This window comes from Diadema antillarum, unplaced genomic scaffold (genome assembly GCF_040938485.1).
Source record: "Diadema antillarum isolate AM-2024a unplaced genomic scaffold, OU_Dant_1.0 seq00000538_RagTag, whole genome shotgun sequence".
Taxonomy (NCBI): domain Eukaryota; kingdom Metazoa; phylum Echinodermata; class Echinoidea; order Diadematoida; family Diadematidae; genus Diadema; species Diadema antillarum.
The window spans coordinates 935290-1007378 of NW_027271486.1; the positions used below are offsets into that span (position 1 = coordinate 935290).

At 39.3% G+C, this 72089-nt stretch overlaps 2 protein-coding genes across 2 annotated transcripts; one reads left to right on the forward strand and one right to left on the reverse strand.

Moving 5' to 3' along the window:
• Window positions 1-13380: 13380 nt before the first annotated feature.
• LOC139734665 (uncharacterized) lies at window positions 13381-18060 on the reverse strand. Its single transcript, XM_071645452.1, has one exon. It carries the CDS (start codon window positions 18058-18060, stop codon window positions 13381-13383), a length of 4680 nt encoding a protein of 1559 aa, XP_071501553.1.
• Window positions 18061-18779: 719 nt separating this feature from the next.
• Window positions 18780-40601, forward strand: LOC139734666 (intraflagellar transport protein 52 homolog). Its single transcript, XM_071645453.1, has 12 exons — window positions 18780-18925; window positions 19778-19865; window positions 20707-20836; window positions 21799-21874; window positions 23767-23835; window positions 30358-30484; window positions 32442-32597; window positions 33061-33215; window positions 33964-34051; window positions 35158-35266; window positions 37021-37166; window positions 39011-40601. The coding sequence occupies exons 1-12, from the start codon at window positions 18780-18782 to the stop codon at window positions 39038-39040; spliced, it is 1320 nt and encodes a 439-aa protein (XP_071501554.1). The 3' UTR covers window positions 39041-40601.
• Window positions 40602-72089: the final 31488 nt, after the last annotated feature.

The following is a 72089-nucleotide window of genomic DNA, read 5'->3' on the forward strand; positions in this document are numbered from 1 at the left end:
AGAAACAACCAATGTAAAAATTTGAACCAGGGATGTGTGTAGTCGATGTTAAGTATTGTTTAATACAATTGTGAACAATAGTTATAATAAAAATGTTTCCAGACTAAACCGTCTACAGTAATATGGTTTAATGAGAAAAATAGTGATACCTCCTTATATTTTAGGCTTTATTGGAAAAGTTTTATACGGTAGGATATTTTGGGACACAACTGACCTACACAAATGCATCAAAAGTGATGTCAGGATTTTTTTTTTTAATCACTGCTCCCAAAAGTATGCTGAACTGGACCTTTAAGGCTTTTCAATAATTGTTGTCATTGGTGTAAATATTTTCTACATGGTATTTTATAACAAAGAAATGTATTATCTTCATCCCGTCTTGGCGATATTTCTATTTATTTTATTTTTTTCTTCTCTCTTTCTTTCTCTCTCTCTCTCTCTCTCTCTATACACTTTCAATAAAAAAATTAAAAAAAAATTGTTGAGAATTATATAGTGAATAATTATCGCCCACACTTTTCTTTTGGCGATTTCATTTTTTCTTGGGTGGGGGACATACGGTAGTGGAAATCATATTGTCATGGTTACAAAATCAACAAAAGCAACCCGCAGCCAACCAACAAGAGCGTTTTGCTGCATATCAACGAAGAATCATGGGTGCAAAATCAAAGAAAACAGCTATACCTTGGAGAAAGAAAAAACAACAGCGATATTCATTATTGTGGTCTATTATTATAACAATTATAAATACTCGCATATTTTGCTGCTTACTGTAGCTCCTTCCTGTAGTTATACCAGTCCTATTGAATAAGTGATTTCAAGTTCGATGCTAGGACTGGTGTTGTCTCCCTTGCAACTATTGTAAAATATTACATTACCCTATAACAATTGGCTATGCTCATACTTTTGTGATATGAGTGGGGACGACTTACATCCATGGACGTGTACTCGCTAAAAACACCAACCACACCAACACTGCACTTGGTCAGACATAATCCCTGAGGCTGGTGTTAGCCAACTGAGAGGAAAGCATGTCTATCTATCACCGTCCAGACTGATGGAACTTGGTTCAGGAGCGTCATTACACAGCATCACCGGGCCCAACACTTAGAAACATCCGTATTAATCCCTATGAATGTATTGTATTATTAATCATTATTATTATTATTATTAACACTAGTCCCAGAACTGAATCTATAGTACCAGGAGTTTAAGGGCAACATGCTAACACAAGTTCGCTTGTGTGGCCGAGATATTTAACACTATAGATACACTATCGGGTCCTGCTTTATGAAGTTATATTTGCTTATATAGTTGATTCTATCATAAGTCTATGGCAGTCTGTGTGGTAAGGAAATTTATAATCGATTATAAAATGATATCTTTTGATAAAACGGGGCCCAGCACTAGCTGCACTGAAATAGAACTGCCGAATGTTCAGAAGAGAATGTGTTGTATGAGCTTTATCATGACTATGTCATGCAAATACACATATTGTCAAAGTACATGGCTTTATACCGATGTTCATGTGTTTACTCTTTCTCCTCTTCTTCCACTCCATCTCTCTCTGATCATTCTATCTATCTATCTATCTATCCATCCATCTATCTATCTATCTATCTATCTATTTATCTATCTATATATTTATTTATCTATCTATCTATCTATCTATCTACATATCTATCTATCTATTATTATCTATCTATCTATCTATCTACCTATCTATCTATCTATCTATTTATCTATCTATCTATCTATCTATTCATTTATCTATTTATCTATCTATTAATCTATTTATCTATTTATTCATTTATCTATATATTCATCTATCTATTTATTTATTTATCTATCTATCTATCTATTCATCTCTCTATCTATCTATTTTCCTATCTATTTATTTATCTATCTATCTATCTATCTATCTATTCATTTATTTATCTATTTATTTATTTACCTATCTATCTATCTATTTATCTGTCTGTCTATCTATATCTATCTATTCATCTATCTATCTATCTATCTATCTATCTATCTATCTATCTATCTATCTACAGAAGTTGATGTTCCTCTTACAATATTCTCATTAATATTGTGCAGCTTCTAAGAAAGCATACTGTCTATAAGACTAAACAAAGACAAAGCGAGGCGAAGGTTGGCCTGTATGTAATAATAATCTTATTACGTGTAATTATAATCACTGCTGCATTATGATTACACTGTGCATAATATTATGTATTACATACATAAAGCTTCACTTTGCATTGCATTTTATAATCAATACAGATCATCCACAAGTAATGTCTATACACTTTACTCATGCAGACCTTTTCATATAACAGTCCCACAGACAAGGAATTTTGTATGAAAAGCTGCATGGTGTGCCAGGTCATAGCAAACGAAAGTGAAAATCCGTTGTGATTTAAATACATGAAATGTGATTAAGAGTACATAAAAATTGACAATGCAGTTAATGGGTAATCAAAGCAGTGATGTTTAGATCACTATTTACGTTGTAAGTGCTGCTTTAACTATAATTCCCTGAATATAACTGTATTCCCCAGAGTAGTTTCACCCTGATGCCAAATTTCGCTGCCATATTCTTCCTTTTCCTCTTCCTTTACTTCTTCTTTTTTGTTTTTATATGGAGCCAATTTGTGAGCCCCAAGTCTATAATACAATGAGTGGTCTGGAGCCAAGTTGTTCTCTTAACACAAGACATTATCATTTCTTCTATTCTTTTTTTTTTTTTTTTTTTTTTTTTTTTTTTTTTACTTGGAGGGGGGGGGGGGGGGGGGGGGGGGGGGTAGTTCCTGTAATAGCAGCGGCAGAATACAGAACTGCAGCCGTGCATTCTCATTGAAAAAAAAGTCCGGGTGACGTAGAGGGCGTTCTTCGATAAATGTGTAACAACCTGTAACTACCAGTCACTGGGGAAAATCTCTTTGAGGTCTACAAACTTCACAAAGAGAGCATTTAAGTTTCTTACCTATTAACTCATTGTAGAGACTTCAGCTTGGAACTGAATTCGTGTCCGCGACTGTTTCACAGTAACAAAATTGTCTGTCGCAGAGCGATGGGGCAGTTAGTTTTCATAGTCTGAGCTGCAAGTCTGGATTGAAATCGGAATTACATGTATCATAGACAAGAGATTTAACTCTGAACTGTTACGAAAGTAATGGAAAATATAATAAGACAATTTCTTATGCATGGCATTACAAGCACATTGAAGCAATTATGCTGAGAGCGTTGCAAAGATACAATAATTATTATCAATGTGGTGCTCGTTATGGTTATAATGAATTTTTAAAAATTGAAAGACACTGTTCTCGTCCTACATTTTTCAAATAGACAAGCATTGATTTTTAGCAGTAAATCATAATCATTCCGTGAGAAGGAAACAATACATATTTTTTTTCATAATAATACTTATCATTACAACATGTAATATGCTTTTAAAAAGGTATAATAACAAATTATACGGGAGCAGGAGAAATTCAAAGGAAAGGTGACAGTGTAAGATTTATGGATTTAAAAAAAATGTGATTAGTAATGTGTGATAGGTTGTAACGACAAAAGTAATCCTAATAATAATAATATAATAAAAATAATGAAAATGTTAATGATTACGATGACGATAAGAAATAGAGAATGAAAAATTATAATGTATATAATAACATATTTTGTTTTCATTTTATTCCCTTGTCATTTATCTATCAAGAAAATATGCTTATTTACATTCCTTATTCTTTCTATTTTTTATCATTGTCATTGTAATCATAATATTCATATTATGAACAATACGATTACAATGATGATAACTAGATGTCTCCGCCATTCTAAGTGTAACCAACGCCTCAGAAAATGTTCTCGCATCTTGTTGACCCCCTACCCCCCACAAACCCCCATCCCTCAAACAAACAAACAAACAAACAAACAAACAAACAAACAAATAAATAATCAGGTCCTACTTCATTTGAAGCTATTTCATTTTATTGATTTTCATTTTCAACAAAGAATATAGAAGTAAACAAAACATATCAAAAAAGCAATATATAAGGGCAATACATCACCATTCTACATAGTTACTCATCGAAATATTTAATTATAACATTGTTTCAGATCTAATCAGTTTTTGTTTTTACATTAACGGACTTATTCTGAGAATTCTATCCAAATCCCATCACAGCTCCTGTAGTGGTATTAAACAGAACAAATGCTGGTAAAAACCGTATAAGCCTTATGGGCGACGGCCGGGTTCTATCATCATCTGTGTAGGCCCCGCTTATTCATTGACCATGCTAAGAGTTTGTTTGTTTGTTTGTTTGTTTGTTTGTTTGTTTGTTTGTTTGTTTGTTTGTTTGTCTTGATAGTGGAAAAGAACGATCAAATACAAGATTTGGCGAAGATTTATTGTGAGCAAAGATTTGGAATGGGGAGCCTCACTTGATTGCTTATTGATTAGTTTATTCTTTTTGAATACACAAGAGAAGAAAAAATACACACAAGGAAATAACATGATCGAGGAATTTGACCCCTCCCATAAACAAAAAAAAAAAAAAAAACAAAACATCAACTCTTTTAAGTTACGTGCTTGAATAAGATGTCAAAATTTCATGTATTTTCTTCTGTATCGTATACCTAACACGTTTTCAGTCCAAAGGGTCGTTATGTGCCATGGTGTAATGCCAAGTTTACTTCTTTGCTTAGACGTAAATTGTGTGACAAATAATTTATATAAAGATAACGATTTTGTTCTTTCAAATGACCAGTAGCTACATATTGTAGAGCCATAACTTTTGCACACAAAACAGTGAAAGAAACTTAGACTTCACTAGCAAATCCACAAGGGAATACTGCCCTACACTCAATCCCCACAAGAAAATGCAAGCTGCATGTGACAGGATTGGAATTGCAAAACAAAACAAAAAGTTTGGAAAAAAAAAGATTGGAATTGCGAGAAACACTAATTGTAATTTAAGCTACTATCACAACCGTCAAATATTCAAAATAACACCCCGCTTAAACACAACAACAACAACAACAACAAATGCCATAATGACATTTGGCGGTTTATCGATCGGTTTGGGCAGGTTTAACCGTGCGTTTGAGCAGAATACTGGTAGGCCTACAAGTGCTAGTAATATGCCAACTTGGAACGCGGCCGTATACCCGAACTTTATTGATAGTCGAGCGTGCAAACATCATAGCTCATAAAGATTAAAGGGAGCAGGGTATAGATTAATAATATAGGCCTATTGGTGGAGGAGATGAGGATTGTTGTGAGAAACCACTGATAGTTACAGAGCATACCATTCTAAGAGGAATTCAAAGTTTATTTGATGAAAATCGGTTTTGCAATGGCTGACACATCCAAAAACAAAGTAAAACAAAAGGAATCGTAATAAAAGGTGGGTCTCGCGTTTTATTAGGATTGCTCTGTTTTGGATATATCTCAGTCACTTCAAAAACAATTTTTAGCCATATGCTGAATTACTCTTGGAATACGATTTCACATTTCATAAGTAGTGGTTTCTCTGAACGCATTACCTCACCAAAAATGTTAGAAATCTGAAGTGAGGTCTCAACTAAAACTATACAATCCCTTTAAAGCGATATACTCGTAATCCAATGGAAGACCTGAATATAAGAACGACCCAAGTCCAATTTTTGGCCAAATTCAGTTTGACATGGGTAATTGTAGCTTATGCAAGGACTGGAATCTTGTGTATAAATGATAAATCCTCATTACCCCCAGAAGTGCCAGAAATGAATGAGTTAAATCTTACATTAATGTAAGAATGAAGGACTTGGGTCATAATTCTTACATTCATATAATAGCGCCCTCTCTCATTCTTCTCTCATCTCTATAGCAGAATATCATGTATATGAATCAAAGAACGACCCAAGTCCATATGAATCAAAGAACGACCCAAGTCCACCACACAAAATGGCCTCTCCACAATTAATGTAAATGTTAATTGTCATAATATGTTTTAATTTGTATAGACAATGTTGCCTTCCCATCACAGTTAAATAGAATATTATTGGACAAATAAAACAGATATACAGTTTTTTTTTAGTTTACTCGAAATGGTCTTCCATGGACTTGGGTCGTTCTTATATTCATATACTCAATGATTAACACAGGCTGTCATCCAATATTTACTACAGGTGTACTTCCAGAATGAATGGGCAAAGAATGATACAATCAACATTACCCTAATACGTACATACAGGGGAAACTCGGTATAACGAACACTGCTATAACGAGATATCGGTTATAACGAGGAAATTTTCCCGGTCCCAAATTTCCTTCCACACAAGTCTATGTAAAATGCTACTCTTATAGCGAGATCGGCTATAACGAAATAACTGCTATAACGAGATAAATTTTGTGACTTCCTAACAAAGAAAAACATAGCCGATCAAACCTGCTATAGCGAGGTAAAGCAAAATGCCTTCGGTAAAGCTTTACTTCGCCTGTGCTATCATCTTCCGAGATTGTAAAGCTTGATGCGCCAAAAACTGTCTTGTACACACATAATCATTTTCTTCAGTGCACTCCAGCTAGCACTACATGTTGTGTGTAAGTGTGTGTGTGCGCGCACACTGATACAATGTGGTGGGACGGCCATAATGTATACATGACATCATCATGACGTTTAGCAGGAATGAGGCAATCTGATGCTGTGATTGGCTTTCTACATAGGGAATTCCCCATCTTCACACACACGCAGTCATAATGTACATACAGAATGTGTCACATACACACACAGCATTGTGCAGACCATTTTCAAGCTTCCATACAACACACACCCATACGATAACCACATACCAATCCACATACGATCTTGATACAATCGCAAGCTATGTAAATTTACAAATTCAAACATCTACAATTAATAAGAAACACATTCTTGACTTGATATCGGATTTCCTTGGCAAAAAGCATCTTCTTACCCATAAAGGTGAGTAATTCCCTCACAAACAATATCAAGTTATCAGTATTGACTGAAATATGATGGGTAGTCCCACATGTGCAAATTAATGTCTTTATGTTATGCCTTCTTTTATGTCTACTGATATAACGAGATATCGGCTATAACGAGGGAAATGACTCGGTCCCGACCATCTCGTTATATCGAGTTTCCACTGTATTACAGTATTACATACCACTCGCTCGCAGTCTGCCAGCCGCCTAGTGCCATCGACTGATGGCCACAGCGTCGAGGGAAAGAGCGCCAGCTACCGACAGATATCTGTCCAATAATTGCACACACACATCGCACATTCTTTCGCCTCCCAAGAAAGATGGCTCCTGCATCTCAGGTAAGATCGAGAATAACCCTGATCATTATACGCTTTGTGCTTGCAGTTGTGTCACGAGTCTCATATTTATAAGAAGAGGAGCTGTTTATATGTCAGAATGATTGGAAAAATTATTTGTGAGACCCATTTTTACCGTACAGTAGAAAATAATTCTCGTCAAAGTCGGTAACCAAGTATAAGCGTTGTTAACAACGGTCCACCTCGCCGCAACGCAATGATTGCATAGCCATGGGATAGGCATAGGCGAAAGCGCGGCGCCTGGCGCAGCTGCTGGCTGAACAATAGTAAATTTTAACTTGCCTGCTCCAGGCTGCTGTGCAGGTGCAGCTGAACTCTCGGTTAGAATACAGTAACAACTGTTAAAATGTGTGCAGAATACAAGTATCAATGAAAATCACAGTGAAAGCAGTGCCTGTTCAAAAATATGGTTCAGAAAAACTACTTTTATCTCGATTTTGGTTTTGTTTTAAGGCGTCAAATTTTGACAGTAGGTCCCTATACTTATTACTATTAGGTAACGCTAAATTTACTGGGATAGCCTAACGTTAGGCATGCACAGAGGAGAAATTAGTCTCCCAGTCCCTAGGCCACCAGGTATGGTTGGACCTACTACTCGTCGACCGCCTAATTTTTAGTTGCTTGATAAGAATATTCAACACTGATATTCACGTAAAAACTTGACCTAGCTAGACCTACGTGATTGAGAAAATCCAGCACTATCAAATGCTGTTGTTCCCTTTTCAATTCGAAGTTTCAGTGCAAAAATATCGCCGTCGAACTTGCGTGGCCTCTTTTCAGCTCCCCGTGGTGCCGCTCCTTTTTTAATTTTAGATCGACCGCTGTTTTTGCATTGACAGTGCACACTAAGTAACCGTGTTGTATTGAACACCGTGTTGTACGAAGGTTTTTAGAAAATGCTTTGACATTGCATTACGATTCGGTTAAATTATTCATTCAAAATTTTGTCCTTGATTAAAACCATGAATGAACAGTGAATTTTCGCGTTGTCCCACACATCCTCATCAATGGTCAAAGCCAACAATACATTTTTATGTGCTCTGTGCGCAGTGCAGTGCGTACTAAGCGTTCTGTGTTCCAAAACTACGCGGTCGGTTTCAAAAAGGGTGGTCGATGTGTACACAGAGCTACCAGCTACCTAGCCCCAGAGACCGCGCCGCCAGGCGCGGTCCTGGCGGCTTCCCCGCAGTTTCGCTTATGTTATAGTTCAAGTATTCTGTGCGCTTGTGCAAGTGATTGTGAATTCTGTGAACATCGGTGAGCTGCTTATAAGACATCATTTTGTGCATCACAAGCAATGAAATGCATCAAACAGTCGCCGATGATAGTCATTTAGGTTTCATCGACCCATGTAAGTATTCCTAGTAGTTTCTGTTGAAAAATTAAGGAAATATAGCGCCGCAAAGGCACCCGTTTGTTCAACATGAAGATCTTTTATGGGAGCACGGCGCAGCCGCCACACTGCGTGTGGCGGCTGTCGCAGTTACCAGCTACCTAACTATACACAGCCCAGTCGCTGTACATGGTACGTCGCTGTTTTCACATAGCGTAGTAACAGCGTCTGGTCGGGCTACCAGCTACCATACCACAAACTGTAAAATGTGAGTTCTAGTTGGTCAATCCAAATGGCTGTTTGTGGTCCATTATTTTACAGAGAATCTTAATTCTATGGTTAGAGAGAAAGATCCATCGGTCCAGAGGAGTTTTGTATATTTTTTGACGTAGACATATAGGAAGGAATCTGTGAAGCCAGACGCAGTCTCCTTGGAAAATATCCCCGACGACCAGATAAGACCTATCTTTTGGTCAATCTTAATTCATGACTTTTTTGTGGGTTTTGAGCCGGGTGGTCACCATCATGTAGATCTATTGCCGAATGGGCAATGCCTAGTGTCTACAACTTTTTGTATCAAAGACTGGGGTGTTCTCAAACAATTATTAAAGTAGTCTGCTGGTTTAGCTATTAAACAGACACAAAGAAATGTGTTCAAATTGATGAAAAGAGGTGTTCACTTTTCTATACTTAATGTATAGGATAAGTACACACAACTTACAAGATAAAATACAATGCTGCCTGCACACTGGTGGCACTGGTCTTAAAGGACAAGTTCACCTTCATAAACATAAAGATTGAGAGAATGCAACAATAATAGTAGAACACATCAGTGAAAGTTTGAGGAAAATTGGACAATCGATGCAAAAGTTGTGAATTTTTAAAATTTTTGTGTTGGAACCGCTGGATGAGGAGACTACTACAGCTGGTGAGTCATATGCGTACAACAGTATAATGAAAATGTAAAAGAAAATTCAACATATTTTCACTTTTTTCGCATAATAAAAGAGCACTTGACTTGCCTCTTTCTAAAGGCAGGGGGAATAATATTACCCATAACATTTGTCGGTAACAAGTCAGGGGAATGTGTACTTTTTTCAAAAGATGGAATTTTGTGAAATTCTCTATATATTTTCCTTATATTGTTGTACGCATGTGACATCTAAGTTATTCATACACTGCAGAAGTCTTCTCATCCAGCGGTTACTGCACAAAAACTTCAAAAATTCATAACTTTTGAACGGATTGTCTGATTTTCCTCAAACTTTCACTGATGTGTTCTACTAATATTGCTACATTCTCTAAATCCTTATGTTTATGAAGGTGAACTTGTCCTTTAAGGTCTCAGACCCGTAAAAATCACTGTCGGACCAGCAACTTTTCAGGGATTGCTAGATTTACTATCTGGTCTGACTTGACAGTTAAAATAACAAAAATTGCATTGTCGGGTCCAGTTGAAGAAAAAAAAAAATTGCAGGACCAGTAAATTTAAGGTTTAGACCAGTAGACCATTCTAGTAAAAATAGATTAGTGTGCAGCCCTGTATATGACAATATTCTATGGGCAGACTGTAAGGATAGTGCCTGACAAAATACATGCACCTAACAAACTCCATTTTGACATAAATTAATCCTCCTTCCTATTCAGTCATAGACAATGGTGCTTATATGATAATGCCATTATGACGTGTTGCCACTGGCGGAAGGCCATTTCTTGTGTGTAGTGCTATCGCTCTAGCTTTCTCTCTGTCCTCAAGCTGTGAATTGCATTATGATCTCATGTTTGATATACAGTCCGATGCGAGCCAGCGGACGCAGATTGTGTTTGATGTGTCCAAGAGGGAGATTTTCACAACGCAGAATGGTTTCAAACATCTCAACAAGAAGCTCAGGTCCAGCTGGAAAATTGTCAGGTACGTGACGGCTTGTATGGCTGCCATTAAATCATCTGGAAATATGCTTGCATTACTGTATAGTCGCTTGGGTGACAAGACCTTGTAATTTTTTGTATAGCCTGCAATTTTGGTGAAAATGACTTTTTTAGATTAATGAACAGATAATCAATTAAGTAATGTCCTGTCCAAATCGTAGATGTTTTACCCCCAAAATGAAGCCACCGCGGCATGTCAAAGGAATGTCTATCCCATCGGATACAGTGCTTTGGCTGCCATGCTTTTTTGCTCTCCTGAACATTTGACATTTTGTAGATACGAGGTCTTGTCGCCCCAGCGACGACATGCAGTCCCCTACAATCATCCCACTCTCCTCAGCATTCTAATTTCTGTTTTGATCTTGTTTTGTTGCCCCCCCCTGTCACATAGTGACCTAGCACCTTGTCACTCTGTGGTTTTATTTTTTTTTTTATAGACCTGCTAGTTCATCTACTAATAGCAATAATAACTACCGTTATCGCTACACAGCCACACTAAAACTTAATAGGCCCATGATGTAAACACGATTGAATTCATGTGCACACAAATCAATGTTTGACTGACCGTTTAACACCACTTTGTTTATTTACTCATGTGTAAATTCTACAACAGGGTAATGATGCCTTGTGAAGGAGCTTGGCATTAAGTCTATGCAATCACATAAAAATTATCATTAGTGTGAGCACTCAACTTAGATACTGTAGTCGACGTCTGCATTGGCTATACCAATACACGCAGCCTCTAATACACCACACGTCCAATACAGCATTGTCTGTGTTCGCAAGATGTCCCCACAAAACGTCTCGACATCGTCCGTCCTTCCCCAGCTGGATCCAGATCGTCGACCTCCACTGCTTAACCCTCAGCACAGCACGACGAGCGTCACGATCATTGTCTTCGATGAGAGCTCACCGACCTCCACTGGTAAACCGTTAGCACAACGAGCGTCACGGTCATTGTCCATGATGAGAGCTGACTTGCCTATCGTGGTCGTCCATGCTTCCTGCTTAATCTCTCCCCTCAGCTCTATCTAATTTCCCGCACGTTTACCTTACCAATCTCCCGACTAACAAATGCATAACCTCCCATACCGAATGTACGACACTACAGTACGTCCTATACAGACCACGGCGCACGGAATGTGGTCGCGTGTCAGCTGTTTACCTATGGTCTACTGATTTGCATACGATAAACAAACAACTACGCAAATTTTCAAACCCACCATATCTTGGCTATTATACTTCCATTGATCTAAGCTTACACTGTTCTCTGTAATAAAAAAAAAACAACAACTATCGTGATCTATCAATACATGCTTGGAAACCTAAAGAAATACATGTTTCATCCTGACAATATCCCCCACCTTAAGATATAATTCAAGGGGAAATCTTAATTATATCAACAACAACAACAACAAAAATGTATTTTCCTTATAAAACACTGGCATATACATGTACAGTATAACAGTTATGTTCTACAAAAAGAAAAACCTAGCAACTAGAAATCACCTTTATTAAACTACTGTATAACAAAAACCAACCATATACCCTACAATTATATACAACCCTGTGCATCAAGCAATTACACCTTGTACATACCAGTTCTAATTCCTTTCTGAAACATTACCTAATGACAAACAATGATTTCACTACTACTGACTAAGCAAACAATAAGCTTGCATAAAGTGTGCTCTCTATGTACTTCACATGTGTAGCACATAATTCTAATCGGTTTCACCTAAAACTGATGTAATTGATAAACACTTGCATCACCACTGTGCCTATCGTTTTAAATCAGTCACATTATATGCACTTGTGTAGATGTTTAATAAATCACCAGAAACTCTCAAATATCACAACTTCTCTTTCATTAATGCCAAAATTATTAAAACTACAATAAAACTTTCCAAAACAAACAAAACCAATTTCTTTTTTTTTTTTTGGAAAAAAAAAAGTGACACATTCCAAGTTCAAACAGACTTATTAAACTTACATAATAATCATAGAACAATTCTACGAACAGCATGATTTTTTTTTTTTTCACACTGCACATCATGCTTTGCGTGACTATGCATACATAAGTTTGAGATTTGGATAATACATGTATGTGGGTCAATGATGCCCCATAGAACTACAGAGTATCAATGCTAACCTTGCAACCTCTCGACTGTCTGAAGATCTGGTGTCTAAGGAGAGACATTAAACCTGTCTCACTCCTCAACTCTGAATTATCACCTATATGATCCTGTATAGTAGTATCCAGTAATAGTTGGATAATAACTCAAGCTATGTAATTAAACATTACATATGCGATAACAACTCAAACTACAATCTGTACATGTACATAATTACACACTACAACGCGATTGCCCTACACCTAATCAATAGCGACGTTGATGTAGTGCGGGTGTAGTCTTGTCGCAACGCTGAAAGAAATAACAGAAATAAAAACAAGCATCATATTCTTTGCTTCGCACATTTTGTTCTTAGCAAACAAAACATGTACAAAGGAGTTACTGAACTTATTGAATTTTCTGCATGTATATGTCCATATTAACACCTGTCTACAGCCAACCATGTTGCCTGTACATTTAAAGTAGACTTCCATAATAATGCTTCTTTGTAACATGAAGAAAAATCTTATAATACTGTACTGATGTCAAATATATGCAATAAACACTGTATTTAAAAAAAAAATGGTTTGTCAGAATTTGTTATTTTGGCTTTACTATGTTCCATTTGAATTTGACCGTCTACTCTGTGTTGTAGGTTCACACTAGGCGGCTCATGGCATCTGCAGCCACATTGTCTTTGCCCTTTACAGAGACGAGCCTGAACCTGTGCTCCTGTAGGCTCATGCACCATCGCATGATTCTTTTGTTGTGCATTTTCTTCGCCTGTATGTACGTTAACGGCTTGTGATCTGTGTGGATTTCGAAAGACCGGCCACACAGATAGAACTCGAACTTGCGAATGGCCCAAACGATCGCAAGACACTCCTTCTCGATAGTGGCATAACGACATTCCCTCGGGAGGAGTTTCCGACTTGCGTAAGCCACTGGGAAGTCTTCGCCATCCCGTTCTTGCATTAGAACAGCACCTAGGCCAGTGTCTGAGGCATCGACCTTCAGCTTGAATACCTTGGTCTCATCGGGTAGGTGCAGAATGGGTGGCTTGATCAAGCTCTTCTTCAATCCGAGGAATGCTTGTTCTTCGCCTTCTCCCCACTTCACCTTCTCGGGACTTCCCTTCTTCGTGAGATTTGTGAGGGGCAATGCCACATCGGCATAGTTGGGTATAAAATCCCGGTAATAGCCGGTAAGGCCTAGGAAGGATCTGACCTGCTTCTTGGTCACCGGTCTTGGGGCCTCGGCAATCTTCTTTGTGAGACGTTCGCTCGTCTGTAGGATCCCCTCACTCACCTCATGGCCAAGGAACTCTATGGACTGAAATCCCAGCGCACACTTGGTTGGTCGAGCTGCCAAGTTGGCCTCCCGCAGTCTACTCAACACGGCTGAGAGTGTGGCCACATGTTCCTCCCACGAGTTTGTGTGCACCAGCACATCGTCAATATAGGTCACCACATTGGGAACACCCAATAGCAGCTTTCTCATCATCTTCGTGAATTGGGCCCCCGCTGTGACAAGTCCAAATGGCATGTATCTGAATTGGAATTGTCCTATCGGTGTCAGAAACGCTGTCTTGGCCTTGTCTGAGTCTCTCAAAGGGAGCTGCCAGTATCCCTTTGATAAGTCCAATTTACTGAGATACTTGCTCTTTGCAAGTGACGCAAACAAGTCTTGCTGCACCGGCATTGGCTCAGGATCGAAAACCGTAACCTTATTAAGGCGCCGAAAATCGATACAGAAACGGTTGGTTCCATCCGGTTTCTTTACCATCACAATCGGATGACCATAGGGAGAGTCAGATGGTTCAATAACACCCAATTTCATCATCATCTCAACCTCCTTCTGGATTTCACCTTGCAACGCTTGGGGTACGCGGTATGGTGGTGACCGCACCGGTTCGTCTGTGGTTAAGTGTATCTTGCACTCTGCAATACTTGACTTCTTTGGTACATCTGTGAACACATCCTGATACTCACACAATAATCGTCTGATCTGCTCTTGTTTCACCTCGTCTAGGGAAACATCCAGCTGTACATCCTCAACGAACTCTCTCTGAATCGGACAAGGCATTTCTGGTATCTCAGTGAACACATCATCGTTGTTTTCCATGCCTTCGTCACTCCACAACTCATCTACACCACCATCATGGCACACCTCGAAACAACTTCCAGCAGTTTCTTCATTTGCTACCCTGCTGAAGTATCGCTTGAGCATGTTTATGTGGAATGTCTTTTTCACACCATCTACATCCACTACGTAGTCATAGTCATACTTGGCACCGACCACCTCATATGGCCCTTTCCATTTGACCAAGAGCTTGTTTTGCTCCGTCGGCAGTAACACCAAGACTTTGTCTCCGATCTTCAACTTCCGTTTCTTCGCACCTCGATCATAGTAGGTCTTGTACCGCTTTGCCGACTGCTTCAAATTTTCCTGTGCCATCTGCCATGACTCAACAAGTCTCTTTCTCAACTCGATGACATACTCATACTCACTCTTTCTTTCTGGCTCGACAGCATCGTTTGTCAACAGCTCTCTCAAAACCTCCATGGGTCCTCTCACATGCCGACCGTATAGTAATTCAAATGGAGAAAAACCCAGGCTTGAGCTTGGTGCCTCTCGCAAAGCAAACAAAAGGGCAGGGAGATACCTATCCCATTGGCGTGGCTCCTCTGTGCACAACCGCTTCAAAGACGATTTCACCACAGCATTATACCGTTCCACTAGCCCGTTGCACATGGGATGGTATCGGGAACTCGTCAACTGCTTGATTGACAATAACCGGCAGACTTCTTTCATCAAGTCAGAGACAAATTGGGGTCCTAGGTCAGACATAACCTCTTGCGGTATACCCACTCGACTGTACACTGTCACCAGTGCTTCTGCGACATCGACTGTCGTTATTGACTTCAACGGAATCGCTTCCGTATACCTCGTGGCATAATCTACAATTGTCAATATGTAGGTGTGACCACGTTCAGAGGGAGTGAACGGCCCCATCAAATCGATGGCGATACGCTGAAATGGTACCTCGATTGTTGGTAGTCTACCTAACTCCACCTTGGGTACTTTGCCTTTGCTGATGGTCTTCTGACATACATCACATGATCGGCAGAAATTGGTAATGTCTTCATACATGCCCGGCCAAAAGAACTGTGTCTTTACCTTTGACAATGTGTTGTTGATCCCTAAGTGACCGCCAAACAATGACTCATGTGCCAAATGCATGATATCAGCACGATATGCCTTTGGCACCACAACAAGTTTTGGGCCAATCCCCTCTGTCGGGTTTTCGGGATCTCTTTCCTGCCTCAATAGGCACCCCTGATCTACCCGGAACAGATACCTGGAATTATCCGTCACACCAACCTTATTCCACGATGCTCGAAGAGTGGGGTCATCTTTCTGTTTCTGACGAAACTCTGGCGGATCTGCAACTTTGACCGAATCGACCACAACTAACCCCTTCTTCGGTTTTGTACTGCGTGCTTTTTGGGCCCGTGTCTCCACAGCCATGACAGCTGGCACTCCACTGTCATCATTCCTGACTGAACACTCTGTCTCGCCCAACACCTGGTCTTCCTTCTGAGATCGGGTTTCGACTGCCATCACCTGTGGATCATCTTCTTTCACCTCAGAAAGATTGTCAACCTCTTCCTTATCAATGCCATCAACCTTGGTATCTACAGTTTGCTCACCATCTCCAATGACGTATCTACCACCATCATCCTCCTGATCAGCATCGTCACTCAATGCTTTGCCCCCTCTGGGCACCCACTTCAAATCTGGATCATTGGGCTCACGTGCACCAGTGACATTCCCAACAATCACTTCACACAAGCAATCCGGCATACACAATGCTTCAATCTCACCTGAAAAATATGGAGAGTCTAACTCTATCTTGGCGACTGGAAATTGCTTGACTGTTCCATCAATCAACCTCACTGTTTGACACTTCCCAGTCAGCTGATGTCTCTCAACCAGTCTGGACTTAACAACACATGTACTGCATCCTGTGTCACGGAGTACTGAAATTGGAACTTCACCAGGATATAACCTGCCTGAAACAACTGGCATACGATTCATCATCGCACTTACTTGTCCGTAAGCCATTCCCAGCTTTTCAACTTTCTGATACCCGTCCAAGGGCACATGATTTCCAACAGGCATGCACGCAGCTGATTGCCCTGTTGCCTGTGGCTGTTTGCCACCCCCGTCATTTGACCTCAAACTACCTATTGAGTTTCCTGGACTGCCAGCTGACGGCGTGCTAGCATCCATGTTTGACCGTGTCATTTCTGATCCTTCAGTTAGCACCTCTGTACCAACCATTGCTTGAGCTGATTTCACACGCACCATGGGACAATCCCTCTTCAAATGTGTAGGACTCCCACACTGATAACAACCCCTCGGGCCATCTCCGCGCCCAGCCCCATACTGGGTCTTCTTACCCTGTGATGGCTGATTCCTTCCCCTCACTTCAAATGAGCGCTGTGGGGGTTTCGGACTGCCTGGTGTGTTTTTCACACCACCTTGTGAGGGCTTTGAACCTCCCCATTTCTGATTCTGATCAGATGTCTTTGATTGCTGTCCAAATGTGTGCACACCATGTGCATTTACATACACATCAGCATTCTTACTGACCGCCTCCATTGAATCACAATCCCTTTCTTTCAAAAATGCCACCACTTCCTTTGAACAATTATTCAAAAATTGTTCCCGTAGGACTAGATCAAACAACTTATCATACTCTTCATCGATCCCTGACAACTCAATCCACTGCACCAGATACCCTCTGAGCCTCGTCGCAAAATGATGTGGCCTTTCTCCTTTCTCTGGCCGTGCAGTCCTAAACTTCCTGCGATACCCTTCTTCAGTCAACTGAAAATGCACCATCAACTCCTGTTTGACTCTTGCATAATCATCTCTATCAGCAGGCTCCATTCTGTTCACCACTTCAAGGGCTTTGCCACTCAGATTTGAAATCAGATATAAGGCCTTGAATTCAGTAGGGATCTTCTGACTGTCAGCAAACAACTCAAACTTGTTGATATAGGCATCGAACCTATCCCGATTCTCGTCAAACTTGCCTATTTTCAAGTGCAAACCACTCAAATCCACATGCGTACTACTACTGGAATTTGTCGATCTCATTTCAGCCATTTTCATTTCATGTTCCCGGACCTTGGCTCTTTCCTCAGCCCGCATTTTCTCTGCAGCCTCATCACAACGAGCATTCACGAAACTATTCAACTCTCCACCGGAGTAACCAAGTTCCCTACCAAGGGTGGCAAAGTCTCTAATTTGTTCTGGAGTTGCCATCGTATCATCCAACAACAGCCAACCAAAAGAACATCAACCAGGAGAAAAATCCACTCCCAATTCACAACAATTCACTGAATACTCCGCTCAGACTTTTAACTGCGAATTCGACACAACCTCAACCAGGTCTACTCTTAACCAGTACACACCTTAACACATGCATACACTGCATACAATACCATGCTCAACTACATAGCACCTTAAATCAACCACATGATAAGGAAGCCTTTAATTTTCTTTACCAGCCTATGGCTGTGTCTTACACCACCTAACATAGATTTAACGTTAGCAGGTCTCGGTGGGACCTCCGAAATTGTCACATAGTGACCTAGCACCTTGTCACTCTGTGGTTTTATTTTTTTTTTTATAGACCTGCTAGTTCATCTACTAATAGCAATAATAACTACCGTTATCGCTACACAGCCACACTAAAACTTAATAGGCCCATGATGTAAACACGATTGAATTCACGTGCACACAAATCAATGTTTGACTGACCGTTTAACACCACTTTGTTTATTTACTCATGTGTAAATTCTACAACAGGGTAATGATGCCTTGTGAAGGAGCTTGGCATTAAGTCTATGCAATCACATAAAAATTATCATTAGTGTGAGCACTCAACTTAGATACTGTAGTCGACGTCTGCATTGGCTATACCAATACACGCAGCCTCTAATACACCACACGTCCAATACAGCATTGTCTGTGTTCGCAAGATGTCCCCACAAAACGTCTCGACATCGTCCGTCCTTCCCCAGCTGGATCCAGATCGTCGACCTCCACTGCTTAACCCTCAGCACAGCACGACGAGCGTCACGATCATTGTCTTCGATGAGAGCTCACCGACCTCCACTGGTAAACCGTTAGCACAACGAGCGTCACGGTCATTGTCCATGATGAGAGCTGACTTGCCTATCGTGGTCGTCCATGCTTCCTGCTTAATCTCTCCCCTCAGCTCTATCTAATTTCCCGCACGTTTACCTTACCAATCTCCCGACTAACAAATGCATAACCTCCCATACCGAATGTACGACACTACAGTACGTCCTATACAGACCACGGCGCACGGAATGTGGTCGCGTGTCAGCTGTTTACCTATGGTCTACTGATTTGCATACGATAAACAAACAACTACGCAAATTTTCAAACCCACCATATCTTGGCTATTATACTTCCATTGATCTAAGCTTACACTGTTCTCTGTAATAAAAAAAAAACAACAACTATCGTGATCTATCAATACATGCTTGAAACCTAAAGAAATACATGTTTCATCCTGACACCCCCCCCCCCCCCCCCCCCCATCACGCACCCTCTAAGTCCCGTCTAGTGTCAAGCCGTTTGCTTTTGCATGAGACCATTTAGTGGCACTAGTCACATTTTGGTGGTGTAGATCGTGCAATGTGAGCTTGCCGTCGATGACTATAGCTCCAGCAATTTGTCTCAGTGTACCATTGGTACTTTTCTCTTGATTATGTATTATGTGTCTTTTCCTACATTAGAAGGAATTGAATAATTGCAATAATTATGGAATTTAGTCTAAACCCACTCAGCTTCGTCTTGTGGGTTAAGCATTCCATAGTTCCCGTATGCACACAATTCCTACTGACGCACTCTGATCCGTGCATCATTTGTATACTCTGGTACTTTGCAAATTTATGTTAACTATGATTATATTGAATTCTTTATCATCATGTTTTGTCAAATTTTGCAGCAACAAAGAAGAGATCACAGAGGAGAAGCTGGCCAGTGCAAAAATATTTGTCATTGCTGGACCCAGAGATAAATTTACTGCACCCGAGGTAAAAGAACAAGCAAAAGTTTGTCTATCGGTTAAAACTATCGGTTAAAAGTACAGTAAAGCAAACCTACATGTACAGTACTTGCCATAAATTTGTACCTGCTGATGATTCCTGTTTTTAATTGATGTACAATGTGTGTGATAGTGACATAAACCAGACACAGACTTAAAAAAAGAAAGAAACAAAAACCTTTAAAAAAACCCTTTACAGTGCCCAGGCAGTTTAAAATACTATAACTTGCACAACATTTTTCATCAGCTTTTAGTATAAATCCAGCCAAAGTTTACCTAGTGGTAGATTAATAGCAAGCTCACTCAGGTGTAGCAATATTCCTTTAAATTTGTAGCCCAACAAAAAGGCCAGAGGACACAGTAGGGATCAGCCCTAAGGATTACTAGGTTGTCTCTACATCATTGACATCGCTGCACTCCTGCGTGCATGCCAACTGAAAAACAGAACGCAAGAAGGGTAAAGGTGCATTTGATAAGCAAGTAGTATCACCATGCTATGTCAGTTTTGCATGTCCACTTTTTATCCCCTTGTATTTGACATCCTTGATTTTCAAAGATTTCCGAAGCTGCATATTCCCCTTTTCTTTTACAGTTTATTGTGTTTTACTCCAATTTATACATTTTGTTGTACTTGATAAATGTATTTTCCCCATTAGTTTGTCAGGGCTGTTGGTAACATTATGGCATGTTACTAGTCTAATATGGTGTCTGCATCACTTAAGGTAAGTTTATTGCGCACAATATTGGTCTCTGGACATGCACGTCATTTTTCACATGATGTATTCGAAAGATTATATTTTTGAAATATCATTACCATCCACCTCTCCAAGTTTGAAGTGATCAAGAAGTACATGGAGGGCGGAGGCAGCGTTCTGGTGATGATGGGAGAGGGAGGAGAGACCAAGTTTGACACCAACATCAATTTCCTCCTCGAGGAATTCGGCATCATGGTCAACAACGGTGAGTTAACCAAGTGGAGATGGTATTCATCTGGTCTTGTCATGTTTTGAAATCTCCATCATAAATGACCGCCTCAATGCAGCAAGATCACAAAATATTGCCAGGTTTCTTCTCCCTCATGACACAGAGTTATAGGGCAAACTCAAAATGTGACTACAGTGCACTCCCGTTATAATGAACATGGTTATAACAAAATTCCAGTTACAACGAAGTAAAAATTCAGGACGCAACATTATCCACACTATGTATTATTTATTGTTTATTTGTTCGGTTATAACGAAATTTTGATATAAGAAAAGAAAACTGCTGGTCCCACAGACTTCGTTATTACGGGAGTCCACTGTACTACATACCACATCTGTAGGCTTAATACGTAATTTGCAAAGAGTGAAGTAAGGAATTAACTTGAATTGAAATGCAGTGTAGAAGAGTGTCCACTGAGCAATTTGACTCTTCGAAGCGCAGTGTGTGAAGGGTTCATCAGAAGTCGACAGCAATGGTTGTTGTTGAACCTTCTCAGATTCTTTTAAAATTCAGCTTGATGATCAAAAAAATGTCTTTTCCACATTGTCTCAGACTACCCAGGCATTCTGAAGTCCTTGCTCCCAAAAGCTACTTCCATGTTTGTATTGAAAATGAAGGTGCTCTTTAATCCTGTGCATCAAAATCATGTTACATCGAAGCAATTCTTCCAAAGAACAGACTTCACAGTCAAAAGTTTGTACAAAAAGTAGTATTTTCCCAGTTAGTAAAATATCTGTAATGTTCATGGTGCTTATCAGTAATATGATGTTCACTTATTTTTTTCCTGTAGTTGTGGATTGGAATTAGAAATTCAGATTCAAATTTTGGTGATTTGTCCATCAGTTGTAATTGAAAGATTTGTTGCCTAAATTCTGTTTGAGTTATTGTGTGTGTAAATATTTTCCTTTTATCCCTGTGACATTGCTCTGCTTCAATAGACTGTGTGGTCCGTACTTCATACTTCAAATATTTCCATCCCAAGGAGGCACTGGTGTCGAATGGAATCCTAAACAGGTAAAATGTATTTGTATGTAGTCAGGCACCTGTAAAGTAAGACCAGTGGTAATCAAGCCTCGGTCAAATTCATTTTGACACATACGTTTGTATTCCATTCACTCTTTCTCTCTCTCTGCTCTTTCTTCTCTCTCCATCCCCCCCCCCCCCTCTCTCTCTCTCTCTCTCTTTGCATCTGTCACATGAGAGAGGCCTTAGAAAGGGTTCCATTTAAAATCTTGGGTGTCCACAGGGTTTGCATCTCTCAGAGACACTTGTAGTAGTAGCGCTCAAAATACCCATCGGCCATCGGCAATTTGCTGCCATGCCCCTTCTTCTGGCCGGAATGCCCCTTTCAAAATCAAACTGTTCACAGCCATAATATTCTATTACTCCCTTGTGCCCCTTTGAGTGGATTTGTACTCCCCCCTCTGAAAAAAAAAGTGGCCTCCACCCAAATTTGACGAAACTTTAGGCCTGTTAACCCGTTAAGGATGGTCTGATCTTGCTACAACATGCATTTCTCATAGACACCTGCCCAAGTACTGTAAAAGTGGTTTCTTTCGCGTACAGATACTTTCGCAGTTTCCATCGGTGCTGACTTTTTCGCGTGTGTTTAAATTTGCGGTCGGCAAAATCTGTGAATTCACAGTCGGCAAAAACTGTTACTTTGCACATGAAAACCCAAATTATAATCAAATTATTCTTTTATTTATCAAATAGAAATTAAAATCAAATGGAGGTTTACCTGAAACCCCGTCTCTCGAGTACTTTATAACATGCTTGTACCATCATTGCGTGGTATTGCTGTGTGTGTGTTTACCATCAATACACTCAATGCGCAGAATCTTCGTGTGTGCATGTGCGCAATAGCGCTGTAACAAGTGGCGAGTTCAAAACATTTTCGCGTGATGTTAAATCGCGGTTCAACCTCAAAGCGCGAAAAGCGCGAAAATAAAACCACCGCGAAAGAAACCACTTTTGCAGTATACTCGGGACTTGTCCTCTACGCGGTAAGTTGTGTTGTTTCATGTGGTGGTGCATTTGGCGATTAGATGTTGAGAAGTCACACAGTGTTGATCCACAGTGCAAAAACAAGAGAGAGAAAATGACAGCATAAAATATAAATAGTCCATAGACCTTGTGTGTCCTTTATCCCCGTCATTTCTACTTTCCCAGCACTTTATCTCCTTCAATCCCTGCACACATTCTGAAGCAAAACTCAAATTGTGATGTGCACAATCCTTTCTCTTCATGGAGTGTACCATTCAAGCTATGGTTGGGCTGGGTATACAATCTGTACCAGGTTTTCTGAGAGACTGACCAGTTGAAAGAAAAAGACCAGCAAGCAAACAGATAAAATGATGCTATTTCTCGCATACCAGACTGTCTGAAAATATTTTGCTGTTACTGTTTTTTTTTTTTTTTGAGAGAGAGAGAGAGAGACAGACAGAGACAGATAGTTGTGTGTTATCTATTGCCCCAAAATGCCTCAAAACGCATTTGGGATTGTGAGTATGCCTCAGAAAATTTTTGATAAATTCACCTAAAGTCTACAACATGTGACACCTGTCTGTTTCTAATCTTAACACTAAATATGGATTACTCTTGGCAGGGGCGGATCCAGGAATTCCGTAAAGAGGGGGCGCGTTTACAAGATTAAAGGGGGGGGGGGGGCGCACGCACCCCTCCCCCCATTTTTTTCTTTTTATTTCTTTTGTTTCAACAAAAAATAAAGGGGGGGCGTGCGCCGGTTGCGGTCCTCCCTGGATCCGCCCCTGCTTGGATTACTTACTGTTTTTCCTCCTTCCCTGTTTTTCTGTTACAAATCAGTTGCTATCATTGTAATGGGACAATTGCTCCACTGCATCTGAAAACACTTGACTACTGTGTGTCTGCTTTTGATATTTTAGGTCTATCAGTCACGCGGCGGGAAAGGCTGTGCCTGGAGCAGGGGACGAGGATGCCCAGAATGATACCCAGTGAGTCGATTCTGTGAAGACGCAGAACTCATTTTTGCTACCTACATAGATATCATATGAACACGTTGATGAAGTGAAATAGTTAAATGCATGGACGTAATGAAATGAGCTAATCTTAAATTTGATATTAAATGATGCTGTTATTGTGATGAATATGGTGATGATATTACATGTAACTTAGAAAAATGATGCCGATGGCAATAGTAGTACAATTAATCTTAGCAGTTTACTGCATTTCCGATATCAGTACTGATAAGAATATTAATAATTAATTTTTATCTTTAGCTTCTATTATCACAAATAGGATGATGATGATAATAATGATTATCATTGTTGTTGTCTTTGTTACTATGCTCTTGATACTGTATGTGAAATAATGTCCTGTGATTATGATATCCTTGTTGTCATGGCAATAATGGTGTGGCTGGTGCAGACAGCAAAGATGTGGTAAGATAAGATGAGGGTAAAAAAAGAGGAAGAAGAGCAAGAACAAGAAATTCATAATTATGATAATGAGGAGAAGGAACATTAAGAAAAAAATGACCTGTATCTTCATGTCAAGAAGAGGGAGAAGGAATTATTCAAATCAATGAATTCTTGCGTTAATGCTGCATTGACACCATGTTCCCGGTGGCCACAGTAGTCACGTTTCAGGCCACCATGGACAAAACGGGATGGACGTGAGACAACATGGTGAGACGGGTCAGATGAACGTGACAGGCTGTGATTGCTGTGGATGCCGTGTCAGATTTTTAAACTGCCATAAAATTTGCCACGGCAGTCCCGATGCTAATGAGAAACGTTGTATGCCATAATAAAACGAGGTGAACGCGACAGAACACGACGGCACGTAGGGGATGTAGACTGCAACAAAATTTGGAGGTGGTCCATATGGGGCCGAGACGGACAATATTTCATAGTCTAGCTGACTGGAATGAGGACTGGAACGAACAAGACAAGAATACAAAGAGGGGAAAAGAGAATGTTTCATGTACCCACAGTGCATTGCATTTTGGGCAAATGGAGCTGCTATGGTGGCTGGGAACATGCTGTAAACACAGCATAAGTTGTTTTAGTCACAACTGATTCACAATAATTGCCCTTCATCGACATATTAATCAGTTTATGCTGTGCAACAGTGATTGTCCACCAGCAGGCATATAGCCATTAAAGGCATGCATGCATTGTGATTTTCAACCCAATGCTTCATGTTGTAATAAGAGCCAAGGCGTGGACAGACCTTACTCTCAGTATTAGTTTCAAGATGTACTTAGCAATGATCATTTAGCCCTTTTTTGCATGCTTGCTGGCAGAATTGCTCTATTGAGCAATAACATGGATAGAATTTCTGAAAGACATTGTGACGCATCTAATGGTGATGTGCCATTAAAAGCTGGTTAGATTTGTGAGCCATGGCATAACGCTACCTTTTATCTGGCAGAATATTATCGTGACGGCACTATAGGCCTCATACACACAAGCTGGTCACTGACTTAGTGTAGAGTGCAGGCTGTAGAACCCAGTTCAAACTGACAAACCCATCCTATCTCATGAAGTAAAATGGTCATGGGAAATAATACATGTACTTCAACTTTTTTAAGCCTCCAACAATGCCTACAGGTATTCAAAGTTTTGTGCTTACATGATCCCATGCAGCTACAAGTGACTAACACCATTGTGTGCTTTTTTAAATCCTTGAATATTATGTGACATTGGTTGCTGTTATCAGGCCCTGTTCAAGAATATTCATGAGTGGATATACTCAAACAAACCAAAATACTATGCATGATGATCTGCAGGTATGCACTACTAATACTATAGGAAATGCTACTGTACATGAGCAAAGTTTGTGTTGTATTCTCATGATTGATAATATGAAATCCTAGGTAATTTTGAGTCTCCTTGATTGACTAATTACATGCAACCATTTTCAGGATTTGAAGTTCATGGATAGGGATGAATCTTAGAACATAGATGAGGTAACTTTGGAAGAACCCTGAACTCAATTCCAGCAGTAGTTACAGTTTGTATAACCGTTTAATAGCATAATAATGATAATAATAATAATGATAATAATAATGATGATGATGATGGTGATGATGGTGATGATGATGATGATGATGATAATGATAATGATAATAATAATAATAATAATAATAATAATAATAATAATAATGATAAGAAGAAGAAGAATGATAATAATAATGATTAATAATAATGATAATGAGAATAAGAATAAGAATAATCATACTCATCATAATCATAATAATCATACAGTAGTAATAATATGTAACATAAAGTGCTTGATATCATATTTCTAAGTGCTGGGGAAGTGAGAACAAGAAGACAGAGTTGTGAAGTAGAAAACATTGAACAAATACATCTTAAGATGAGGTTTCTATTTTACTTTGATCAATCTCTATGATATGCATTGCTTACATTCTATGCTAGTGGTATGAATGGTTTTTCAGCTTTTTGGTACAGCATATGAATTTGTGTGGAATCATCTAACATGGGACGGTGCAACTTCCTGTAATTGTAAACGTTTGTTCCTGATTCTCTTTTTTTTAAAATATCTTTTGAGCCAACTTCGGGTGGTCGCTTCTGACCAGTAGTGGATGGCTGCTGCTTGAGTGATATATAAAATGCCTGAGCCACTCTCAACTTGTCGCCAGTCTAATTGTGTAGAATTTGTCTCACGCTCTGTGCCAATATTAACCCCAAATCTGATGTTCATAACATTGTTTGTATACGATGTGTGTCTTTGAATTTTTCCCTTTGCTGGCTCAGTTCTCGATCAGATGACTCCTTAGCTCCCCATGCAGAGTGAGTTATGAAATAACGAATAAACATATGAACAAAACACACAGACAATCAAATGAATTTGATTACACCATGCCTAGACTATGAATGACAAACACAAAAGTTATGAATAAACAGGGCTTTGCACTTGAAGTCAGCATACTCATTTACAAACCCATGCAAAGTTTTACTATGTGAGGAAAACCAAATCTTTAAACTTGAGACCAAAACCTGTATTACTGGTATACATACAAAGAACATATTACTGGAGTTACTGTCAAATATTCATTATTTCGGATTTCTTTCTAGTCAGTTGAACTATGAGGGTGTCTTTTTTTTTTCTTTTTTCTTTTTTTTTTTTTGGGGGGGGGGGGTTTCATTTAATTTTCTATTGTTTGAAAGAATGTGACAAATAGATTTATTTTGTCTGACGCTGACTTGCTTACATGCTGTATCATGCTGTATCATCGTAGTATATAATTAATTTTTAAAAAAATGAGTTTGGTGATACTGATGTTGCCTGCTGCTTTTCCATATTACACTCAAGTCTTTAAAAGCAAAGCTAAGCCTTAAACCTCAGCATCTAAAAATGCATCACTATACAGCTTTGAGCCTTGTCTAAAGCCTATCCCATCACATGCCAAGCCATGCTACAATGCGCACTGAACATTGCTTTTGCCAATTCAAATCAGCAATTTTGGGTACTTTCGACTCTGACGATAGCAAGGCGGAAGGAGAAGTTTGTAACAAGTACAGACAGTCACACGGTACAGAGAATGAGATTTTGTCTTGGAGAGCACTTCCTTGTTCCTTGAAATGCATTTCCCTCTACACTGGAGATCAGTGTCATTAGCATGTCATTGTATAAAAACCTCAGGCAGCTTTAATAGCCTTGGATCAAGTTGGCATAGCTGCCGCGTGTCTTCTATGAGACACCTTATAGGGGAAGTGTTTTGAGTGATTATATAATATTAATAATGAAGATGCTACTATCCTATGTATAATAATATTATTATTAAATATTAGAATGATAGTCTTAATGATGATTATGAGTTTAAGATCATTGTTAATAAGGAACATTTCTGTAGGGCAGCTGCTATGGACAGACACTCTAATGTGCTACAATAAGAGACACCTGTCTGATTTATTTCTTTTTTGATAGATTATAGTAATATATTGAAAGATTAAAAAAAACAACAGCTTATGGAAGATTATACATTATTGGCAAAATGTACATGTATCATGACCATGTGATGTTTAATTTTTGGCAACTGAGTTTCAAAGCAGGTTATTAGTTCTCTCTTCAAAACCGAGGAAGATGCAGTTTTATATAGCGAGTGCAAGAGTAAATAACCTGCTCTTTTGGATGTCTTAGAAGCTGCTGATTTAAAGGGGATGGCTAGTAACTGATCAGTGGGAATCAGTGGGAATGCCGGGGGATGATTGTTCCAATTCTTGTGGGATTCATTTACATGTAAGAGTACATTATATATCTATTGTTGTGTGAAAATTATTTGCTTCAAAACGGTCTCATAGTCAAGTACATGTAATGTGCAGTTTAATGCCCCATCACTGTACAGGCATGCTAGCCTGGAAACCTTAAACTGCTTATTACTTGAATATGAGACCATTCTGAAGCAAATAATTTTCACACAATAATAGATAAATGTACTCTTAAATGAATCCCACAAGAATTGGAACAATCATCCCCCAGCATGCCCACTGATTCCCACTGATCAGTTACTAGCCATCTCCTTTAAGATCAGATAGTGATGTGCAACCAAATCATTTGTAGAGCAGATGAAGGACCGACTTGTTGGTCATACAAATGGCTTTGCCTCTATGATTGTACACTACTATTACCCCCTCTTCCCACCCCTTTCCACTTCTTCTCCCCTCATCCTACCCCTTTTCACTCCTTACCCACCAGCTTACTCTTAATAAGTTTGTGATTGACAAGTTTTTATTTTGAACAAAAGTGCACACCTATACAGCTGTATGAACAATTCAGCTGTCAGTCTTTACCATTCTGCTGTTGCACAGGTGGAATACATACAGGTGTACTCATCATTCTCTTCATTTTTTCTTGTATCTTATAATTTATTGTTATTTTTTCCTCTAGAAGTTGAAAATATCTTGTCTTTCATTATGGCTATGGAACTTGATAAATGAAAGATGTGCTTATGTAGTTTTGCCCTTTTTTTCAGCAAAGCAGCGAAAATTGCCCCCAAAATGATCACTTTTTGTTTGTTTTTAAGTTAAATTGTGTTTCTGTAACAATATTTTCATGCAAAGCTGCTGAATGTACAAAGCATTCATGTTTGATCAGTGTTTGAATAAGTTGCTACATCCTGCTGCCTTTATCACACTCTTAATTTCTCTCAAGTGCCATAAGTTCTGGGCGTACAGTATCTCCCTGCCACACTTTCAATAGAATCGTAAGTCTTCATGTAACCACACCCATTCATGCTGAGTCATTTCTGTCCAATGAATAGTCACCATTTCATTTTGCATTTAGCTTTGCTCATATTGGTCTAGACATCCATGGTGAGAACAATATTCTCGAGCTGTCTCTCAGCAAATACGCCATTTTGCAGTCCTGCAAGATACGTGTACCACTACCAGTGACAATTTTCCTGCGTTGCACGTTGCATATGCCTTTACCCTGTGATAAAAGAAGAAAATGAAGGGAGAACAAGCTTTAGCTGTATGGCAAATTCATTTCTTTTGCACTAGACAGTGAAATCTGTTCATACTCTCCTGATATTTTACTCTAAACCTCGCACTCTTGGCCTTTTCTTCAGTTTTCCCAGTGCTTTCAGTGAAACAACTTCTCCAATATCCCTTTAGTATCGTCATCATCCATAATCTAGTTTTCATTCCCTAACTGTATTGTGCCAGCTCTGCTTCTTGTAAAGAAAACAAAAGAAACAACAGCAAAAATTTGCATGACATGATGATCAATCTCTCGCACTTCATGAGTCTATAAAAATTATGTTCTCTTAGGAAGTTGCTCTTAGTACAAGTGATGAAGCAATGTAGTGGAATATATGAGAATCACTTTGTTCCCCCGTGTACAAATGTATGGCTTACACGAGGATTGCAAGTGTCTGCCAGTCACAGCCACAGTTTGCTTGGCAACAAATGTGAGATGTGCAAGAGTACATATTGTACCACAACAAGTTGAATTACAAGTTTTCATCGCATTGATGATCTCCCATTGTCAGTTGCCTCAGTCCTTTGATAATGAACAAAATAACATGAATGGCAATAAAAGTTGAGTTGCTCTTAGAAGTGCAGACATGACAATGCAGATTTTAATTTTTTGTTTCAGTTACCATGTACAATTGTACATACCCACTGACTTCATGCATTTTGTTGTGAAAGATGATAAGTTCTGATCTTTGTCATGCGCTGCAAGATCTACCATACTATCAAATTGTTTGATTGTCTACTCATAGCTAACACAACTTGAATACATACATACATGTTAATGTTTTTACTTCATGTAATCATTACAGAATACAGAAAAATGAACAGAAAAGTGGAAGTCCCACCCCCCCCCCCAGCTTTTATAGTTTACAGATTTACTTTTTGTTTTCATACAGATTTCATGCAATGCATGACAGCAGGAACTTTGTATTTGTCGAAGTGAGCATTCACACACGTCATGGAGAGCTGTAATTCATCAATTGCTCCTCTGATGTTGTCTTTTTGTAGGGCCCTGACATACCTATACCCCTTTGGAGCCACGCTGAATGTGGCAAAGCCGGCAGTCGCCATCTTGTCTACTGGTACGGTCTGTTTCCCTCTCAATAGACCTGTGTGTGCATTACACTCCTCAAAGGTGAGTGAACCATGGTTTTAAGTGGCCAAGCACAGAACAGAGCAGCAGATGTTGTGAATGCTTCTACATGTACAAATTGTTTGTATTTCATTGCCACTGTCGGCAAATTTAGTGTTAGTTATAGTTAGGCACAACATAGCAAACTATGGCACAATGGTGCAGTTAGGTTTCTTCATCTTTTTACCTGCCTAAGTCATTTACTCCTGGGGTTTTCCTTTTTCATCAACTTGGTTTTAATAGTAGTCTCTATCTCACTGTAAAAGCATTCATACTTACATGAATGGATCTATCATATACATGCTTTTGTATGTGCAACTCTCATTCAGTCCCCCATCAACCCAACAGAAGGCAAAGTGGTGTAAATTCATTGCCATTGATCTCTCTAGCTCTTGGTTTCAAAATTGGAATTATAAGTGGGCATATTTTACATGTGAAGTGTGTCTAGCAATATCCTTTGAGAGATGTGATAACTCATATCCTACACGATTCTCAAGTTTCCATAGACTTCACACACTGCCCAAGTGGTTGCCATAGGCAATGACATAATTCACCCGCAGCGGGAGTATTCACTGCAGGCTTGTCAGAATTCACTTATTTCTAAATTGATAAATCATTAATTATACTAAGCAAGAGATATCTGCAAAGAAAAGAAAGAAATACAAGAAACAATAAGATATTTCTGAAGTTGCAGCTTGTTTTGTTTGTTTGTGTGTGTGTATGTGTGTTGTTTGTTTTAGTGTATGTGTGTGTGTGTTTTTTTTTTTTTGGGGGGGGGGGAGGTGAGGTCGTACAAGTAGAGAGGGAAATAATATTGTTAGACAGACCAGTGGTATTTATTACCGTTTTAAGTTTTGTGTGAAAAGACGTACAGTAGTATCAAAGAAGCATGCATAAGTGGTGTTGATAACAAGGAATGTATCATGTCTGATTAAATTTGTACTGTATAACAAACGTTGATAATGATGCTTTTTTTTTTTGGTATTGGGTGTATTGTAAGCATCACATGTTGACAGGCTTTTATGTATGTTGATCCCCTTTTAAATCATGTAAGTTTTGTGAGACAAAAACTCCAGGCAATTTGGTAATGATGAAGTGCAAAAATGGGTCTTCTGATACATTAAAACAAAAATATTTCAGTGCTCATTGAATGTATGAAACAGGGAATTTGATAAATTTATGACAGATTTCACACACAAACACAGACACAACTCTGATTCATATTTTCCAACAGTATATATTCCAGGTTGAACTTAAATTATGGGTTTTTAGAATAGAACTCTCATAGCTGGATTAACTCTATGTGTCAAGTTCGCACGCCTGACTCAGTGGACGGCGTGCCAACTTCGCATATTCTGCTCAAACGCACAAACCCGCCCAAACTGATCAATAAATCTCCAAATGCCAAAGTACAATGAAAGTGTTTCTTGTGATTCCATTACTGTCACATGTAGCTTACATTTTATGTGTCGAGTTGACTATCAAGCAGTGTTCCCTACCGATTTGCTAGTAAATTCTATGTTTTTGTCACTGTTTGGTATGCAGAAGTCACGCCTCTAACAGATGTACTGGTTGTTTAAAAGCGAAACAATCATGAATTTGTCATACAATTTACATCGAAGCAAAGCTGGGTGTTTCCTCTACAACTTTTTTCATCACATGTCCAGGGTAACAAAAATCTATAAAAGTTACATTGATTTGAAAAACAGAATGTGTCCCAAAGCATGACTATGTTGCTGTCTCAGAATAATGTGGCACACGGGGATTTCTCCGTGGCACATAAAGAGTTAAACTCTAACAGTTCATAACTTCTGTCTATACAGATTGTTTGATTTTCCTCAAACTTCACTCATGTGTTCTACTAATTTTTTTACATTTGCTCAACCCACATAATGTATATTTGTGTTCATTACCTCTAATGAATCTATGCTTTATGTACAATATATTACTCTATGTGCAGTATACCAAGGGGAAGCTGGCAGTCTTGGGCTCTGTCCACATGTTCTCGGACCAGTACCTGGACAAGGAGGAGAACAGCAAGATCATGCAGGTGTTGGTCCAGTGGCTGACCACTGACGAGGTGTCACTCAATGCGATAGATGCAGAGGACCCGGAGGTAAGGGAATCTGCTGTGGACAAAGGGCTTTTGAATTGAGCTCATGTGCCGATCACTCAACTCAAAACTTCTCAACCCCTGGATCCCCACCCTTGTTCGCTCTTCTCTCAGTCGTACAGCGCTATTTATTGCAAGGTCTATTTGATTGTGCGTGGAAAATGTGGAGCACTATATCTATCTCCATAGTTTCGTAGATTTTCTCAGCAATTGTTGCATGTTTGGAAAAGAAAGATACAGTTAGAAGCTCTGAAAACGAGGAGCACAATCTCTAACTCCAAACCACCATCTAATAGTTTTGTCGATTTTTTTCAGCTACTGTTTCATGTGGGGAAAAGAAAGATAGAAATAAAGTGACAAAGTTTTTCTTTCTCCCTCCATCACACGCACACACACACACACACACACACACACATACACACAAACACACACTCACTCATGCATTTCTCTCTCACCTTCTGTGTAGATCTCAGACTACAACTTCCTGCCCGATACGGCCAAGCTGGCTGACAAGCTCAGGACTTGTTTGCAGGAGAATGAGGAGACGCCCCGTGACTTCAATTCTCTCTTTGATGGTACTCTGTACAGGATGGATACATCGGTGGTCCCCAAGGTCATACGGTATGCCTAGGGCTGCGTTTATAAGATTTTGTGTACCGAAAAACACAGTTTTGGAACACAGTTTTGAATTATGGTTTGACAGAGAAGCGTCTATGAGAATTTATCCCATGCGTGTTTCCTGCTTGCTTGGATTGTGCCATTGCATACTGTATCTCACTTTGTGCAGCTTGTCCCTTGGCAATTGTGTTGGTCAAACAAGATACATTAAACTATGACATCATAATATAAACCATGTGTCAAATCGTGGTTGCGTTTTAAGACATTCAAATTTTTTTTTCTGGTGAAACACAGTTTTGAATCGCACTTCCATACAGTTAATTTCAATACCTTGTTTCAAAACCGTGTTTCAAAACTATGTTTTGTAATCACGCCTACCATTGTTAATAGAAAAATTTAAACCACAAAACACAGTTTCAAAAGCGTGTTTCTACCCACAAAGGTTTGCTGTAAATACACTCTTTATTGACCCCATGGATGAGATTATAGTCTACATGTATGTGCCCATAGGATTTGGCTAATACTTGAACAGTCAAATTTCTGAGGTATACATTTGTGTAAGTCTTTGACTTTTCTCTTCAGTTATTGTTTATGCTTTTCCCTTCTTTTTTAAACCAAACACATGCCCGGGCTGTAACAGAATAGAATTTTCTGTTTGTCTGCATAGAGGGAGTTTAGAGGGCATGCCATGCTTTGTTTTTAATCTAATGTGCATTATGCTATGTGTATTTCCTTCCACTGATTGTTGCAGGGCGTATGAGGGGCTGAGTGTGAAGCACGAACCTTTGTCTCTTATCCAGCCCCAGTTCGAGGTCCCTCTGCCTCCCCTGCAGCCGGCGGTAAGTGACCCTTGTATTGTAGTAAGATTAACCAATGAGTTATTGAAAAACCTGTAAAGTGTGCCCTATGAACACACTACAGTTTGCCCCCCCCCCCCCCCCCCCCCCCAAAAAAAAAAAAAAAAAAAAAAAAAAAAACTATTGGATATTCACATTGGTAACTTCCAATATGATTAAACTGTATGAATGCTATTTCAGGGTCTAAAAATATAACACCTTACCTACATATTGCAGGAAACCCCATTCAATTTGGTTAAGTAGTCACACAGAATTGTGGATCATTGTGCTGCATGCTATTGGTCTTATTCTTCAAAGTTTAGCACTTGCATGCTCTTGGAACTGCATATCAATGTGTGAACACAATGGACAGAACTTGGAGGGAAGGGATTCCTGACATGCTCAGCAAAAATCCTCATACTCTTTGACCACTGAAGCAAATCAGATGGGGTTTTCTGTAAGATGTGGGTGGTAAGTAATAGTTACATACCCTGAAATTGTATTTGGATTGACTGACCATTTTTAAAGTTCTTGTTCCAGAGGGTCCTGTTGTAATATTTTTTGGGGGACATACGATATGACTTGCAATGTCTATTCATCAGCATTCAGTTAAATTTGTAATCTGTTGTTGGTTAGCCGACCCGCTGTCATTGGAGAGAATGTTACTCTGTATATAGAGCGGAAGGCCATGGTGATGCAGTAGGGATTAAAGGAGATTAGATGATCTATATTTGGCTCAGCTTCCATACATTTTGTGCTTGTCGGTGAAGACAGCAATCCAGCGGACATACCAGTCGGTGATTGAAGCTAGTATGGACACATCATGTCAAACTGAGTCAATGGGAATGAAGAGAAATAGTAAGAAGGATACATTATGTGAAAACTGTACCGTCTCCTACTTATTGATTTAATGATCTATGTATTTATAAAACCAAGGACTACATCCTACATAGAATAACACCTTGTCCAGGTTTTATGAAGGATATGTGTGATGTGATTTTGCTATTTCAGTTTGTTTAGTGTGTTGATATATGTACAGTAAGTTCTTTATCTAGTGCATGTTCTGTCCACTGTTATTCTTCTTATTATTTTTTGATGCCCACACGCAGGTATTTCCACCAACCTTCAGAGAGCTGCCCCCGCCATCACTCGACCTGTTTGACCTTGATGAGTCTTTCTCGTCAGAGAAAGCCAGACTCGCTCAGATTACCAACAAATGTAAGCTAGTCGTGAAAGCATCATATATTTCCAATGAAAGCACTGAATTGACTTTGTTTTAACCCTAACTAGGCCGGGGGGGGGGGGGGGGGGGGGGGGTTTCGCGCGATGTATCGCTATCGCGAGAAGCTATTGCCGCGACGTTTCATGACTTTTTTCTTTCAAGTCTCCCGCATCTTTTGACACCAAATTTGCAATGCCCTGGTGCGCAGTTCTGAAGTTGCGCATAAATATGCACGTGCATGTCAGACCAAAAATTGCTCAAAAACGTGAATTTGTGTACAATTTCAATGCAAACTGTGTTTACAGGCAAATTTCATAAAAGCATAATTATTTTGGGGTTTTATTGATTAAAATCAATTGATAATGCATTTTCTTGTTCGGAACAATGTCACGTACAAATTTCATCGAAAAAGCAATGAAAAACATGATGTCGAAAAAACAAAGAAATACGTAAGAAATTAAAAAACAATAAAATACTTAGGAAATTTTTTCTGATTGCGCAAATTTTTTCTCTTACATTTGCTAAGGACACTAAAAAGAATAATCACACAAAAAATGTGCCTGTTTTGAGCTTTATGTAGTGATTTATACCAAATTGTCTGATTTCATGCATCATTATGCATAAATTAGCATAATTTAGTGTAAACGATAATTCTTGAAAAAATTAACTTCATGGTACTTTAGATTACATCATAGGCAATGCATGTGCCAATTTTCGTCGCGATCGCGCGGTCGACGGCCGAGATCCCCCCGCCCCCCGGCTCTATCATCTACCTAAATAGCCCGGCCTAGTTAGGGTTAAAATTTGATACAAAATTGACGTGGTAGTGAAAGTTTTGTCATGATAAATTGCCATCTGTTGGAAACCTCTAAGCTCATGAACATTTCTAGCAAAAAAAAAAAAAAAAAAAAATCTGTGAAGTGATCTTGATTGAGATTTTAAAGGAAAGTGAAGGTAAATTTTTGTCACTGTAATCTTTCTGCAGGATGTGGACTAGCTCTCTTTGTATCTGTCAGTCTTTACCATGAGTAACGTTGAATAAGAGAGTACAATGAATTATATCTAGGAATGTGAACAATCACATTGTGTTTGTATTTTCACTGTGCTACATTGATTTTGTAAAGCAAAAATGCTCTTTGTCAAGTTTTATAGTGTGAAGAAAGAGTTCTTTGGTGCATACTTCACTGACTTTAATAGGAAGGACTAGAATGCACTGTCAAAAAAAAAGAAAAAAAAAAAAGAAATGAAAATGTCACAATGGCTGCAAAGGGTTGATAGGTTAATTCAAAGGAAAAAAAGATGAATGCTTACACAGCCAAGCATTAACTCCGAAAGTTTTGCTCCTGGGTTTACAGTGATGTTTGTAAAGTCAGAACATAAAAGGCTTCATCAGTTGCCTGGAATGGGACTACCAGGGAAAGTACATGTACAGCACACTTCCATCTTGTCCTCCCACTATCCCATGGAGAAGCTACCCGAAAGGGCAGTTTGTAACCCTGTGACAACTTGTATAATTCGTGTGACAAATCCCAGGTCGCAAGTTGTTATAGTCTCATGAAAAATGCATGGTGTATACATTATGTAAATTCAAAACCGTAGCCATTTCTTTCCTGATACTGCTCACACTGTTTTTGATTCGATTTTGTGTGTTGACATGAGGCGAAATCCCTTCTAAGTTGGATGTTGATATGATGATATGTTACATAATATTGTCCTGTTGATATGTTTCTCTCCTCTGGCTGCTTTGCAGGCACGGATGATGACCTCGAGTACTATGTACGGGAATGCGGAGACATCCTTGGCATCACACCAAAACTGCCGGCTGACTCGCGTGATGCCAGGCATATCTTGGAGCATGTCTTTGCACAGGTTGTGGAATTCAAGAAATTAAATCAGGTAAGTAACATTCAAGATACTGGAGAGTGGTATAGGTGACTAAATGTGACCCGCCACAACAAAATGCTGATTTCTTAGATCACTCAACATAATCTCATAAGATCATTGATATCTCCGCAACTGAGTACTTTTACAAAATGTATGAGTCCTGTTATATATGAAATCAAAATGGAAGAGTGAGGGAATAATGTCGTGTCATTTTTAGAAAATTGACCGCCCCCGACTTTTGGATCCTTTTATTGCAGCGGGTCACAAATCATGACAAAAATATCCAAAGAGGTAATGTGACACACAAAACACACACACATGCACATACAGACACAAACATACATACCTCCACATCGACTATGAAACACGCATTGATTACACTGTAACTTGCACACGTTTGGAGCAAGTATTTTTTTTTTTTTTTTGTCCAGGTTTTGGGGGAAAGACGATAAGGAAATTCCCATTAACCATTTGCTATCTTACTACTTTTTTGACAACTTTCGAATAAAGTCAAACGTGTTTTTTGTCTGGTATTTCTGAGAAAGGCAATGAGGAAAGACTCTGCTAATTGCAATATCCAACTTATGAAGTGGTAATAATATGCTAGCCACATTGATACTTGATTCTCCTTGTGAATCCAAGCAGAGCATACTTAACTTTACTTTTCTTGCCAGTTGCTCACAGCATAAGTGATAACTGCTGCCAAGGGTACTGATATACTCACTGTAAAGGGGAAAGTTGAAAATTGGGACAAGAACGGGGAGGCCAAATAGTGGAATGACACCAGAAACTTTCATTTTCTGTAAGTGCACAGTGCAATGCTCTCTGGAAGTAGAAGTACTCAAGGAAATTCCTGATTACTAAGAATAACAGAAGATAGCCATACGCCCACGCCACACAGACATATCAGATCAGTTTCCGACCCATAAAGGCACATCCTGTTGGTTTCAATAATATCATATTTCCTTCATCTCTTCCTGTTATTTGTGATAAGAGTTTCTAGTGCTGTTATTGCACTGCGACCAAATGCAGCTCAGCTGGCCGCAAAACCTAGTTTAAAAGGAAATTCACCCCAAATATACATGTGGATTGAGTGAATTTAGCAATATTAGTAGAACACATTACAAAAAGTTTGAGGAAAATCGGACAATATTCAAAAGTTATGAATTTTTGAAATTTTAGTGAGGAGACTGCTGGATCAGAAGACTACTACAGATCATGACATCACATATGAACTATGATATAAAGAAAATATAAAGAAAATTCCACAAAATATCATTTCATATGAAAAGTACACATTCCCTGGACTTGTTACTGACATATGTCAAGGGTAATAACAATTTTTTATTACCCCTGCTTGCTGAAAGAGGCAAGTGTTGAGCTGTTCTACTTTCATTATGCTAGAAAAATAAAATATGTTGAATTTTCTTTGTCAAAACTTCAACATTTCATTCCTTTTCAACTGATTGTCAGATTTTCCTCAAGCTCTCCCTAGTGTGTTCTACTATTATTGTTTCTTTCACTCAATCCACATGCATGTTCAGGGTAAATTCTCCTTTAAACATTCTACAACAGATATACAAGCAGATATGGCAATTACCTTGTTATATCAGGTTTTCCATTATTAGGATTTAAGAACAGAAGAATGTAGAGTTTTAACATGCTAAATCACCTTGTTATGAGAGGGTTTTCTTATGTCTTACCTCTTTTAGCAAGGTCCCCCTATTAATCCGTTCCCTACTGAATTCTGAAATCCCCATAGACATAATACACACGCCACCAGGTTCCCGTAAGGAACGGGTTAATGTGCACCTGTGTTTTACCTTCACACTGAGTGACATCCATTGATTTTACAGGAGGAGGGTGACGATGGAGAGGTGATGTAACAATGGACCAAACGCCCCCTTCTGAAGGAGCAAGATGCAATACACCTGTCATAAGCAAGAGCTCATCCTGCGTGTGATGGGAGGAAAGACCGCAGAACGTAGTCACAGAACTGTGACGGAAAGAGGATTGGTATCCCCTTTATCCCTTTGTATTCTTTCAGTGCTGTTTGCCACAGAAAATCCTGTAGTGTTCTTCATGCTGTTCAAAGTTCCTGGCAGTTGATCTCATCTACATAATTACATAACAGTTTCGTTTTCTGTGTTTTCTGCATGAATTGCCAATACAATCCCCATCAGCATAATCTGCTGACCAAAGTTTACATGGCCATTGGAATATTCCTAATTTCTTCATCATTTGATTTGTTTTTCTTTATAGGAGGGGGTATGTTGACAAACTGTCACTTTAAAAACAGTCGTATATCAGAAAATTAAAAGCAAAAAAGGATGAGAGAAAAGAATGGAAGCAAAACAAAAGATTGTATTAGACCTACAGTAGTTGTAATGAAAATGGAGGAGAACAAACAAATAACGAAGAATAGATAACGATGTATTTCTTTCCAGCAACTGTTCCCCCACTGTACTTGAACAGAATTTTTTCATTCAACAAAGTTCAGTCTGGAAACATTTCAAACTGTCGTCAATATCCCCAAAATAGTGCTGCTGCAGAAGGCTGCTTTCACTTTGTGCTCTCCAAATACTTACTCCTGAGAATACAAATGCCCAAACATTTAACATCTCTGAGCTGGGTAGATATGTGAAGGCTGAAGGTCAGAGAGAAAAGGACCAAAAAAGAAAAAAAAAAAGAAAAAAAAGAAGAAGAGTAAATTGTCAAGTATAGATCACTGTTGCTGGGCACTGTGGAGGTTTGTATGAAGTTGATGTGGTCGACTGACCCCATGAAAAAACAGAAACAGACTGTCTCTGTGAAGTGATCTACCAGAACTGTATTTCACACAAGATTGCATTGAGACAGTGACATATCATTATGTACAAAAAATATCTGCATATGAGGATGTGGAAGGGACTTCTTAGTGCAAGTTTTTCACACAGATTCAACTTTCATCTCGTGTAGATGTGTGGCATGAAATTATTGGCACAGTTGCAAAATTATCATGTACAATTTAGATCTTTATGGTCCCTTTGTGTCAATATTACCATCTCTTGATTTTTTGTTTCTTCTCAATGCAATACAAATGGAAAAATAGGTGGAGATTTTGCTCTTTAATGATTTGCTTTTTTTTTCTTCTTCTTTTTTAGTTCCTTCTCCATTATCTCATCTGCTTCAAGAATTCAGCATTAATTGCTGTCATTGCATTAAAGTTTGTACAATGCACACTCTACTCCCCACTTCTATCCCACCCAGCCCCTGGAGTGGCCAACATATGGGGGCAAGTATTAAGAAAACACACACCACTGGAACACATCAAAACAGAGCTACTCATAGATGGGATCCCTGCCCTGCGTACGTTTGTTGACATTTGTGAACAGTCGTCTTCACAGTCACACTTGTTTAATGTTGTTCAGACTAGAGTTGCAGCTAATCACCTGGGACAAACTTTGAAGTGGGGAGGGAGAAATATCAGTCTGTAACGGATATTCACATCATTATGATTGACATACTACACTTCTTCCCTACCTCCCTACTGAAATGTTAAGCGTTTGCCCCACACAGAGACGCTCAGTCTGTAAATGTTCTGCTGTGTATTTTCGAAAGCGATAAGCATTTCATCGTAAATACACACATTTTCTGTTGTTTTTCTTTGTCAATGGCATTCAGAAATGACTTTGTTATAACTAGAACTCTGCTGTAACAATAATCTTGGTGGTTGTAATGGGAGAACACTGTATAATTAATGTATATCTGTGCATTAGAGAAATACATTGTATTTGCTTCCCTCCTTTCTTTAAATCTGTCAGTGTTGATATCTATATCATTTCTTCTAAATAATGTATCTTTATTCCTTGTATGTATGTACAGTGTAAATAAATAATGATCTAATAATTAGATTATTACATTTCTGTTCTGTTATTGTTTTTTTCATTTATGAATGTGTGTGTGCATTAGTGTGAAGTAGTAAACGTATAATATCAGAGGGATTATATCTTGATGAAAACAAAATTAAGGTATGTCATTGCATAATGCTATGGTCTTATTTTGATTCATATGATATGTAAAGTACTGGCAAGTGCTTACGGCACATCAGCATCACTTTCACTTTTATGACAGGGTATGGCAGGTCTATTATACAGTGTTCAGTGTCTGTGTTTTAGTCGAATACAACCCAGAAATAAGTCAAACATTTATCAAACCAGCACCCCAACAGAAGTTTCTCATGCATGCTATTAAACGCAGACGGTAATGGCCTAACGCGGAAGTAGATGTGTGTGTGTGTGTGTGTATTTGTGTTTGTTGTTGTTTTTTTTTTTTTTTAGTAGTCACAGTCATGAAGGCTCGGGCTGTGAAAGAAAAAAAAATAGGCGGCTTCCTGTATCTGTTTGGAGACTTCCGATAAATATGTATTCATACGATACTGTAGGGAAACAGGTGAATTAGAGTCACACTCTGCTGGAATTTCATTTAACGCCAATGCAACGACCGCTAGCCAGCTGTATTCTATATCAACGTTAAAAGAGGATCTTCACACAGGATCACTGTAAAAAAAAAATACACGTATACTTCTTGAAACCCGCTTGGCTCTTGCACTGGATGAGATAAAGTCATGGAAAGGGGGGAAGTTTTGACAGCTAATAGAGTACAGCTGCAGAAGTCGAGATACAACAGCCTTTTGTTTCTGAATTTTGTCATCAGTCTCGGGCTGTGCTTTGCAGTCGTTCCCGTTCTCCCGACGAATTCCCCTCAAACGAACTCGCCCCAGTTCCAGCTCACCTACGCCGTCACAAGATCGATTCTTGTCGTGTGCTGTATGATTGTCGCATCGTTTTTGTTCTGGAGTATCCGTAGAAAGAACCTTTTACATCAGCAACAGTTGGTCTTCTGGCCTACTCGTTGCGACCACTGCGCCAGAGCCGTTGGTCTCATAAGTTCTGAACTCCAGTATGACGCGAACGTATTAGACCAAAAAAAGTTTCACTACCTTGCAGATCACATGGGTGTCATCTGGAAATTGGTAGGGCGCGAGGAAACGAACAAAAAAACGTATTTGAGATCGTTCAGTAGTGACGAAACAGGTCGCTCTTTGCTATCAGTGACAAACGACATTGCCCATTCGAATCCTGAAAGAGATAACGGCATTGTTCAATTACCAACGAGTAACTATAATATGCATTTTGTATGTTCGGATATAGAATCTGACCCGAAACAGATGCAAGACACCTCGATTCCTTCAACTAGAGAATATGCGATGTTCCGTAACCATCCGCTGTACACGAAACCGCACAGATCTCTCCTGCACGCGTTCTACTGGTTTGCAACCATAGCTGCAATCAGCATACCTGTCCAGACATCAGGGCTTCTTGTGTGCCTGCTTGGCAGCCGTGACGAGAAGGCAGAGTTTATATTTATGGTCTTAGCTGAAATGCTGTGCCAAATTCTTTATGTAGCGCTCCTTGTATTAATGATATTCTGGTTCAGAACTTTCTACGATGCTGTCTTCATAGACGAGGCTAGATTTACGTACTTACTAGGCTTTTTCTTTTCCGTCCTTGTCTGGTCAACGTCCAACAGTTTGCTCTACCCGGTCGTTGATGGCACTGAGTCGGAAAGCAATCTTCTGGATTTTCACTGTTTCTACATCAACAATGGGTTCGGGCGTTTCCTAAACAGCCACCAGCTCCTCTTGTCACCTGTCTTCATAGAGGTTACAATTGTAGCCGCTGGACTAGCGTGGCAGGTGTGGTCTTCTGTCATCCCGAAATGTGTCTTGCGGCTGGAATCGTCCCCTGTCATTTTGAAACTTAAAGAGCAACCGCTGACTGTAACGATTCGGAGAGGAGTGGCTAGACTTGTCGCGTGCATCCCCATGAACCTGCGAAGGGGCGGACGACACGACGAGGACGATCAAGAAACCTTTCTCAACCTGAGCACATCTAGGATCCACGACCAACTACAAACCGTATCGTATATCCTTCTTGGCATTGGAGGGGTGCACTTGGTCATTGGTGTGTGCCTTGAGACAGTTATCAACGTCACCAGCCATACCAAACTTTGCATATCTTGGGCTGTCGAAGCGGCATTTTACTTTCTTCTGTTGGGATTATACGGATGCCAAGTGTATTTCACGAAAAGTCGATCGAGGTTCAATTTAAAACGCGGCTTTTCTCTTTTCCATGGAATCGTGGGTGACCATGATCGGATGCTGTTGCTGAGCAGCGGCGGTAATTTCTTGCTCAATATCTTTCGCCTTGTTGGCGGCTTCGGTTTGCTTACTAGCAACAGGCCATTGACAGGAGGCGAAGTGTTCGTTGCTCGTTTGACTATCTTCTACGCCCTCTTCCGAATCGTCATCGTTTGGTTCATGACCTCATTCCTGCTCGTCGTGCAACGCCAGCGGATCTGTGATGCTCGAGAGGCTCGTTGGACCCTGATGTGTCTCATCTACACCTTTGCTCTGAACGCAGCCCAGTGGGTGGTGGATGCCAGCAAGCTCGGCCACTGGGCTGACTTACAGTTGTTCTTCGATGAAACTCCCGGGAACATGATCGGAGCGCTGATAGAGCCGATTTCATCGATGTACAGCTTACACACAGCCTTGATCGTACACGAAGTCTATAAATCTCAACTAGAACAATTCAAGACCATTCGTTTCGTGTACTAGTAAGTCTCCTTGATACAAAGGACTGTGCGGGGTCCTTAAATGTTACTAGCACTCTCACGTGTAGACGTATTTCATGTATGTATGTTTGTACATATGTATGAGTATTTTACCTTTCTTTACCCCTAACTAGGCCGAGGGGGATGGGGGGCTCGGGCTCCGAGGCCCCCCTACCCTCGACGTTCCGCCCAATGTATCGCTACCGCAAAAAGCTACCGCCTTGACGTTTCATGACTTATTTCTTTTGAGTCTCCCGCATCTTTTGACACCAAATTTGCGATGCCCGGGCTCGCGGTTCCGAAGTTAGGCATAAATACTGTATGTACATGCAATTCAGACCAAAAATTGCTCAAAAGCGGGAATTCGTGTACAATTTCAATGCAAAATGTGCTTACAGGCAAATTTCATGAAAGCATGATTATTTTGGGGTTTCATTGATTAAAATCAATGAATAACTTATTTTCTTGTTCGGAACGATGTCGCAGACAAATTTCATCGAAAAAGCAATGAAAAACATTAAAAAAAAAACTAAGAAATACATTGGAAAAAAAATAATAAGATACTTGAGAATTTTTTCTGAGGGCACATTTTTTTTTTCTCTAGTTTTCCGGAGGTCTCGGGTTCGAATCCCGATGGAATCCTATTTTCTTTGCTCAATTTTCCACTAATGATAGTCATTCTGGTCATTTTTTTTTTTTTCTGTTTGCTGCATCACTTCGGTGATCCCTCGCATTTATCCCCAAGTTGAATTTTCCTTCGGGTTTATGCCAAGTTGAAATGTGTACGTGTTTGTCACACACAAACACACTGCTATAGCTTCTGGCCATTCGAACATTGAGAATTTAGGGTTTCTGGACGAACACTGAATTAGGGCTTTCTATAGCTCAGTCGGTAGAGCACCGGGCTAGCAATCCGGAGGTCTCGGGCTCGAATCCCGATGGAATCCCATTTTCTTTGCTCAATTTTCCGCTAACAATTTTTTTTATCTCTTACATTTGGTAAGAACACTAGAAAGAATATTTATACCTAAACATGTGCCTGTTTTGAGCATTATTTTGTGATTTATACCAAATTGTCTGATTTCAAGCATTATTATGCGCAAAATAGCATAATTTAGCATAAAGTGTTATTTTTTTTGGGGGGAAATTAACTTCATGGTATTCTAGAATAGGTCTTGGGCAATGTGTGTGCCAATTTTCGTCGCGATCGCGCGGTCGACGGCAGAGATCTGGAGGGGGGACTGGGAGCCCCCCCCCCCCCCCCCCCCCCCAATCGTCTACCTTGGAATAGCCCGGCCTAGTTAGGATTGATTGATGTAAGTTATGATATATGAGTGTATGAAACTTTGCTTATGCATCATTATAAAACAATGTGGCAGATCCTAATCAAATCAATGGTTGAGAGCGTAGGCCTGCAGGTGATCATGCATTTAATTTGCCTTTAAACTAACCACATAATCTCGCCTATGACTGGTCATTAGCGAAGTAATGACCGGTTCGTGGTATTTTCACATCGCGATGTATAGCAGACCTACTTAGTATGTGGACGAGCGAGATTTCATCGTTTTGTTTATTCACAAAAGTGGCTAGTGCGAAGCGAAATTTTATGTAACCAAAAGGATATTCTTCATCATTTTATAAAGCAAGCGATACACAGCATTTTATTCGAGAATGAGTTAATTACTCACACTTGATACCTTTGAAACAGTCTAAACACCTTCGACTGTCGCCTCGGATGTGCTAGACTGTTCCAAAGGTACCTTATGTGGTAATTCTTGCGACTGTCCTTGTTGATGGTGTGCATTATTTGTATACTATAAAGTATAAAGTATTTGATGTTTAAATGTATTCGTGTATATAGTCTCTCAATGCCCTGTCGAAAGATCTGAAAAAAATGAATGTTAACATCGCAGTGTTAAACAAAATGGAAACATAATGTCTGCTTATAGCTGAGATGCAAGAGATATCAAACAAATACCCCACTTCTATACCGGAATATCTCTGGCATGGTAGAACACGGAAGTAAATGCACATGTTCAGCTTGTGTGTGTGTGTATTTGTGTGTGTATATATGTGTGTTAGTTTTCGTGTATTGGATTTATCATTTTTTATACCATAAAAAAGACAGAAGCATAGACGTTCAGTTTCAAAATAAAACTTGACGGCATCCTCTGTTCAGAGACTTCCCAGAATTCATGTTCATTCGAGGCTCAAGGGATGGGGACATACTAGTGTGGCGCATGGCTGGATTTTCATTGAACGCCAATGTGACAACAAATAAACAACTTTTTTATCGACGCTAAGAGAGTCTCTTCACACAGGATAGCCACAATTTATCTATACATTCAACTTGTATGTATTAGTAACTGTAATCATACTCTTCTCGCAACTCGCTTGGCTCTCCCACTGGATAAGATAAAGTCATGGAAAGGAGGGAAGTTTCGACAGCTGATAGGGTGCAGCTGCCGAAGTCGAGATACAACAGCCTTTTGTTTCTGAATTTTGTCATCAGTCTCGGGCTTTGCTTTGCCGTCGTTCCTGTTCTCCCGACCAATTCCCCTCAAACGAACTCTCCCCAGTTCCAGCTCACCTACGCCGTCACAAGATCAAGTCTCGCCGTATGTTTAGTAATTGTCATATTTTTTCTGTGCTGGAGTATCCGTAGAAAGGACTATCTACATCAGCAGCAGCTGGTCTTCTGGCCTACTCGTTGTGGACACTGTGCCCGAGCCGTCGGTCTCTTAAGTTCTCCTGAACTCCAGCATGATGTGAACGTACCAGACGGAAGTGGGTTTCAATATCCAAGTAACATGGGAGTCTTCTGTAAATGTGAAGGAAGCGAGGAATCGTACAAAAATTCGCATTCGAGATTGATCAGCAGAAGCAACGAAACAGATCTCACGTCCGTCCCTTCGCTGTCATTGGTAATTGACCCTTTACATTCAAATCCTCAAAACGATAAAGAGATTGTTCAAGTACCAACAAACAACTGCGTGAATTGGGGAATGTCGGATGCAGAATCTGAAGATATACCAATGCCACGCACCTCGATTCCGCCAACTAGAGAATATGTGATCTTCCGCAACCATCCGCTGTACACGATACCACACAAATCTCTCCTGCACGCGTTCTACTGGTTTGCAACCATAGCTGCAATCAACATACCTGTCCAGACATCAGGGCTTCTAATGTGCCTGTTTGGCAGTCGCGACGAGACGGCAAAATTTCTGATTATGGTCTTCACTGAAATGCTGTGCCATATTCTTTATGTAGCGTACCTTGTGTTAATGATATTGTGGTTCAGAACCTTTTACGATGCTGTCTTCATAGACGAGGCTCGATTTACGTACTTACTTGGCTTTTTCTTTTCTGTCCTTATCTGGATAACAGTCAACAATTTGCTCTACCCGGTCGTTGATGACACTGATGGGTCGGAAAACAATCTTCTAGACTTTCACTGTTTCTACATCAACAATGGGTTCGGGCGTTTCCTAAACGGCCACCAGCTCCTCTTGTCACCAGTCTTCATAGAGGTTACAATTGTAGCCGCTGGACTAGCGTGGCAGGTGTGGTCTTCTGTCATCCCGAAATGTGTCTTGCGGCCGGAATCGTCCCCTGTCATTTTGAAACTGAAAGAGCAACCTCTGTCTGTGTCCATTCGAAAAGGAGTGGCTAGGCTTGTCGCTTGCATCCCCATGAACCTGCGAAGGGGCGGAAGCCACGCCGGGGACGATCAAGAAACCTTTCTCAACCTGAGCACATCTAGGATCAACGACCAACTACAGACTTTATCGTACATCCTTCTGGGCATAGGAGGGGCGCACTTGGTCATTGGTGTGTGCCTGGAGACAGTTATCAACGTCACCAGCCATACCAAACTCTGCATATCGTGGGTTGTCGAAGCGGCATTCTACTTTCTTATGTTAGGATTATACGGATGCCAAGTGTATTTCACGAAAAGTCAGTCTGCGTTTAATTTAAAACGCGGCTTTTCTCTTTTTCATGGAATCGTGGGTGACCATGATCGGATGCTGTTGCTGAGTAGCGGCGGTAATTTCTTGCTTAATATTTTTCGTCTTGTTGGTGGCTTCGGTTTGCTTACTAGTAACAAGCCATTAATAGGAGGCGAAATGTTCGTTGCTCGTTTGGCTATCTTCTACGCCCTCTTCCGAATCGTCATCGTTTGGTTCATGACCTCATTTCTGCTCGTCGTGCAACGCCAGCGGATCCGGGGTGCTCGAGAGGCTCGCTGGACCCTGATGTGTCTCGTCTACACCTTTGCTCTGAACGCAGCCCAGTTGGTGGTGGATGCCAGCAAGCTCGGCCACTGGGCTGACTTGCAGGTGTTCTTCGATGAGACTCCTGGGAACATGATCGGAGCGCTGATAGAGCCGGTGTCATCGATGTACAGTTTACACACAGCCCTGATCACATACGAGGTTTATAAATCGCAATTAGAACAATTCAAGACCATTCGAATCGTGTGAAGCCCCTCGATACAAGGGACTGCCGAAGCTTCTGAATATTACTCTCACGTGTAGACATATTTCATGTATGTAGGCCCTACATGTTCGTATGTATTATGCTGCTAACGTTGAAAATGCGATACATGTGTAATCAGTTGCCTGCCTGTATGGGTGCAAGAACGTATGACTCGAGTAACCTATCTAAATATTGGAAAGAAAGCACAAACTCAGGAAAAGTGTGAACTGAGAAAAGAGGCTCTGAAGTACAGTGTCTATTCAAGCGCTTAATCTTTACCAAACCGTGCTGGCTGTGCGATGAATGGGACAAAAAACAGGAAGTAAACCACCAGAGTAACAACAATGAAGGGATTATCAGATTAAACTGAAATTAAGCATGCCTGATTAACACATTCTGTCCATAATTAATGCCAACTTTCAAAGCAGCAGCACTATCCTTTCAAAAGTTATTAGAGTTGAAATTGAAGAGTGTGGACAAGGTTTTTCAGAAATGAAAAAGGGATTCTAAGGACACACCTAATCACACTATTCTACCAAAATGTTCAAGATAAACTGCTAAAAAAAACACACTTTCCTCCCCGTTTTATGATACCAAAGTTTAGCACAATGTAAAAGAAGACCCGCTCTTTCAAAAAATATGAAAAAGTCAAGTTCGGCTAGGTTGACCCATTTCACTATTTACAAAATCTTAGGTTTGTGTAATAAATGATATGTATGCAATCCGTTATTGTCCATTCAATGGCGTAAGATTTGCTAATATGTGAGTGTGATGGCACTTCTTAGGATAGATTGGGATGGAAACAGTTCTTTTAATGGCTGAGAGATTCAGGCTGGAAGGCATTAGGACCATTAAGATAATCCATATGGTCGAATGAAATGAATCAATCGAAAGAAACATGTAAAAGGTATCGTGCTACTTCTTTAATTGTATAGCCATAAGTGTTATTGATGAATGATTCTGAGACAGCAGGACAATGGCCCATACGGCGCACATACACAATGTATCTTCTACTGTTGGTGGAATTAAAATACTGTGTAGGCACTAAGTCCACCATTAATCTTGATAGAGTAATATAGAGCAAACTAAATTATAAAGATTCCATTAGAATCGGAGATAATAATTCGAAATCTTTAGCGTGTTAAAGTTCCGCGAGTTTTTACAGTAGTGTGATAGTAGTTTAAAACACATGTGTAAATTAGATGAGGTGATGACGTCATCGTCTCACAAGTATCCCATTGACCTGCACACAAGGTCAGTGAAGTTCTCTTTGTGACCCAATGTAAAATCATCTTGATAGAATTTGTCATTTTGCCATTAACTCCCAAAGAAATAAAGCAACTCGTATCTTTTCAATCAATTTAGATTCAAAAGATATGAAACTGCAAAGCTCCAAACATTTTTTGCTTAAGATATCATACTTATACGACTTTGAATAACATTATGTTCGTCTGATATTGCTCGATTCATTAACATATTTTGAAGTTCACGGGATTGTACATATCACAACAGGTGTTATATATTGCAACTTTAAACACCTCGCTACTCATGAAAGAGACTGCTATCATAGGTATCTCATAAATTGGAGATTCTCCCGCCAGCTGATATTCCGCAGCGAAGATATTGTAACATTTAAGAGACTAAGGTGCAAGTTAACGGAGATGACAAAATACCATATCTATATACGTGTACTGACAATACCAATATTTTGTGAAATGGTTTTGTAATATCCGTGTGGTTATTTCATCTATAAAAAAAAAAGTCTATGAGGCTTCATGAGGTATTACATGTTACACACACCTTCCATGGGAGCGTCCTCAAAAAAAAAAAAAAAAAAGATATAGGAATAGAGACGTCCATTAAAAGCAGAATAATGCGTACAGAGTAAACAATATTAAGGGGCACATACATTCATTTTGTAAATTATTTGATTGAAGTCTTTATTTGCTGTCACAGGTCATCATGAGATATTCTGTCATATTTGATTATTTTTGAAAGTAAACACCTGTCAAACAAGGGACCTATAATGCTCAAGTGCTCGAATTCAGGTAATAAGGCAGATCAGCATACTAATTAAAGCCAAAACATAGATCTCAGAACTTGATATTAATAGTACACCATGTGGAATTCGACTACAATAAATTCGAAAGGGTATATACTAAGAAACTTGTCTGGCTGATGCTTTTTGCCAGGATTATGAGTTGTTTGGGAATATTTTGAGATCAAACGTGGATTGTGTGCATAGGATTTTTTATTTCCACCCCATTCTGTATTAGGTAAGGAGAACTTTACGTGATGGTCGATTGTGTCCTTGCTATATTGTATTTTCCAACAAGCTGCTTACAGTGCATGCTGTGTCGATCGAGTATGCTCTGAGACTGAATACATCCGGTACCCCCTCCCTTTTTTTTTTAATATTTGGCAATTTATTCGTTATACCTAACTGAAATCGTGTTACTATGGCGTTCTTTCATACATTACTTTTAGGCTTGAAGTGTACATTTTGCAGCAATGAACGGCAGTTCTGCAGGCATACGAGATCTATGTTTTCCCTTTAAATGACCTGTCAGCATTTTTAAACTCTTGCCTTTCAATTTGTAGACAGGCTGCATATAGATTAAATATTCACGTCATGAATTACGATCTTTTCGTAATTTAGAATCAGCATTGTCGTTTTGACGCTAAGAATATCACTTATTGAAAAAATAAACGCGTAGCTTGTAACATACTTTGCAATGTGCAAGACACGAAGTGATTTTGTTTTCATATAATATCTATCATATTTGGAAAATAAAAGCACATTTTGTTCACAAAAAGGAACTTATTTCGTATCTAAATAATCGAGTATCCAACTAAGGGGCGTCGAATACGGGATTCTCCACCCCTTAACTAGTTTTTTTTTTTTCGCCTCATTAAAATTCGTTTAAATCTTCTCATTTCCTTAAAGAGAAATTGCGCGGTGTGCAGACTTCATATAACAATTTAGTAAAATGTACTGATGTATCATCCCATTTTGTCGATGTTAAAATACCAACGCCAGACGAGGCAAAACTCGCGTGAATGATTCCAGATCTCAGTTAATTTTTACCGTTTCTTTTCTCATAAATGAACTCGAAAGAGCGGTATCTTAGCTGTGAATTTAGTCATGCCGCATCTCTGCACATAAGGCACGCTCTTTATCAAGGGCTTTCTTCAAGATCATTCTGTAAGATTCGTACGCAATTATTGCTCCGTACACATGGAATAGGACAGAGAACGGAGTAAGCAATACCCTTATAACCCCTTCAGTTTTCTTGCGGTAGAAAGAAGATTCAACGTCACGTTCCACAGTTATGAAATTTAGGTTCACCCATTCGTTGACGTTGATCGTTATGATGTAAATCAGGCAGGCTAGAATCAACTTTACCTCAGCAATAGACCTAATCACCTGTCTCTGAACACGAAGGAGGAAAGCGGTAGTCAGCCATATCCACACAGTGCTGAAGAGCGAGTAGATGATGCTATAGGTTGGACGTGCGATGCCGTATTTTTCTACATATGTATCACTGAAGAGAACACCAATCGCTGCTGACACAATAAAGATGCACTTACAGAAAATCCCGCAGGAGCATAGGAGAAGAAGAACATCATGTCCCTCCAGATACGTGTTAGAAATGGGTGTCAATAACATTTCCCGAGATTGTTCTGTCATGGCCATATGACGTTCATCAATTAAGCACAAAAACAAAGGAAAGACCAGCGCAATTTCAAGGCTCTGCATCACATAGTTTTCTTTCGTGTACATAAACGATACAAGGAACATAAGAATCAGGTTGCATCCAGACAGTCCAACCGACAAAATCCAAGTTTTGTAAACGTACTGTTGAATTTTACTGCTTCTCTCTGGTTTTGGTGTAAACACATGTTTAACATAGTTCTTGGTGCGATGGGCAGCAGACTGAAGCAATGACTGGACCCCTTGTGAGCTGGAAATTTCGACGCGATGTTCACCACTAGGAGGCGACAAGCTAGCTCTTGGGGTCAACGACGTACACATCTGCCACATAAGAACAACTAGGATTACTGCACACTGCGTGTAGATTGGGCTCATGAACTTTTCAGAGAAATCAAGGACCGTTTTAAGCGTCCCATTGACGTCACATGGCCGACCTATTTTGATCTGAGAACTATCCATGAGCTCGACGATGGGGTTTATCATTATAATGACACATCTCCAAATGCTTATTGATAGACCTAGAACAAGAAAAGTAATGTTCCGCGAAGTTAACACAAAAACGGCTTCATAGTAATTCCCAACAGATTTCATTGTTAGTGGCATAGATATTAGCAATGAGAGATCCGTAACCTCCTTAATGCTTAGAGAAATTGTATTGCCTTTGTTCTGGACGAGACAAACAATTTGCCCAACCAGAAGGAAAAGTAATCCCACCGAAGTAAATAAGCAAAATAGCATAAACGCATTCTTTAAACAGCTGCGCAAACTTAGTCCTGAAAAGTATGCTGTTGTATATTCAGCCGTATGCTGGGAAATGGAATCAGAGGCGTGGTTACTTGATAGAGGCCCTGTGTTCTGTGCAGGTATGGTAGACGTCGTCTGTGACTGGGACCAATCCGCATCTTCGTCACTGTCCCCGTTTATGGAAGATCCCTGAGTTTGGCCAAATGATGGAGAAATCGGTGTCGGCGATTGTTGGCGGACGTCGAGGTCTGATGAAGAATCCGTATTCTGTGATAGCATGCCAAGAACCCGGGCACATTCATGACATCGTTTAGGCCAGAGGACGAGTTGACTCTGGTGAAAGTTTTCACGATTGCGAATATAGTATAGCAGAAGCAGCTGTATGCAAAATGCAGCGACACAGTATACCGCGTTTAGCACATTGTAAGTTATCTCCGTTATGCTGGAACTCTGTCCGACCTCAGACGGAAGAATTGGAAGGAAGGCAAGACATATTCCCAAGCTTGATAAAAAGCATGCCAGAATTGATGTGTGGTTATACAGCCTATCGTCAGATCTCCTACTCTGAAACACAATCGTGTTTTCCATTTCTAACACTCTCACCAATACAAACGTGAAGCTAGGTTTGCAAGTGCGAGTCCCTGTCAAACAAACTGCACAGTTACGCTTTTGTCAATTAAATGGCAATTACTATCCTCAGGGCTATACATAAAGTTCACCCTTTGTGATCTAGTTTCGATATTGACTGCAGAGACTAGTTCATCTAATTTTCGATCAAAGTACAGTAGGTGCTCTGGCTGCGAGTGCTACCCGGGTAGTTTTGGTTTCTGGGACATTATTTAATTACTTCTGAACGTATTTAGCTGCACTCACCCGACAGACAATGACTTATGTTGCTTGTCACTGAGGTCTTTTTAAAGCAATTGAATCCAAAGTATATAGTTATGGTTAGGTGGGATCATATAGCAGATTGTAAAGAGATGAAGTCTTGAAAAAAAATTGAGTCCATAATTATGAAGTATATATCGGACGAGTTTTGATTAGGAGGTTACGCCTATATAGCCTTACGCTCTAAAGCATGTAGAAGGAAGCTGTCGTGTAGCTATAACAAGCGGAATGTCTTGTTCCGCTTAGCCTGATATTCATGAAGTCCAGACATTTGTAGTACGGAAAATATTCCGAGATAATGAGCATCATTGCCCGGACATGGCACAATACTTGTAGATTATATCCAAAGACAATGAAAGTGTGAGAGGGCTTTACACATACGGCAGAGACTCTTTAGTAGAAGTAGTAAAATATCGCTATACGCGACTACAGGCAACACACTTTGTCGCATTTCACATATACTTAGTACATAATTTATTCATTTCAGAATCCCGGACCCTCTGAGGGCTTCAGAAGCTATCACATTATCAAATCCTCCATTATGAAATGAACCTGTTAGATGTGTTTACTTATGAAATGAGCTATATCAGTAAATCTAGTCATCTGGACTTACTTGTATTTTGGAGTAGTGACGTTTCACGTCCTCTCTGGGACGCGTCATCAGGCCGACTGATCTTTGGCGGCAAATGGTTGTTGACCCGTGACAGGGTCGAGGAATTTCGGAAAGTGACGAGGAATCTTCCGAACTGCCGGATTGTAGGCTCCGGCTAGGTTGTCACACAGGCCCCCTCCTTGGTTTAGGGATGGCTCTTCCCTTTTTACGTGGATATTAGACTCTTTGACTCCCCTCTCGAACCGCCGTGCCTCACGATCTAAGATGACAACGTCCTTGTTGTCAAAGGTGTAGTTACTGCTGTTCAGATGGGAGTATACGGCACAATCTACACATGCAGACGAACTAGTTCGTCTGTGCTGATACATACGCTTGGCTGAAATCTGCTTTGTCTCTCAAATGTAGGCCTAACAGCTCTTCTCATTCGTCATCCTTCCACTGAATAGCACAGACTACATTATTTTGTTGATCCTTCGGAGTCTTAGCCCTACGATGGATCGACTAACTTCTGTCTCAATGTGTAGGTAGGCTCCAAAGAGACAAGAATAATGGTGCTTGCTGGAGATTCTACGGATTTTCTCTGTAAGTCTGGAAACGTACCAGCTAGGGAACTGTTAAGTTGTACAGCCGCTTTTCTGTCGGTGTCGGCACTTATAAAGTGCCTTCTCTTAAATGTCCAACTGCTGTATCCACACGCACAGAGTGCCTCCTTAACGTGCCTGTGTTCCTTGATTTTCGTCTCCTCATCTGAGCAGAAGGTATCTGCCTAGTGTGAAGAGTTTTGATTACCCCGAGCTTATGGACCAGAGGATGATGCGAATTAAACGAAAGATAGGCTTGCATGTTTCTGTGATATTAATGTGACTAACAAAAGACACGGTGAGGGAACATGCAAGTTTTGTTGAGTCGAGGGGAAGGTGCATTCCAATTTATTTTATGAAGCATTTCAGTACTTTAGCAATGATTGACAGATGATGTCATCTCAAGAATATTACTTTGGAAGTATTTTTTTTTTTTTGTGGGCGTTCCCAAGTAATCTGAAGAAAAATAAATGAAAGAAAAGTTAAAAATACATGGAACGTTTCTAGATATTCGTTTCACCGCAAAAGTGATGTTGAGGGTATCATAAATCAACAGAAATCAACATGCATTTGGATTTCAGGGCCCCTTTAATTTTCCCTCCTTCGCTCTCTCTTGAGTAAACTTGTTGTAATTGTTCACCTTGTCAAAGAAGGAATCCAGCTGGTCTTCCCTGATATTGACTTAAGTATGATCTACGTACGGGAATCAGCACGTTGGTGAGTTCCCAGTGTGTGAATGTAGAGCCTGGCGTTTAAATCGTTATGCCCCTAAACCGAGTAGGGGGCCTGCGACACAACTTAGCCGGAGCCTACAATCCGGCAGTTCCGAAGATTCCTCGGTGCTTTCCGAAATTCCCCGACCCTGTCACGGATCAACAACCAATTGCCGCCAAAGTTCAGTCGGCCTGATGAAGCGTCCCGCAGACGACGGCTACTCCAAAATATAAGTAAGTCCAGTTGGCTAGATTTACTGATAGTTCATGTTCTAATCTACCTCGATGACTGAGAACATTCGCAGACATGTCCTTCCTTATGATAGAATATAAAAGAAAGAAAGCAAACACCCCCCCCCCCCAACAAAAAGAAACATTCGCTAGGAAACATAAAAAAGTGTAGCGCCTATCTTTTATATCATTCTTCATTTTTCCGCCTGTGTTCGGTGCCTAGTGTTGCATCGATCAAAAACACTTCTCGCTGCATTGTGAAGAAGACTGCAATATATTTGTTGACTGAAGAAATAGATAGAAGGAGGAGTATAGATAGTTTGATTTCACCCTCCACCCCATTCCATTCCAGGAAGTATCCATTCATCGTTCAGCTGCGACAAGTTTTGCACCGCTTATCGCGAAAAAAAGAAAGAAAACATAATAAAATACTGACAAAAAGAAGGCTATTATGTTATGTCTCAATACTATATTAGTTATATATGCAGAATGGCCCGGAAAGGGTGGCCCAGAAAGAACGGAAGACCTATGATCTTTAATTTCAGTAATATTGTTGCAAATATGTCATTATTTTGCACATTACTGTATCTATCAATGTGTACTTAATTATCTACGGGCTTTATTCTCAAACCACTCATGAACTCATGTCACTGCCAATCATGCCTTAAAATAACCCTCGCTATTTTCCAGCTAAATTTAGCATCTCAATGAGCCCAACAGGTCGTCTCATTCACAATGACAACGGACAATGACAATCACACCGTCCGCCCCGCATTCCACACATTTTGAACGCTACTGGTTCTATGGCAAGCCGAATTCTCGTTGGTGTCGGTATCTCTGAGAGGTCAAAAGGATCACATTTTGAAAATTGCAAGGGTTGACAAAAATGGTCCCAACGCAGCAATTAAAATTAAAGAGCATTGTGTTATTCTATTGGAAAAAGAATGGCCTTTCCAATTAAATAGTAAGCAACATATTGACATATTTGCAACAACATTGCTGAACTTCAAGATCTTAGGTGTTCCGTTCTTTCTTGGCCTCCATGTATTAATGTATATATATATATATATATATACATATATATATATATATATATATATATATATATATATAATGACATATGAGAAAGGAAGGAGAAATCGGTGCGTAGCTTTGACATCATTATTCCTCTTACTGTTCCTCCTTTTAGGAAAAGCGCAAGAGTTGAAAAATTGGTCTCCGCCGGGAATCGAACCCGGGTCTTAATTGGCATGGACCGCCAAAATATATATATATATATATATATATATATATATATATATATATATATATATATATATATATATTATACATATGCTATTCAACACTTCATTTACAACTGATCATTGCGTAATGGAAGGGTACTCACACTGTCTACTTCTCTTCTCTTCTCTTCCTTCAATTTAGACTGTGCACCAAGTGGTTATACGGTAATTCCAAAGTCCTCTTATATTCTCACTCTCCGTATTCAAGCGATTTATATGTTATGATAAAAATAGATAAAACGATCAAATAAATAAAAATGAAAATAAATGAAAAATTAATAAAATAAATTGATATTATATCAAGCCAAATAATCAGTTTCCAATTCCATTAAATGGAAATAAAATTTCATCATACATATCTGTGTGGATTACAAAACATACTCAAGAGTGTGCGCATTTATATAAAAGAAATGATTCAATGACCCAGTGAACACACAGATACTCTCGAAAAAAAAAATTGAGTGAAAATATTAACTCTTGAAGGAGTGAATAAAAAAAAAGTAAATTTAGAGTAAAATTAGAGTGAATTTTGAGTGAAAATGAACTCTTTTTAGAGTGACCTCGGGGATCACTCCAAAATCTTCGTGTGATTCCTGAGGTCACTCCAAAATGAGTGAAAATGAACATTTTCACTCAAAATTCACTCCAGTTTCACTCTAAATTCACTCTTTTTTGTATTCACTCCTAAAAGAGTGAATATTTTCACTCGATTTTTTTTAGAGAGTACAAAATTACAGATGCAAATATCTCGAATATGTATTAATATGATAATTATATCTGCAGAAGAATGCGCGTTTAGGTAATACACATATAGTTACCATTTTTTTTTTTAACAAGAAGACATTGACTCTCCTGAAGATGATTAGGAAGTTATTTGAAATAAATCCAGTAATTTATGCCTTATAGCCCTATCACATTTAAAGAAAACAATACTTCTTGTTTGTGTTTGTCTTCATCAGTGGAATAAGATGGATGAAGACAAGCTTAAAGCAGATGCACAAATATTCTGTGAAAACTTTCTGAATTCAAACCCCATCAGTAAAACAGTTGAAGAAAACTGGTGTAATTTCAGAGATAAGATGCATGACCCGATCAACCAGCATGTACCTTCAAAAGTCACGTCCGGTAAACTACATGTTCCTTGGCTTACATTTAAGCTCAAGAGACTGTCGCAAAAAGGAGAAATGTTATTTAAAGGCAAAAAATCTCGGAGGGCAAGATAGATGGGACAAATACAAGCAGATTAAGAGGACGGTCAATAAGAAACTCAGAAATGCACAACGGGCATATCCAACCTCTCTGAGGCAGGTAATAAGCAGTTTTGGAAGTATATTAAAACTACACGGAAGGATAACATAGGAATCCGAAGTCTTAGATCTGGAAACCGCACTGTCACTGATGGTCAAGGGAAAGCGGACATACTGGCCGAACCATTCCAAAGTGTCTTCACTAAGGACAGTAAAGAAGCACCCAATCTTCCACCAAGTAATGTACCAGAGGTGCCTGAAGTTGATATTACCGTCAGTGGTATTATAAAGTTGATGAATAAATTGAATGTTTCAAAAGCAGCAGGCCCGGATGATATCCCAAATTGTATTTTGAAACTTACAGCCGAACAATTAGCCCCAGTCCTGCAGTTTATATTCAAACAATCCTACGATCAAGGACATCTACCCTAAGACTGGCGTAAAGCCAATACAGGGAAAACTCGGTATAACGAACACTGCTATAACGAGATATCGGTTATAACGAGGAAATTTTCCCGGTCCCAAATTTCCTTCCACACAAGTCTATGTAAAATGCTACTTTTATAGCGAGATCGGCTATAACGAAATAACTGCTATAACGAGATAAATTTTGTGACTTCCAAACAAAGAAAAACATAGTCAATCAAACCTGCTATAGCGAGGTTAAGCAAAATGCCTTCGGTAAAGCTTTACTTCGCCTGTGCTATCATCTTCCGAGATTGTAAAGCTTGATGCGCCAAAAACTGTCTTGTACACACATAATCATTTTCTTCAGTGCACTCCAGCTAGCACTGCATGTTGTACGTGTAACTCTGTGTGTGCGCGCACACTGATACATGCAGAAAATGTGGTGGGACAGCCATATGTATGCATGACATCATCATGACGTTTAGCAGGTGTGAGGCAATCTGATGCTGTGATTGGCCTTCTACGTAGGGAATTCCCCATCTTCACACACACGCAGTCATAATTTACATACAGAATGTGTCACATACACACACAGCATTGTGCAGACCATATTCAAGCTTTCCACACAACACACACCCACACGATAACCAAATACCAATCCACAGACGATCTTGATACAATCGCAAGCTATATAAATTTACAAATTCAAACATCTACAATTAATAAGAAACACATTCTTGATATTGGATTTCCTTGGCGAAAAACATCCTCTTACCCATAAAGGTGAGTACAATGTAATTCCCTCACACACAATATCAAGTTATCAGTATTGATTGAAATATGATGGGTAGTCCCACATGTGCAAATTAATGTCTTTATGTTATGCCTTCTTTTATGCCTACTGATATAACGAGATATCGGCTATAACGAGGAAAATGACTCGGTCCCGACCATCTCGTTATATCGAGTTTCCACTGTATTGCTGCTATCTACGAGAAGGGTGACAAGAACGAACCAGTTAACTACCGTCCTATATATTTAACTAGTGTATGTTGTAAACTGATGGAACATATACTGGACAGCCAACTGATGAAACACCTTTCCACAAACTCAATCATCACTGATTACCAACATGCCTACAGATCAAGTAGATCATGTGAAACCCAACTGGTAGCTACTATCCATGATCTTGCCTCAAACTACAACAATAAAGATACATGTGACATTGTCGTCCTCGACTTTAGTAAAGCTTTTGACGTCGTTCCACATCAGAAATTATTACAGAAGCTTTACATGTACGGTATCCGCAACAAGAACCTTGCCTCGATGAAATCCTTCCTGACATGCTGTCACCAAAGGACAGTCGTCAACGGTAAAACATCTGACTGGAAGCCAGTAATGAGCGGTATACCACAAGGCACTGTGCACGGCCCCCATTTGTTCATCTTATACATCAACGACCTCCCAGAAGCAGCCAACAGCACAGTGAGGTTGTTCGCAGACGACTGCATAGTCTAGGCACCGTAAAATATTTAATCCCTCAGATGAAAAAAAATTGCAAGAAGATCTCGACAACCTAGTCACATGGGCAAACACATGGGGAATGAAATTCAATGCAACGAAATGCTCCGTCATGAGAATCTCTAGAAAACGCAACCCAGGGCATACCAAGTACACTCTCCTTGGCGAACACCTCCAAGAAGTCGACAATCACCAGTACCTAGGGATCTACATAGAAAACAACCTGAAATGGGATAAACAGACCCAACACTCCATCAATAAGGTACAAGGGCTTTAAACTTCATAAGAAGGAACTTCCACCTCTGCTCCAAAGCAGTTAAAGAACGACTCTATCACACCTTAGTAAGACCCCATCTTGAGTACGCATCCATAGCATGGCACCCCGGCACCGCCAAGAACACCAATTCACTTGAAATGGTACAGAGGCGTGCAGCCCGTTTCATAACAGGAAACTACTCCAGAGAGTCTAGTGTCACTAATATGATGACCACACTCGGCTGGATCCCCCTGGAGGACAGAAAACAACATCTACGCCTCATCAGCTTTCACAAGCTCATCCACGATGAACTTGACCTAGATCTCCACAAATACGCCTCGAAGAAAGTAACCAGGCTACGGTGGACACACGACAAGCAGTATGACGCCGTATCGACATTCATCTCCACAAGCCAGCTATATATATATATATATATATATAGCACACTCATTCTTCCCAGATGTAATTTTCCTCTGGAACGACCTCCCAAAAGAAATGATATTATCCAAGAGCACAGAAGTCTTCAAAACCAAACTAAAACAATCAAAGCTCTCATAAAGCAAAAGAAACTTGTGCTACCACTCTCGTCAGCCCTGAGTCACCCTTCCTAGCGGAGGTCTTCGGGGATAACTACTACAAGGTACAAGGTACAAGGTACAAGGTAATTTTGAAAGTTAATCCTATACAGAACGTCAGTTTTGTGTTCGTTGCTTTGACATTATAGTGAAGAAACGAGCTGTAGGATATCATTCGTGAGGCAATGAGGTCTCCCAATGCGACTGTGTGCGCATTGCCTGGGCTATTAGGCCAGCGTATTGTTGATGTATACTGAAGGTATACATTGGTCATAATTACAGCCGATTACATGTATTCCAAATCAGTATTATCATGCAAAACAAAGACCGGACTATTGTATTATTTCTAATTCGAATAGAGCTGCTAACAAATATAACAAAATCTTACAGAACATTCGCATATCTCATCCAAATGTACATAGGCCTATTATAACTGTGTGGCAAATAAAGATAATCTTCATGAATGAACATCAATCACATATTTTTTGGTATGTCTGTCATGCATTGATGACATTTATATAGAATTTATATAAAGACCGTCAGTGCAGACACTCATGTCATTGAATAATTCATGTGATAAGCATAAGTTTCTCATACTCAGCCTGATTTAACTTTATAAAAAAAATTACATGTGCACCATACAGTTTCTGTATAGTTGTGTTGTACACATATCTTCGCAAATGGTCAGTAAGTTTCGCTGGATATAGGTAGGTCTGCTATGGTAACTCGTCAACGCTTATTAGAAGAGAAAATTCAGAGATTATCTTAGGAAAACCGCGTGCGTATAAGCAAAAAGTAACAAGAAATTGGCTTATGTTTGACATACACAATTTGTAGATTGCTGCGTTAATTACTAGGGGATACGTACATTTTCGAACTTGGAAGGGTGTTATGAAATTATCATTTAGATATAAAGTCAAAGCTTTACAAAAATAATTTATCCTTCAAACATAGTAATACTTTCACAGGTCACTGGTACCTCTTTTTGATTCTTCATCATCTTTAAAGAGCTGGCTTAAATTCGTTATCCCCTGAACGTATTTTTATAATATTTGTATTTTTTCTTGTCATGCTTGCTTTGTCTTTATATATACATGGTTACAGAAAATGCGTTGGGATCCACCACTACGCAAAACCCTTTCAACCAAAGTAAGCAGTTATTAAATAAAGCAGAGACCTTCTTTGTTCGTAAAGAGGTCTTAATGAAACGTGGGACCTTCCCTTTATAAAGACCTCTTTTTTTCTCTTCTTTCTTTTTGTCGAGCCCACCGGAGGTGAGGGGAGACTATAAAGGGATCGCCTGCGGCGTCTGTCCGTCCGTCGTCCGTCCGTCCGTCGTCCATCCGTCCGTAACTTTTGATCCATAGGTCCGTTTGTGACTAAACTTGGATGGTAGATGTCCCTTGGGGAGTGGATGATCACCACAAGGTCAAATGTCACAAGTAGGGGTCAACGAACTTCTAGAGCCCAATGTTAATTTTTTTATGGCGCGTTTCTATTATGGGTCATAACTTTTGATCCATAACTCCATTTGTGACTAAACTTGGATGGTAGATGTCCCTTGGGGAGTGGATGGTCACGACAAGGTCAAAGGTCACAGGCAGGGGTCAACAAGCTTTAAGGGCCCAATGTTAAGTTTTTATGGCACGTTTTTTTTTTTCTTTGCCATAAATTTTGGTTACAGCTCGTTATTCCGAAGGTTCGTTATTCCGAAGGCTCTTCAGTTCGAAGATTCGTTATTCCGAAGGTTCGTTTTTCCGAATTTCATTTTCGGATGAACAAATCTTCGGAATAACGAACCTTCGGAATAACGCCACAAATGTTCGGATTAACGAATCCTTTTTCATTTTCGGATTAACGAACCTCTAGGTATAGGGAATTTGTGTGTTTCGGATTAAAGAACCTTCGGAATAACGAACAGCACCCAAATTTTTACCCCTTTATATCTCTTTTTATCTGTTATATCTCTTTTTTTAATCTGTTATATCCCATTCGCGTACAATTTCTTGTACGCGAACGGGCGAGTCACATTATGGCACTTGCCTTGTTTGATATCTCAGCCATTTCATATCCGATTTCATCAAATCAGCTTATGCTTCCTCTTAGAATTGAATGATGTTTAATATTTCATAAATGATTTCCAATAATCTCTCAAGAAGTTAAAACATAAATCCCTATCTGGACCAAAACTGTACCATCCCTTTAACAAGTTTTTTTCACAAATATTTATTTTGTCTAAGACAAGGCGGAAATGAAAACACTATTATTATACTTAAAGACACCATTGACTTTATTGATACCAATTAATTTTTTAACACACACACAAACACACACACACACACACACACACACACACACACACACAGAAACTTAAATCAAAACAGTCACACAGACGTGAATCTATTCATGCACCACCTGTTACTTAAAGTACCGTTTTTCGCCAAGGCTTCTCTAAAGATCGCTTTATGAAATTCGTAAGCTGTGCTTCGTATGAGTAAAACAAGAAAAGGATTGAGGACGGCGTAATTAGGGTCCTCACAATCTGCTCAGTTTTCTCGTAAAAGAAATTTATTTCGACCGTACGCTCCACAGAAATGAAATTAAGCTGTATCCACTCGTTGATGTTGATGGTTATGATGTACATGTATAAAAGGCAGGCTAGAACCAACTTGACCTCCCTTATGGAGTTTGTTTGAGGATAGCAGTAGTCAGCCATTCAACACAGTGCTGAAGAGCGAGTGGATAATAATGCTGTAGGTCGGACTTAAGATACCGTGTTCTTCTACACATACGCATCACTGAAAAGAAGTTTAATCACTGCTGACACATGGAAAATACATTTATAGAAAAGCCCGCGCGAGCAGAGGGGAAGAAGAACATTGTGTCCCTCCAAATTCACATTAGAAATGGGCGTCAAGTGGAATTCACGAGGTTGTCGCCATGTAACGTTCATAGAAAACCAAGCATATATCAAAGCACCAAAGGAAAGAATTAGAAAAGCACACGTAGGGTGCAGACCTTTGCCAAGCCAGCGACCCATTTCAACAAAACACACATACAATTTCCCAATACGCGCAGCTAGGACTCCCAAGTTCACTGGCCTAATACGCCAAAACATTCAAAGAAGAATTATTCAAAAATCCATAAGAATTCCTGGATCAATACCACAATTTAATCATCTGTTCCTTGTGTCATTATCGAATTTTCGTGCAAGTTTCATGCAAATCCCATCACAAGTTGAGTTACGTGTATTTTGCAAAAAGACAAACCAACGCCGGAAGTAATAACGCAGTATCGACGTTCTGCAATACATAGTTTTCATGAACGCATGAGTACTGGAAACCTAGCCATGATGCAAGGAAGGCAAAGGTCAGGTTACAGCCAGACATCACAACCGACAGAGTCCAAGTCTTGCTGACCGTACTACCATACAAAAGAAAAGATGGGCTGTTATCTAAACGGAGCTACCAAAAAGATGTATAAAAATATAAAGAACGCTTGCTTACCTGCACCATAACGTGTGTCTGGTATTCTGTATTCAGATGACAGATACGCGCTTTCTTGAGACGTGAACATTTAAAGTAGTTTAACATTTGTATTCCATCAACAAAAATTGTAACATGGAAAGCTCAGGACTGGTAACCGGAGACACAGGGCACAGACAAAAAAAAAGAATGAAAATAAAACTCTCAAGACACAATAATTAATTAAAAAAAAGATATTACGGACTAACACGTAAATATTCCAATTCATATTCAAATGATTTTATTTCCATATAAAGTAAATACAAAGCAATATGCATGACCTTTACAAAATTGAAAATCTACTCAACAATAGATACATAACCACACACATAACCACAAACACACAGACACACACAGACACGCACACACACACACAACATATGTATATACCCAAACCGTTAGATACATGATATTTTTTAAACAAATTTTTCTGTCGTAATATTGCCATTTGGTCTCATGCCCATTTTCTTCTTCCTTCTCCCTCTTTCTAGCTCACTCTCCATTTTTTCTTCATCTGCTTCCTTCTATCTTGATACCTACCCCTCTCTCCGCAGACACACACTCTTTCTCTCCCTCTTTACTCTTCTCCCTATACCCCTCCTTATTTTTAAACTCAACCCCTCCTTTCTTTCACCCTTCTCCTTACTTTCTAACTTCCTCTTAATTAATTTCACACCTTATTCATCTTTAATAGACTAACTAAAAAACATAGTACAACCTATTAACAAACCACATCCTAATATCACAAACATCGTTTCTATCACCGTCCATAAACATCATGTACTCCTATAACTATATACTCGCTGTAAAAACGCGACGGGGCGCTGTACCCGGATGGTGCACAACACAAAGCGAACATGCCGATCGCGTTGAGTTTTCATACTTGACATCATTATTGTCACCGCAAACTCATTAAACACAATCTTCTTTAATCAGACTTCATGTCTATGTTATCAATATTGATATACACGATTTACAACTACTGAATATGAAGATTATGCAGCGTATGCGAACGGTACATCGTCTTTCACTCACGGCCATTTTGAATAATCGGAAGTTCACGCGTTTGAATGCAGTTCCAATCGCGTGAACTCCATGTACCATTTGCACACGCTGCATGATTTTCGTTTTCGGTAAGTTGCTAATTGTGTATTTCAATATCGATAATATAGACACGAAGTCTAATTAATGAAGATTGTCTTTAATGAGTTTGAGGTGACAAAAATGATGTCAAGTATCAAAACTCAACGCGATCGGCATGTTCGCTTTTGTTCGCTTTGTTGTTCTGCACCTTCCCGGTACAGCCCCGTCGCGTTTTGACAGCGACTGGGCTGTGTATAGTTAGTACTCGTAATAAATCTGGCCCAAATCCTTTCTGTTTTATGGTGTGAGTAGAAACCTAAAAGATAAGAACATAACATGAAGATATTTACATTTATATTTATTGCAAAATTAAGACATAAATGCAACTTTTAGTTGATCTTTGCATACATACACTCCATCAGTGGAAACGCTCGTATCATTGACTTGGATATTCAAATACAAATTTCTCAAGCTTGATTAAAGCTACATTCCGTACTATTCTCTCATGAGTTCTTAAGCATGGGAGCGCTACTACCTTTTGTTTGGCATACATTTTTTTTTTTCCCGCTAACATTGAGCTCTTTCGTAATGTTGGTACGGCTACTGAGCCATTTCGTGATAGCTCATTAAAAACAAAAAAACAACATACAGAGTTATCTACCAAATGCCAAGTGTGTTTTAAAGTAACAGGAAGTTGAATTATCTTTGGCGTATACATCATGTATAACATTGCTGCATTAATCACTATAAAAGGTACTGTACATTTTGGAAATAAAACGTGTGTCATATACATGTGGGAACACTATTTAATGATTAGATATGTTATTTATACATTATTCATACATTTTCTAATTTTCATCTGATTTCACTTCATTTTCATTTCATTTTCATTTCCATTTTCACTGGCCACTGGTGACTCTACTCGATTCTTTGTCAGCGACAAACCTCTTTATGACTTTTCCAAAATGTTTGCTCCAAACTGCTTTACCTAAAGAGAGACTTTGAAGAGTTTCCCCTCTTCTTTACATTAATTTTTGTTAAAATCATTCTGTTGCTTTTTGTAATTACGGAAATTGCTTTAGGATTTATTTTGTCGAACGACGTGGAACAAGTCATACGTATTTACTTAATACTTATATGTATTATTCTTGACAACGAATGATGTCATATTTTCGGGCAATTTGTTGCCTAGGACACAAGGCAATAACTAAAACAGTATGATATTTAATAACAGGTAAGAACGTAGATAGGATATTCATATAACTGTTTTTTTTTTCTTGAACACACATCGCATACTCATACAATCACAACAGGCATAAAGATGTGACTTTAGTCATGCATTGCCTGTGTACCTTCCTTGATAGCCAGGGCTTCTTTAAAAATCGCTCTGTAAGACTCGTAGGCTATTATTGCTCCAAACGAGAAGAAGAGGATTAAGAACGGATTTAGACAAACCCTAATGATCTCCTCTGTTTTCTTGCAAAAGAAATGGGCTTCGACGTCTCGTTCCACGGAAATAAAATTCAAGCTTATCCACTCGGCAACGTTGATCGTTACGATGTAAATAAGGCAGGATATAACCATCTTGACTTCGGCGATGGATTTTATGACTTGGCGCTGAACATTAAGGAGGAAAGCAGTAGTCAGCCATATCATCACAGTGCTTAAAAGCGAGTAGATAATACTAAACGTTGGACGCGCCACGCCGTATTTTTCTACGTATGCATCACTGAAAAGAAGACCAATCGCCGCTGACACACGGAAAATACTCATGCAGAAAAGTCCGCAGGAGCAAAGGAGAAGAAGAACATCATGTCCTTCCAAATACGTGTTAGAAATGGGCCTCAAAAGGAATTCACGACGTTGTTTTGTCGTTGTCATGTAACGTTCATGAACCAAGCGTAGGACCAAAGGAAAGAACAACGCCATATCCAGGCCCTGCATCACATAGTTTTCTTTTGTGTAAAGAGACGATACAAGGAAGGCGACAATAAGGTAGCAGCCAGACATCACAACCGACAGAGTCCAGGTCTTGTAGACGTACTCTTGTAGACCACTGGTTCCTCGTACTCGCGGGAACATGCACTGGTTATCCTCCTTCAATAGTCGACGCGGCAGAAACACATATCTCAAGTACAGAATGCTGTGATGTGCAACAGACTGAAGCAATGATCGAACACTTTGTGACTGACGAGTTTCAAAGTAATGTTGGCCAAGGGAAGGTCGCAGGGAACCTCTAGGTGTTAGGGATGTACACATCTGCCACAGAATTGCCACAACGATTACGATAGACTGTGTGTAGATTGGCATCATGAACGTCTGAGATTTATCAACGATAGTTCCGAGTGTTCCGTTCAAGTCACAGGGCCGACCTACTTTGCTGTGAGGACACTTCATTAGCTGGGAAATTGGGCTTCTGAATTGCGAGACGCACAGCCAAATACCAACTGACAAGAACAGTGCAAGAGTAGCACTGTTCCGTCTAGTTGAGACAAAAACGGCATCATAGTAATTAGCAGCCAACTTTATTGCGAGGGGAATAGAAATCAACTGTAACAAATCGGATACTTCTTTTACACTCAGAGAAAAGGTATTGCCGCTCCGAAGGACGAGACAAACAGCCTGCCCAACCAGGAGAAATTGCAGACCCACAAATGAAAGTAGGCAAAAGAGTACAAATGCATTCTTCAAACAGCTGTGCAAACTCAACCCAGTGATGTTTGATGTTGTGGATTCATCAGTATCAGAAAGGGATGAATCCAAGTTATGATTGCTTGATAGAGGAGCAGTGTTCTCTTGAGGTCTGTTTGAACTTGTATGTGACTTGGAACAATCTGTGTCTGCGTCAGCATCAGCGTCACTGTCCCAATTTACAGAAGATTCCTGAATTTGGTCGGATGATGGAGGAGAAGGTGTCGGCGGTTGATGGTGGATGTCGGGGTCTGATGAAAAATCCGCATTCTGTGATAGCAAGCCAAGAACTCGGGCACATTCATGACATCTGTCAGGCCAGAGGATAAGTTGACTCTGGTGAAAGTTCTCACGATTTCGAATGAAGTGTAGCAGAAGCAGCTGCATGCAAAACATAGCAACACAGTATACCGCTGTCACCACAGCGTATGTTGTCTCCTTTATATCGGATTTCTGTCCAACGTCAGACGGGAGATTTGGAAGGAAAGCGAGACATGCTCCCAAGCTTGACAGAAAACATCCGAGAATTGATGAGTGATGATACAACCTATTGTCAGAACCTCTCCTTTCAAGGATATTTCTGTTTTCCATTTTTCATTCCTTTTTGACGTAAACAAAAAAAAAAATCTGTTACACTTTGCAAGGTGTCAGGTACAACAGAGCAACCCTAAACAGTACGCTCTTAGTTATGCGTGACCAATCTATGGCAATGTAAGATTCTGTTCTGCAATGTGATCCGAGGTATCGCAGAGACAATCTCACTTAAACGTTAGTTGATTGTGTGGTAACTGAAAGTATACAGTATTTCTGTTTTGAAATGAATTGTTCTGACTCCGTGGACAATAAGTGACTGAGATTGATTTCATTTGTATTCTATAATGAGTAATAACACAAGTCACTCTGTATTCAGCATCAAAACTTGAAAGTATTATATTTCATTCCAAAGAATAGATGGGATGATTGTCATGGAAGTTTTAATTAGTACTAAAACTATCGTCACAGTCATAAAAGACATGATAACATGACAATGTGAGAACTCATTTGGCCTTCTCCCAGATATTGCCAGGTCAATCAATGATGTTATCCATAGAAAACATGTATGTAATCCTGCATCACAACCCCCCCCCCCCCCAAAAAAAAAAAAAAAAAAAAAAATGTCACCGGACACGAATTTCTAGTTAAGGGCAGATTCTGAAAGAGCAGACTCCAAACTATAAAATGATGCATAACTCATTGCAAATTGACTTTCCTAATCTATCTAAATAATGCAAAGAAAGTACACACCCTGGAATATTGCTTACTGAGATAAGATGTTTTGAAGTTGATGGTCTATTCAAGTGCTTTGATAATCTTACCAAGCTGCACTTTGCTCGACGAACGGAACTAAAACCAAAATGTACATCTTTTGGGCAACCACATTGAAGGAATTATCAGATTAAGTTGAAATTTAGCACACTCTATTAACACATTCCGTTAATGACCACTTTTAACTTTTAAAGCAGACGCATTATCTTTTCACGTTATTAGATTTGAAAGTCAGAAGAGGGAGTAAAGGCCTTCTAAAAAATAAAAACACAGCGCCTTTGAACATATACCTTATGACCCTTCTACAAAAAGAAAGAAGTGTTGTAGAAAAACTTAAAACTCTTTAGATTAACCCTAAACAGTACTCTCTTAGTTATGCGTGACCAATCTTTAAATGGCAATGTAAGATTCTGTTCTGCAATGTGATCCGAGGTATCGCAGAGACAATCTCACTTAAACGTTAGTTGATTGTGTGGTAACTGAAAGTATACAGTATTTCTGTTTTGAAATGAATTGTTCTGACTCCGTGGACAATAAGTGACTGAGATTGATTTCATTTGTATTCTATAATGAGTAATAACACAAGTCACTCTGTATTCAGCATCAAAACTTGAAACCTTCTCCCAGATATTGCCAGGTCAATCAATGATGTTATCCATAGAAAACATGTTTGTAATCCTGCATCACAACCCCCCCCCAAAAAAAAAAAAAAAAAAAAAAGTGTCACCGGACACGAATTTCTAGTTAAGGGCAGATTCTGAAAGAGCAGACTCCAAACTATAAAATGATGCATAACTCATTGCAAATTGACTTTCCTAATCTATCTAAATAATGCAAAGAAAGTACACACCCTGGAATATTGCTTACTGAGATAAGATGTTTTGAAGTTGATGGTCTATTCAAGTGCTTTGATAATCTTTCCAAGCTGCACTTTGCTAGACGAACGGAACTAAAACCAACATGTACATTTTTTGGGCAACCACATTGAAGGAATTATCAGATTAAGTTGAAATTTAGCACACTCTATTAACACATTCCGTTAATGACCACTATTAACTTTTAAAGCAGACGCGTTATCTTTTCACGTTATTATATTTGAAAGTCAGAAGATGGAGTAAAGGCCTTCTAAAAAATAAAAACACAGAGCCTTTGAACATAATTATACCTTATGACCCTTCTACATAAAAAAAAGAAGTGTTCTAGAAAAACTTAAAACTCTTTAGATTAACCCTAAACAGTACTCTCTTAGTTATGCGTGACCAATCTTTAAATGGCAATGTAAGATTCTGTTCTGCAATGTGATCCGAGGTGTCGCAGAGACAATCTCACCTAAACGTTAGTTGATTGTGTAGTAAATGAAAGTATACAGTATTTTCTGTCTAGAAAAACTAAAAAAAAAAAAAAAAAACTTCCCATTCATTTTATGATAGCAAACTGACACACTAAAGAAAAGAAAATTGCTCTTTCAGAAAATGTGAAAAACCGAAAACTGAGTAGGTTCGTCTATTTCACCCATTTTCAGTCCTCACGTAAAATCTTAGCATGCAACTTTTTGTTGGTTTAGTGATGCACGGTTACATATATGTGATTTTCTTGGCTTACGTCCAAGGAGAATCCCGGAAACAAAACCGGAACGGCGATGAACAGCTGTCATAGTTTGACAACTTGAGCATAATTAGCATATTGTCACTTCTCTTTGCATAGTTCATATTCACCATCGCACGACTTATTTGAAACTATAGTTTTTTTTTTCTTTTGCCTCATCTGAGGATTTATTTAGGATTCCATTCAAAATACACAATCAAAATAATATCATCGTAACGATGTCACATAAAAGTGATGCCAGCACAATCGTGCATTAGAGGTTCAACAATTCGTTTGGTAACAATTGTTCATTTCTCCGTAGTATTCTTCTATGTTTCATACAACATTGTATTTCTATTCTCGTTCTAATTTCTCTCATAAACACATGCTTTAAAAAACAACTTCTTTTATCATTACTGGTTTCATTCCGTTTCAAAATAAGCTTATAAATACTCCAAAATGCTATTGTCAAAAACAAACTATACTGACTCTTACACTGTATTTTCAGCAAATGTGAAACGTTGATATTTGTTACTGTTGCATGGTATACATCATGTAACAAACTCCTTACGTATAAAAGACAATTTTCATTAAGTTTGCATTCAATGAAAGCATGAACAATGTCTTCTTTTACGTTGCAGTTCGGGCACAAATCATCTATAGTTTTAATATCAGAGTGGAGAACAACAAGGCAAGGGGGGGGGGGGCGCAACCGTCTAACAGCCAGCCACTTGGTCCTTCGAACTACATTTGTCTCACCTCGCTGTATAGCAAGTCCAAGATAATGTCCCCTCAGATGCACAAAATTCATCTTGATTTATTTTAAGAGCCTGA

Coding starts and splice junctions, on each gene's coding strand:
- LOC139734665 (XM_071645452.1), bottom strand. CDS start 18,060: ATGGCAACTCCAGAACAAATTAGAGACTTTGCCACCCTTGGTAGGGAA.
- LOC139734666 (XM_071645453.1), top strand. CDS start 18,780: ATGTCCCCACAAAACGTCTCGACATCGTCCGTCCTTCCCCAGCTGGAT. Junction 34,052..35,157: donor TGCCTCCCCTGCAGCCGGCG/GTAAGTGACCCT, acceptor GCCCACACGCAG/GTATTTCCACCAACCTTCAG. Junction 35,267..37,020: donor CGCTCAGATTACCAACAAAT/GTAAGCTAGTCG, acceptor GCTGCTTTGCAG/GCACGGATGATGACCTCGAG.